The sequence below is a fragment of the Gossypium arboreum genome, chromosome 3, assembly GCF_025698485.1.
Source record: "Gossypium arboreum isolate Shixiya-1 chromosome 3, ASM2569848v2, whole genome shotgun sequence".
Classification (NCBI taxonomy): Eukaryota; Viridiplantae; Streptophyta; class Magnoliopsida; order Malvales; family Malvaceae; genus Gossypium; species Gossypium arboreum.
The window spans coordinates 59,609,832-59,681,920 of NC_069072.1; the positions used below are offsets into that span (position 1 = coordinate 59,609,832).

At 37.4% G+C, this 72,089-nt stretch overlaps 1 protein-coding gene across 1 annotated transcript; it reads right to left on the bottom strand.

Moving 5' to 3' along the window:
- Positions 1-42,988: 42,988 nt before the first annotated feature.
- Positions 42,989-43,441, bottom strand: LOC108481597 (uncharacterized). The gene has a single exon (XM_017784708.1). It carries the CDS (start codon positions 43,439-43,441, stop codon positions 42,989-42,991), a length of 453 nt encoding a protein of 150 aa, XP_017640197.1.
- Between the last annotated feature and the right edge of the window lie 28,648 nt (positions 43,442-72,089).

The following is a 72,089-nucleotide window of genomic DNA, read 5'->3' on the forward strand; positions in this document are numbered from 1 at the left end:
TAACACAAAATCCACCTTGGCCGAATACCACCCCCATGACATAGCAAGGATTTGAACCATGGGCTAATAAGAACATCAAGTTAGCAACCAAAAACATGCATGAATCTCATGGCACAACATCAAACATACCTTAATCTTGATACAAGTATGGCCAAACCTCTTCCTAATCCTCTTCCAAACCAAACATGAAGCAAGAACTCCCTCTTCTTCCTTAGAATTTTCGGCCAAGAGAGAATGAAAAGGATGAACAATTTTTTTTCTTTTCTTTTCTTCAACTCACGGCAATGTGGGGGGGACACTCACCATTCTCTTTTTTTTTCTTCCCTTTCATTATTCAATTCCCATGCTCATTATTTTATTTTTTTCTTACATACACCATTGTCCCAACATGTTTTATGACATGTTTTTGCCCATAGTCCCTTGTCATGGCCGGCCACTAGCTATTAGGGGGGAAATTTGACATGCAAGTCCTCCCTTTTGATTACATGCACTATTAGGTCCTTATAGATTAGCCTATCACATTTCAAAAGTGTCACACAAGCCCTAATAACTGAATTCACATGCAATCGACTAAATCGAAGCTTGAAATTTTCACACATTTCTAAATACATATTCTAGACAATAAATATTACGTTCAAACATTTCGGTGACTCGGTTTAGTGGTCCCGAAACCACTTCCCGACTAGGGTCAATTTTGGGCTGTCACAACTCTCCCCCACACAAGAAATTTTCGTCCCCGAAAATTTTGCTTTCACCGAGCTCGGTCCAAAACAATGGTGTACGACATTTACGCCCGTACAAGGCCTCGTAAGGCGCCATCTTAATACTCGATTGAAAACTATTGTTGTGCTTAATTCAATCAAAGGTAAATCTGATTCCATGAACCATCGAACTCGAGGATGCAACATCTCAACATATCCTCAAGTATCTCGAATTATCCGCCGGATTGACCATCGGTTTGGGGGTGAAAGGCGGTGCTGAAATGCAACTTGGTACCCAAAGCTTCTTGCAATTTCTTCCAAAATCGCGAGGTGAATCTCGATCTCTATCCGACACAATGTAAATCGGTACCCGTGTAATCTCACAACGAGAAACGTACAATTCACTAGTTTATCCAATGAAAATCCGTATGCACGGGATAAAGTGAGCCGACTTAGTCACCTATCAACAACAACCCAAATCGCATCCTTCTTACTTGTCGACAATGGCGGTCCGGACACAAAGTCCATTGTGACTCGATCCCATTTCCACTCGGGTATCGTGATCGGCTAAAGTAACCCTGAAGGCACTTGATGTTCCGCGTTCACTTGTTGACATATTAAACATCTCAAACAAAGTCGGAGATGTCTCGTTTCATACCATGCCACCAAAACCGACGTTTCAAATCGTTGTACATCTTCGTACTCCGGGTGAATTGACATTCGGCTACAATGGGCTTCGCTCGAATCATCGAAATGAGTTCTGAATTCCTTGGAACACATAGACGACTTCTGAACCTCAAACAATCATCATCATCAATTTGAAACTCCGATTCCTTGTTCGGAACACACTCAGCCCGTTTTGCAACCAACTCATCGCCGACTTTCTCGAGCTTCACGAATTTGATGAATCAATAATGGTTTGGCCTTTAATTCACTACTAACACATTGTCGGGTAGAATGCACAAGTGTACATTCATCGTCAGTAAAGAAAATAGTGATTTCCGGCTTAAGGCGTCCGCAACCACATTAGCCTTTCCGGTGATAATCAATGACAAGCTCATAATCTTTTAACAACTCGAGCCAACGTCTTTGTCGCAGATTCAAGTCTCTTTGAGTCATCAAATATTTGAGACTTTTGTGATCCGAAAATCCATGGCACTTCTCCCAAATAGGTAGTGTCACCATATTTTCAAAGCGAATACGATGGCGCCTAGTTCGAGATCATGGGTCGGATAATTTTTCTCATGTGGCTTTAATTGTCTCGACGATAGGCCACAACTCGACTTTCTTGCATCAACACGCAACCCAACCCAAGTAGGGAGGCGCCACTATAGATGACAAACTCTTTGCCCGACTCAAAATTTGCACTAAAATTGAGCTTAGTCAAATAAGTTTTCGTTGATCAAAACTTTTTCGACATTTTTCCGTCCATTCTAACTTAACATCTTTTGAAGTAGCTTCATCATGGGTGTGGCTATCATCGAGAAACCTTTCACAAACCGTCGGTAGTAACCGCAAGTCCCAAAAGCTCGAACCTCAGAATATTTCTGAGGCTTCCAGCTAAGTATGGCTGAAATTTTGCTCTGTCGACTCGAATACCCGATCGAGATACCACATGACCCAAGAAGCTAACCTCCTTAACCGTAACTCACACTTGCTGAACTTAGCATACAACCGCTATCCCGTAAAATTTGTAACACTAATCTCGTGTGTTCAAAGATGTTCGGTCTCATCTCTTGAATAGACCAAGATGTCATCAATGAACACAACTACGAACCGGTCCAAATACTGTCTGAAGATCCGATTCATCAAATCCATAAATACCGCAGGGGCATTGGTGAGCCCGAACGGCATCACTAAGAACTCGTAGTGACCATACCTCATTCTAAAAGCAGTTTTGGGTACGTCCGAATCTCTAATCCGCAACTGATAATAACCCGATCTCAAATCTATCTTTGAAAACACTGAGGCTCCCTTTAGTTGATCAAACAAATCATCAATACACGGTAACGGATATTTATTCTTTATCGTCACTTTATTCAGCTGACGATAGTCAATACACAACCTCATGGTTCCGTCATTTTTTTTCACAAACAATACTGGTGCACCCCAAGGTGAGAAACTTGGTCGAGCGAAACCTCTATCCATCAATTCTTGCAACTGAGCTTTCAACTCCTTTAACTCGGTTGGTGCCATACGATACGGAGCTATCGAAATTAGCGTAGTCCCCGGTACAAGCTCAATACCAAACTCTATCTCCCAAACAGGTGGCAAACCCGGTAATTCTTCGGGAAAAACATCCGGGTATTCACAAACCACCAAGCATGATTTGGGTTTTATTTCTAACTCCTTATCATCAAGTACATACGCAAGGTATGCTTCGTACCCCTTTCTTACATATTTCTGGGCCAACATTGATGATATTACAGCTGGCAACCCCTTTAAGTCCGTAGACTCAATCGGATCATCTCGTTATTTGTGCACCTCAAATCAATAGTCTTGCTTTTGTAATTCACAACCGCATCATGCACGGTCAACCAATCCAACCCAAGAATAACATCAAATTCATCGAACAGCAAAAGCATCAAGTCCGCCGAAAAACAAGAACCTCGAATTACTAGGGGACATTTCTTACACACTTTGTCGACAAGCACGTAACGACCCAAGGGATTTGACACCCGAATTACGAACTCAGTAGACTCAATAGGTAAAGTCTTACTGGATGCTAAGGTTTCGCATATATAAGAGTGAGTAGAACCAGGGTCAATTAAAGCAATCACATTAGTATCAAAGAGAGTGAAAGTACCCGTAATAACATCTGGCGAGGAAGCATCCTCGCGTGCGCGTATTGTATAAGCCCTAGCTGGAGCGCGAGCCTCGGATCTGGTCGTAGCATCTCTAGATCCTCTCTGACCACCACTAGCATTGCCCGTATTTCTAGATGGTCTACCTCGAGCAGTGGTAGCGCCCGGTTTCCCGCTCTGATCTACATTCTGCTCGCACAACCTCGGGCAATCTTTAATGAAGTGGTCAACCGATCCGCACTTGTAACAGAGCGGTCACGAATCTACAACTTCCGAATGCCATTTGCCACAATGTCGACACTCGATTCGTCTCAACGTTCATTCCCAACTTTGGCGATCAAGTGCCTCGTGTACCCATTGTGGGGTCGATCACGATCTCGCCTAAAAGGCCGAAGTGCTCTAGACCGCCCACATCATCATGAAATTTCTTCGATGGTCGTTGAAGAGACTTTCCGAGGATCTTTTACGAAACTCTCCGTTCCCACATAAACTTTTTGTTTTTCTTTTCTAAGCTCTTCTTTACAAGCTCGCTCGACAAGTACTACGAACTCTCGATTTCAAGAATGCCAACGAACATTTTATATCTTCATTCAGCCCATCCTCAAGCGTTTACACATGATAGCCTCGACGAAATACATTCCCGAGCGTATCTACTAAGTCTAACAAATTTTCGCTCGAATCGTTGATCGACATAGAACCTTGCTTAAGCTCAAGAAATTCCTTCCGCTTTTGATCAACAAATCTCGATCGATATACTTTTTCCAAACTCGGTTTGGAAAAACTCCCAAGTTACATGCTCTCGGGCACAATGAAGTCGAGTACTCCACCAATAGTAGGCGTAATCGCGTAGCAAGGAGATAGTACACTTTAGGCATTCATTGGGTGTACAAGATAGCTCATCGAAAATGCCGGATAGTGTTGTCCAACCAAAATTCAGCTTGCTCGGCATCGCCGCTATCCGTAGCTTTAAATTCAGAGCCCCATGTTTTCGGATTTCATCAACTGGGGCTTATTCGACCTTATTTGGTCGATTCATCGGAGGCATTGTAGGTCTTGAAATGTGTTTGTTGGGAATGGAGGTTGTGGAACAGCAGATTAGTTCGAATGTATTGGTTGAACCAATCATTCATCACGCTATAGAAAGCTTGTCTAGCTTCATCATTTGGATTACTAGCATTAGGTTGAGAGTCCGCCATTTGTCCCTTGTAAAGGGAGCAGCGCTACACTCTCAAGATCATTGGCTACCGCTTCGGTCGGGATCGGGATCCATTACTATAAATAAACACATTTGCAAATGTCAGAAATCACCACACTATCAAATAATCACATAAAATGGCATGTATAGCTAGACCCAAACGCATTACGGTAGTCCTAGAATCGACTAAACCGTAGCTCTGATACCAATAAAATTGTAACACCCCATACCCGAGTCCGTTACCGGAGTCGAACACAAGGTGCACACAGACTTAACTTAATTGTTTTCACAGTCCATAAAAAAAATTTCCAGACAAGCTGGTTACTGCATCACTGTCGCCTTAAAAATCATATCCTGAGTTTCAAAACTCGAAAATCAGTTTCGAAATTTTTCCCTGAAACTAGACTCATATGTCAATCTACAGAGTTTTTTCTAGAATTTTTGGTTGAGCGAATTAGTACAGTTTATTAGTTAAAGTCTCCCATGTTACAGGGGTTGGCTACACTGACCTTCGCGTGTTACAACTTGAATATCTCCCAGTACAGGGCTTCAATACTGATACCTTTTGTTTCTATAGAAACTAGACTCAAAGAGGAATCTATACATATATGGAATGTCTCCTAATTATCTCTGGTTAATTTATAATGTATTTCCAAAGTCGGAACAGGGAATCCAGAAACCGTTCTGGCCCTGTTTCACGAATACCTAAATATCTCTTAACATACAACTCATATGACCGTTTTGTTTCTTCCATATGAAAGTAGATTCATCAAGGCTCATTTACATAATTTATTCACTGTTTAATTCCATTCCTGCTATTTTTAGTGATTTTTCACATCCACACCACTGCTGCTGTCAGCATCTGTTTTCAAGGTAAACTTTACCTATTTCGTGGTTTCCATGGACCAACTAGAGTTTTGTCATACATAGGTCCACATATGATCATATTTAGCCATTCCAAGGGATGATCATTGCCCAACACTTCCATTCCAATCCATAGTCACATCATGAAACCATATATATATACATAAACACAAATGGTCTAATGCCATACTCCACTTCTATGCGCCATTTTCGCATGGTCAGTACACACATACATCACAAAAGTACTAAAAACAACAAAGGGTAGTCCTATACATGCCATTTCAAAGCTCAACCAAAATTTGTACCAAAAGGGGCTTTGATAGTGTGGGAGACTTCGACTTCCAAAAATCCCGAGTCCGATAGCTGACGAGCCAAAATCTATAAAACAGAGAACAAAGAAATTGAGTAAGCGATTTATGCTTAGTAAGTTTTGAGCAAGGGATTCCAGCACAACAAAAGCATAGCATTCATATAGCTAAACGGATAATTTCATATGCACACATTCTCAATATCATACTTACTTCACATTACCAACCCTTATGTTCATACACAAAGATCAACTTAGCTAAAGGCGGTAGCTCGTTTATCAACCGGCGAATACTTACTTGTAAGGGCTCAACTAATTCAAGCACATACGAACATACCTCATTGCTGGAATTTTTGCAAGTGTATTAACTGAAATTTTTACAGCAAGATTGCTCATTCCCGAATCACGTACCTTCGAATTTAACCGGATATAGCGACTCGCCGATTGTCTTCGGACATAGCCCGTTATAGTGATTCGCACAATTGCCTTTTCGAATTAGCCCGGATTTAGTAACTCGCACAAATGCCTTGGGACTTAACCCGGTTTTGGTAACTCACACAAATGCCTTCGGGACTTAACCCGGTTTTGGTAACTCGCACAAATGCCTTCGGGAATTGACCCGGATTTAGTCACTTAGCACAAAAGCCTTCGGGACTTAGCTCGGATACCATTCGAATAACCAAGCACATATATCAACAAATCAATATGCATTCTTATTACATTCTCATTACCAAAGCTCAAACACAAGACACTTATCATATTTACAATTTCGGCTCAATAGCCACACACAAAGAGCATGATTTCGATTTGCTTAAAACATGATCTAATCAAATCATAATTTAAGCTCTATTACTCAAGAACTTACCTCGGATGTTGTCGAATGATTCCGATGGCTATTCGACCACTTTTTCCTTCCCTTTATCGGATTTAGCTCCCCTTTCCTCTTGAGCTTAATTTAACAAATAAATTGATTTAATCATTTGAGCATCGAAAGAGGAATTCAAGGTACTTAGCCCACATATTTTCATTAGACATTTAAGTCACATATGTACAGAAATCATGAATCAAACTCAACACATTAGTTAGTACTCTTCTTAGCGAATTTTCCAAGCCAAGAATAGGCATCAATATGCTTGCCTCTAACCAATGCATGCACACCAATCCCCTCATGTGGCCGAATATGCATGTCCATGTTTAGGCCAATTATACACTTAATACCACACATAAACGGCATACATTTTACTAACTAACGCATTCCATATTGTAACTCAATACGCATCAATCATTTACTTCATAACCGAAACATCATCATATGAAAATATATACCTTGAGTGTGACAACCCGAATTAGGGCCTAATCGGAATAGTGGTTTCGTGACCACAAATCCGAGATAGAAATAATTGTTTATTAATTATTTTGGGGTTTATGATATGATTGCATGATTGTGTGAAAATTTCGTGATGAAATTCTATGCCTAAAGTGCTTAAATTGAAACTAGGGATTAAATCGAATAAGTTGCAAAATTTGCATCCCGAAGTTTTAGTATGAAATTGTTTTGGAATATTAATTAGGAGGTCTTAAATAGCAATTTGACCAATTTTAAGTTCATGGACAAAATTAGGACATGGAAGGAATTTTTGAAAGTTTAGTAAGGAGGGCATTTTGGTCATTTGGATATTAAATGAAATAAAATGGGAAAAATAACACAAAATTGATCATCATCCTCCTTAGTTGCTGCCGAATTCTCCTCTCTCCATAGCTAGGGTTTCTTCAATTTTCAAGCTCCATAGTAAGTGATTCCAAGCCCCGCTTTTAATGTTCTTTACGTTTTGGAATCCTAAGCTCGATTAAGCTTATGCTAGTAATAATTTAACCTAGGGTTCACATTTGGAAAAATACCCATAGGTGAAATTTGTGTATTTTGATGTTTTATGATAGAATATGAGGTTTTAAATTATGTTAAATAACTTGTGCTACTGCTTTTAAGTGAAAACGAGTAAAAGCATATAATCGGTAAAAATACCTATTGTTCATAACTATATGATAGAGTGAGAATTTGATGTTGTTGTAGAAGAGAAAATGTTCAGCATATCATAAAATATAAGAATAAGGGCTGAAATTAAATTCCGAGCCTAGGGGCAAAATTGTAATTTTGAAAAGTTAGGGGCAAAATGTAATTTTTCCATGATGTGATTTTGGATTGAAATAAATAGTATGAGTATTAAATGAGCTAAATGTGTTATTATAGATCAAGAAAGACGGAATTGATCTCGAGCAGGGAAGGAAAAGTTTTGGACTAAATTGCAAAATTTCCACATTTTGCACCAAGGTAAGTTTGTATGTAAATATTACAATAATTTCATGTACATTCTTATATTTCAGCCTATTATATAAATATACTAGCTGATGTTAAAATATAAATCGACTATTGGAAGAATGGAAATAAATATAGAGAGAGATCCGGTTGAACATCTGAGAGATCGAATGAAATAGAGGAGCGTAGCTAGGTCACATGTATGATGCTGAGTGCACATCATGTGTACAAGAAAGCTACGAGACACCTCAGTAGTAGCTAGGTCACATGTGTGATACGAGATGTATCCCATGTAGACAAGAGAGCTACGTGAAAGATAAATGTAGCTAGGTCGCATGCGTGATTCCAAGTGAAGGACACCATGCAGACAAGAGAGCTACGTGAAAGATAAATGTAGCTAGGTCGCATGCGTGATTCCAAGTGAAGGACACCATGTAGACAAGAGAGCTACGAGACAAATTGGTTGGGTCGCATGAGTGGTACTAAGTGTTCACCATGTGTACAAGAGAGCCGAACTAAACGAAGTATGATGGTGGGGCTGTGTGCTGAAACTATTAAATATCGAGGATTGATCCGAATTGTTCAACGGGATGGTTTTGTGGTGATATTGTGGTTTGGACCTACACTTATGGTGAATGAAATGTGGTGAAAATGATTTGTGGTATATACATATATAAGATAAAATGAGGTTAGCATAAAGAATGTGTGAAAGAGTGAAATTAGCATTAAAACTGTTTTTAGATGGTAGCAGTGACGTGATTTTGAAAATCACCAAAATAGGAGGAATATAATTAGAGGTTGAATGAGATGTGAAATTAAAGTTTAATGAGTCTACTTTCATATAAAAGAAACAGAGCAAGCAAAGGAATTCTATATTTTGAGATATTTACAATTGTATGTGACTTGCTCAGGATGAATACGTGATCCCCTGTTCCAACTTTGAAAAATCATTAAAAATTGTACAAAGCAAATTAAGAAATATAGTTTACATGCATAAATTCCTTATTGAGACTAGTTTTAAATTAAACAGACTTCAGGGTTGTTTGAATTGTGTACTGAGAGAAATTAAATTTGTAGTGAACAGAGGTCAGATCAGTCGAGCTGTGTAACAGGGGAAACTTTAACTAATAAACTGTACTAATCGGCTGAACCAAAAATTATAGAAAAAAATTATCAAAAATCTTTATGAGTCTAGATTCAGGGAAATTTTACGGATTTGAATTTTGAGTTTTGTAACTCGAGTTATGATTTATTTAGTGAATATGACGCAGCAGAGACAGCTTAAACAAAGTGGAATGAATAGTGAAGTTAAAGTAGATATACTTGAATTGTTGTGTAAACATGTTAGATTTTTTTTTTATTAGTAGTTACATACTTACTTACTAAGCTATAAGCTTACTTTGTTTCTCTCTTTTGTCTTATAGTGTTCTTGACTTGCTCGGGAGTTAAGGATCGTGAAGATCTACCCGCACTATCATACTTTAGGGTATTTGAACTAAACGTTTTGAATTATGGCATGTATAGTAGGCTTAATTATGTTGTTACGTGTCATATTTGTCTAGGTTTAAAATATTAGTTACAAGATTTTCGACCAGCTAATTTGTACAAGCCATTAAAGTTGGCTAATATTGTTCAAGACATATATTATACGATGCACTATCAAATTGGATGACATATTTATATTTCGGTTATGTTTAATGGTATGTGTTATGTTCGGTAATACCTTGTATCTGCTCCTATGACAGTAACGGGTAAGGGTGTTACATTTAGTGGTATCGAGCTATGGTTTAGTCGGTTCTCGGACTAATAAAGTGTGTGTAAAAGTCTAGCTATACATGCCATAAAATATTGTGATAGTGTGGTGACTCTGATTATTCTAAACTGTGTTTTGTTTTAATATAGTAATGGATCTGAAGGAACTGCGGTGATGATGTCTGCTAGTAATGTGCGGCTCCCGCACAAGGGACCGCTACTGTGGAAAGTAGACTGAGACATTGAGACAAGGAGATGAGGCTCGGGATGCCTTTCTCCAAATGATGAACAATTGGTATCTTGAATTTATTCGAGCAAATCCAAATGCTCAACCTCCTCCACCCCTCCTATACCTCGGGCGATTCTCAGAGCTGCTCAAGGTATAGATTTGGTAAGAATGAACAAGCCTCCGGTTGACAAGATTCGAAAACAAGGGGTCAAGAGTTTAGAGCAAAGGTCGATGATGATCCCGAGAAAGCGGAATTCGGCTTGAAAATTCTACCCGTGTATTTGATGAGCTCTCATGTACACCGAGGAATGCTTAAAGTGTCTTTGTATCACTTTTGAGAGATTCGACTTACCACTGGTGGAAGACTTTGGTTGCAGTGGTGCCAAAAGAAAAAGTTACTTGGGATTTCTTCCAGAAGAATTTAGAAAGAAATACATAAGCCGGCGATTTATTGATCAAAATGGAAGGAGTTCCTTGAATTGAAGCAGGGAAAATGTCTCAGAGCAAGAGTATGAACGCGAATTTGTAAGACTCAGCAAGTATGCCTGGGAATGTGTGTCCACCGAGGCCATTATGTGTAGAAGATTTGAAGATGGGCTGAATGAGGACATTAAAGTGCTTGTAGGAATTTTGGAGTTGAAAGAATTTGTAGTATTGGTTGATCGAGCTCTTAAAGTCAAGAATTGAACAAAGAAAGAAGAAAAGTCGCTATTGAGGCCCGAGATGTCGAAAAAGACAGATAAGCAAGCCATTTCAATCTCAACCTAAGAGGTCCAAAGAGACAAACCCTCGAATGACAGTTTCAATTGGGGATTCACACAGAGATCGTGGTAGAGCATATTCGGGGTCTAAAGCTCAAGCTACTTCGGTGGCAAGTGTGGGTAATGTGCGACCTAGAAAGCCCGAGTGTCAGCAATGTGGCAGGCAACATTATGGTGAGTGTTGGGGGACCGAGCGAGCTTGTTTCAGGTGCGGTTCTCGCGAGCATTTTATTAGAGATTGTCCGGAGAAAGTTAAAGAAGAAAGATTTCAAAGTGCTAGACAGAATACCATCGCTAGTAGAGGTAGACCACCGAGAAATACTAGAGGTGGGACTAGTAGTAAAACTGTGATGAAAGATTTAACGGCAAGATCAGAAGCTAGAGCACCTGCTAGAGCTTATGCTATACGTGCCCGAGAAGATGCATCATCTCCGATGTTATTCTTGGTACATTTTCTCTATGATACTATTGTTATTGCATTGATTGATCCCGGGTCCACTCATTCCTATATTTGCATGAATTTAGTATCCAATAAAAAGTTGCCTGTTGAATTTACTGAGTTTACGATTAAAGTGTCGAACCCCTTAGGCCAATATGTGCTAGTTGACAAGGTTTGCAAGAATTGCCCATCAATGATTCAAGGTCACCGCTTTTCCCGCCAACTTGATCTTGTTACCATTTGGTGAGTTTGACGTTATCTTGGGAATGGACTGGTTAACATTGTATGATGCTAAGGTAGATTGTAAACAAAAGACACTAGAGTTGAAATGTGAAAATGGAGAAATTCTGTGGGTTGAAACAGATGAATCAAATAAATTGCCTATGGTGATTTCGCACATGTCTCGCACGTAAATACATGAGAAAAGGGTGTGAAGCTTATCCGCTTATGTAATGAATATTGAGTTGCCTCAACTGAAATTTGAATCGATCTCGATAGTCTGTGAGTTTCGGATGTATTTCCGAGGAATTGCAGGTTGCCTCCAACAGAGAGATAGATTTTGCCATTGATTTGTTGCTGCATCGCACCTATCTCGATTGCTCCATATAGAATGGCTCGATTGAATTAAAAGAATTGAAGGCTCGATTGCGGGAGTTAATGACAAGGGATTTGTGAGACCGAAGTTTCTCTCCCGGGTGCTCTGTATTATTCAGTAAAGAAGAAGGATGGTTCAATGAGACTTTGCATTGATTACCGTCAACTTAATAAGGTGACTATAAAGAACAAGTACCGTTGTCGAGGATTGATGATTTATTCGATCGGTTAAAGGGGCCACAGTGTTTTCAAAGATTGATTTGAGGTCCGGTTACTACCATTTGAGAGTTAAGGAGTCGATGTGTAAAAGCGCCTTTAGGACAAGGTATGGACATTATGAGTTTCTTGTGATGCCTTTCGACAACAAATGCTCCAGCTATATTTATGGACTTAATGAATCGGATCTTCCACCATATTTGGATAAGTTTGTAGTAGTGTTTATAGATGACATTTTAATTTATTCTCGAGATGAGTCGAACATGCCGAACACTTGAGAACTATATTGCAGATCTTGAGAGAAAAGAAACTGTTTGCCAAGTTTAGTAAAAGTGAGTTCGGCTTCGTGAAGTCGGATTTTAGGCATATAGTCTCGGTGATGGTATTCGGTGGATCCAAGCAAGATTTCTGCGATCGTTGATTGGAAACCGCCAAGAATGTATCCGAGGTTAGAAGCTTTTTAGGCTTAGCCGGGTATTATAGACGTTTTGTTGAAGGATTTTCGATGATTGCCTCTCCTAGGACTAAGTTGTTGCAAAAGAATGTTAAGTTTGAATGGACTGATAAATGTCAACAAAGTATTGAAAAATTGAAAGCACGATTGATGAAGCACTAATTTTAGTACTGTACCGAGTCGGGAAAGGAGTTAAGTAATTTATAGTGATGCATCATTGATGGGCCTTGGATGTGTGTTGATGCAAGAGGGAAAAGTGGTAGCTTATGCTTGAGGCAGTTAAAACCGCATGAGAAGAACTATCCTACACATGATTTGGAACGGCATTGTTGTTTTTGCCTTGAAGATTTGGCGACATTATTTGTACGGTGAAAATGCCGAATTTTTACCGATCACAAAAGTTTGAAGTACTTGATGAATCAAAAGGATCTCGAATCTGCGAAAGCAAAGATGGCTTGAATTATTAAAGGATTATGATTTAGTGATTGATTATCATCAGGAAAAGCAAATGTAGTTCTTGACGCCTTGAGCGAAAATTTCTTTTTACTCGAGAGCCATGAACACGGGTTAGCATTGTCTCGATGATGGGTCAATCTTAGCGAGAGATGAGAGCTAAACCGTTATTTCTCCAGTTGATTTGTGATGCTCAAAAGAATGATAGTGAGTTGTGGATCAAGAGAACTCAATGCGAATCGAGTTACGACTCGATTTTCGAGTTGGACCGGATGACTATTTGATGTTTCGAGACAGGATATGTGTCGAAAAACGATAAATTGATTGAGAAAATATTACATGAGGCGCACAATGGCTGTTTATCGTTCATCTGGTAGCACAAAATGTATAATGATTTAAAGAAGTCAGATTGGTGGCGGTATGAAAAGGGACATTTGAATTTGTAACCAAGTGTTTGATCTGTCAACAAGTAAAAGTTGAACATCAAGTGCCTTGAGATTACTTCAACCGGTAATGGTGCCCGAGTGGAAATGGGACAAGATTACCATGGATTTTGTAACCGGTTTGCCTTTAACTCCTAAAAGAAGGATCTTTGTTTGGGTAGTGGTTGATAGATTAACAAAGTCAGCCCACTTTATACCAAGACGCACCGATTACTCACTTGATAAATTAGTCGAATTATATATTCTGAAATTGTGAAGTTGCACGAGTACCTATGTCTATAATATCGATAGAGATCCAAGATTTACCTCGAGATTTTGGAAAAAGTTACAAGAAGCTTTGGGTACAAAATTGAACTTTAGTACCGCATTTCATCCACAAACAGATGGTCAAAGCGGAAAGAGTAATCCGGTACTCGAAGATATGCTTAGATCTTGTGTTTTAGAATTTGGAGGTAGTTGGGAGAAATATCTATCTTTGATTGAGTTTGCCTACAATAACAGTTATCAATCAAGTATACAAATGGCACCGCATTGAAGCCTTGTATGGTCGTAAGTGTCGAACTCCTTTATATTGGACCGAGCTTAGTGAGAAAGCAGATTCATGGAGTTGATCTAGTTAAAAACCAAGAGAAAATAAAAGTAATTGAAATTGCTTGAAAGTCGCTTCAGATCGACAAAAGTCATATCTGATTTAAAAGAAAAGAGATTGAATTTCGGTGGGTGATAAAGTGTTCTTGAAAGTGTCACCATGGAAAAAGATTCGAGATTTAGTCGAAAAGGCAAGTTGAGTCCGCGTTTTATTGGGCCGCACGAGATTCTTGAGAGAATTGGACCATGGCATATCGGTTGGCCTTACCGCAGAGTTAGAAAGAATTCATAACGTGTTTCATGTATCAATGTTGCGACGTTATCGTTCGATCCTTCACATGTGATTTCCCAACGAAATTGAGATTCGATCGGATATGACCTATGAGGAGAAACCAATAAAGATTTTGGCTCGAGAGGTTAAACAGCTTAAGAAATAAAAGTATAGCTTTGTGAAAGTATTGTGGCACAGACATGGGATAGAAGAGGCTACGTGGGAACCTGAGGAAGCTATGAGGAAACAGTACCCAAACCTCTTACCGGTAAGATTTTCGGGGACAAAAATCTCAAAAGGGGGGGAGAATTGTGACAACCCGAATTAGGGCCTAATCGGAATAGTGGTTTCGTGACCACAAATCTGAGATAGAAATAATTGTTTATTAATTATTTTGGGGTTTATGATATGATTGCATGATTGTGTGAAAATTTCGTGATGAAATTCTATGCCTAAAGTGCTTAAATTGAAAGTAGGGATTAAATCGAATAAGTTGCAAAATTTGCATCCCGAAGTTTTAGTATGAAATTGTTTTGGAATATTAATTAGGAGGTCTTAAATAGCAATTTGACCAATTTTAAGTTCATGGACAAAATTAGGACATGGAAGGAATTTTGAAAGTTTAGTAAGGAGGGCATTTTGGTCATTTGGATATTAAATGAAATAAAATGGGAAAAATAACACAAAATTGATCATCATCCTCCTTAGTTGCTGCCGAATTCTCCCTCTCTCCATAGCTAGGGTTTTTCAATTTTCAAGCTCCATAGTAAGTGATTCCAAGCCCGCTTTTAATGTTCTTTACGTTTTGGAATCCGGAAGGTCGATTAAGCTTATGCTAGTAATAATTTAACCTAGGGTTCACATTTGGAAAAATACCCATAGGTGAAATTTGTGTATTTTGATGTTTTATGATAGAATATGAGGTTTTAAATTATGTTAAATAACTTGTGCTACTCGGTTTTAAGTGAAAAGCGAGTAAAACGACATAATCGGTAAAAATACCTATTGTTCATAACTATATGATAGAGTGAGAATTTGATGTTGTTGTAGAAGAGAAAATGTTCAGCATATCATAAAATATAAGAATAAGGGCTGAAATTAAATTCCCGAGCCTAGGGGCAAAATTGTAATTTTGAAAAGTTAGGGGCAAAATGTAATTTTTCCATGATGTGATTTTGGATTGAAATAAATAGTATGAGTATTAAATGAGCTAAATGTGTTATTATAGATCAAGAAAGACGCGAATTGATCTCGAGCGGGGAAGGAAAAAGTTTTGGACTAAATTGCAAAATTTCCACATTTTGCACCAAGGTAAGTTTGTATGTAAATATTACAATAATTTCATGTACATTCTTATATTTCAGCCTATTATATAAATATACTAGCTGATGTTAAAATATAAATCGACTATTGGAAGAATGGAAATAAATATAGAGAGAGATCTGGTTGAACATTCTGAGAGATCGAATGAAATAGAGGGCGTAGCTAGGTCACATGTATGATCTTGAGTGCACATCATGTGTACAAGAAAGCTACGAGACACCTCAGTAGTAGCTAGGTCACATGTGTGATACGAGATGTATCCCATGTAGACAAGAGAGCTACGTGAAAGATAAAAGTAGCTAGGTCGCATGCGTGATTCCAAGTGAAGGACACCATGTAGACAAGAGAGCTACGTGAAAGATAAATGTAGCTAGGTGCATGCGTGATTCCAAGTGAAGGACACCATGTAGACAAGAGAGCTACGAGACAAATCGGTTGGGTCGCATGAGTGGTACTAAGTGTTCACCATGTGTACAAGAGAGCCGAACTAAACGAAGTATGATGGTGGGGTGTGTGTCTTTGAAACTATTAAATATCGAGGATTGATCCGAATTGTTCAACGGGATGGTTTTGTGGTGATATTGTGGTTTGGACCTACACTTATGGTGAATGAAATGTGGTGAAAATGATTTGTGGTATATACATATATAAGATAAAATGAGGTTAGCATAAAGAATGTGTGAAAGAGTGAAATTAGCATTAAAACTGTTTTTAGATGGTAGCAGTGACGTGATTTTGAAAAATCACCAAAAATAGGAGGAATATAATTATAGGTTGAATGAGATGTGAAATTAAATTTTAATGAGTCTACTTTCATATAAAAGAAACAGAGCAAACAAAGGAATTCTATATTTTGAGATATTTACAATTGTATGTGACTTGCTCAGGATGAATACGTGATCCCCTGTTCCAACTTTGAAAAATCATTAAAAATTGTACAAAGCAAATTAAGAAATATAGTTTACATGCCTAAATTACTTATTGAGACTAGTTTTAAATGAAACAGACTTCAGGTTTTTTTGAGTTGTGTTCTGAGAGAAATTCAATTTGTAGTGAACAGAGGTCAGATCAGTCGAGCTGTGTAACAGGGGAAAATTTAACTAATAAACTGTACTAATCGGCTGAACCAAAAATTATAGAAAAAAATTATCAAAAAGCTTTATGAGTCTAGATTCAGGGAAATTTTACGGATTTGAGTTTCAAATTTTTTAACTCGAGTTATGATTTATTTAGTGAATATGACGCAGCAGAGACAACTTAAACAAAGTGGAATGAATAGTGAAGTTAAAGTAGATATACTTGAATTGTTGTGTAAACATGTTAGATTTTTTTTTATTAGTATTTACATACTTACTTACTAAGCTATAAGCTTACTTTGTTTCTCTCTTTTGTCTTATAGTGTTCTTCGCTTGCTCGGGAGTTAAGGATCGTGAAGATCTACCCGCACTATCATACTTTAGGGTATTTGAACTAAGCGTTTTGAATTATGGCATGTATAGTAGGCTTAATTATGTTGTTATGTGTCATATTTGTCTAGGTTTAAAATATTAGTTACAAGACTCGACCAGCTAATTTGTACAAGCCATTAAAGTTGGCTAATATTGTTCAAGACATATATTATACGATGCACTATCAAATTGGATGACATATTTATATTTGGTTATGTTTAATGGTATGTGTTATGTTCGGTAATACCTTGTATCTGTTAAATGACGATAGCGGGTAAGGGTGTTACATTGAGATAGTATATATGTCATACCAATACATCATGTGCAAACATATATATATATATATATATATATATATGTATATGCTAGAGTCGAATCTCAAGGTTGATTATAACTAAACATGAACATAAATCCAAAACACAAATCTTACCTACCATGCAATAAGCATAAATTATACTTATGGATGTACCATGGCGAATACATCACAACACCATACCATTTCAATTTTGGTCATGGTTAAACAAAGAACTTAATGTCTCACTCAAAAATGCTAAAAAGAAAGTCCAAGAGCCATCAATCCACCATCACATGTATCATTAGCAAGCTTCATATTCAACATGCAATGGCATTAACACAAATCCACCTTGGCGAATACCACCCCATGACATAGCAAGGATTTGAACCATGGGCTAATAAGAACATCAAGTTAGCAACCAAAAACATGCATGAATCTCATGGCACAACATCAAACATACCTTAATCTTGATACAAGTATGGCCAAACCTCTTCCTAATCCTCTTCCAAACCAAACATGAAGCAAGAACTCCCTCTTCTTCCTTAGAATTTTCGCCAAGAGAGAATGAAAAGGATGAACAAATTTTTCTTTTCTTTTCTTCAACTCACGGCAATGGGGGGACACTCACCATTCTCTTTTTTTTTCTTCCTTTCGTTATTCAATTCCCATGCTCATTATTTTATTTTTTCTTACATACACCATTGTCCCAACATGTTTTATGACATGTTTTTGCCCATAATCCTTGTCATGGCGGCCACTAGCTATTAGGGGGAAATTTGACATGCAAGTCCTCCTTTTATTACATGCACTATTAGGTCCTTATAGATTAGCCTATCACATTTCAAAAGTGTCACACAAGCCCTAATAACTGAATTCACATGCAATCGACTAAATCAAGCTTGAAATTTTCACACATTCATAAATACATATTCTAGACAATAAATATTACGTTCAAACATTTGGTGACTCGGTTTAGCGGTCCGAAACCACTTCCCGACTAGGGTCAATTTTGGGTCACATCACAGTGACCCTCCAACCTTTCACAGGAATTGATTTTATGTAATCTATTAAGAAGGAAATTTCTAATTAATTATAAAATTTTTACTCTCAGTTAGTTTATTTTTATTTTTCATTTTTATCTTTTTCTTTAATTTTAATTTGTTTATGTTTAATAAAGGGGGTCAAACTGGACCAAGTACTAATCAGTTTATTTATTTTTAAGCAGTCTAGTTTGTAAATATAGTTTGGCCCAAGGCCTGAAACAATGAAGAGAAATTTACCCGGTGTTGCCATCCATAAGGGTTCCCCAAAACCCTAATTTTTGCCGCCAGTTGTTCCCTCCATCCATACTTGGCACTCAAGTCACCTTAAATTAGCTAAATTTTAGCTACAAAATTACCCTAATTCATCACTATATAAATTTTCACAACCCTTCAAGCCATTAGCTTAAACCCTAAGTCGCTCATTCTTTTCCCTCTTAGTCATCGGCTTAAATCTTGAAATTTCTCCCTGAATTTCTTCCTTCTCACAAGCCCCTAGTATTGCCGCTGCACAACTTTTGCCAGAGTAGCCCTTTTGCCATCGCAACCCCTCCCCCCCCTCCGCATCCTATCACCGTAGCAAGCTTCATGCCATCGCAAATCAATCATTGTTGCAAATCCCTTGCTTCATCTTTTTCCAAAATTTTGCTTATTTTCTGGAAAAATGTCCACATCTCTCAAAAGGACTAGATCTTCCAAGACCTCTGCCGAAAATCCCATTGTGATTCGATCTTCAAGAATCAACCTATGGTGTCAAAAAAAGGTTTCCACTTGGAAAGTAATGATAAGATGGTTTTGCCTTTGCTGATTCAAAAGACGATTTATGCCTTCAATTGGAATTATTTTTGTGATGCACTATCATTACCCAATGAGGAGTTAGTTTGAGAGTTCTATGCAAATTTGACTAAGCCAATGCTACTAAAGTTCTTGCTCGCAAGAAGGAGGTACCTCTAACTTCTAAGTCCATTAATGATTTGTTTAACCTACCTAATGTTAAAGAAGATGAGTATTTTTCCATGATGACAAACAGATATTGGGTTTTTCTTCAACAAGTCTATTAATGGTTTGTTCGATATAGCTTCATGCCTATCTCACACAGTTCCAACATCTCAATGGAGCGAATTCTTTTGTTGTATGCAATTATGAAGAAAGGTCTATCAATGTTGGGAAGATCATTCTTAAAGAGATCCATGATTGTGCCAGAAAGAAGACTGGAAGTGCTTACTTCCCTTCCTTGATAACTTCACTTTGCTTAAGGGCCTAAGTTAAAACAAAAGCAAACCTGAAGGGACCGTGTGTTCAAGGTTACATCACAACCCATGATCTTGAAAGGTTAGTGGAGAATGTGTATGAGCTAAACCCACCTGAACCAGGTGAACCAATATAACCAGAAACTGATGATCATCGAATAAACCAAAACTGAAGCTAACTCAGTTACTGAGACAGAAAAAGCTGAATTGAGGAAGAATCGAGCAATCCCAAACCGATAAAAGAACCAAAAGTCTCTAAACCAATAGAAAATTTGAATGTTGATGAGTAAGTTGAATCAAGTGTTGATCTTAAATGGACTATTCCTATGCCTACTTTTCAAATATTGTGAAGAAATCAGAATTGTCAATTATGATGGATATGATGAAATTTATGCATGACTAACAACAGGCTTATTGGAAATATCCAAAAGTTAGAGATGATTCCGTAAGAAATACTTTTAAAAATATCTCTAACAATTTTGTTATTGAGTTCCATGATTATATCTTCGAGTCTTAGAAGGAAGATGAGAATGCAAGCGAGGATGAAACATCAAAGGAGGAAGACGAGGAGGATAAGACAAATAAATAAAATAGGGAATTTCTTATATTTAGTTTATATTTTTTTAGGTGTTTATTTTCACTTCATAATTAGAATTTCTTCTTTCACATAATAAAGTAGCAGGCAATAATAAATTAAGCTCAATGCCTCTTCAAAAGAAAGAAAATAAAGTAATGTGTTAATAGGAATAAGCATGTCTAGGATTGGACTATGAGAAAGAATTAGTACTTAAGTTGCTTTTATGAATCACCTCTCTTTTCTTGCAACTCTACCTGGTATTCAGTTTTCAGTCTTTACATTGTTTTTGCAATAAAGACATTGCTTCTTTTTAAATAGGGGTAAGGCATTTTGCATGAATTTTGAAGTATGTTTCAATCTTTTTACTTAAGTATGCTGAAATAAATGAATGTTCGGAAATGATTTTTGTTCTTAATGCAAGCATGATCTCTGATTTTATGTAAGTTATCCATATGTTATCTTGAGTAATGGAATGATTTTGTGATCTTAGTCTTATGTAGGATTTTCCTTGAAATTTTGATTTTTTTAGAAATAAACATTTATGAAGGTTTAAGTCTTTAGAATTGACTTAAGAATTTTCTTGAGGCGAAATCGTAGGAGGTATAAGAATCTAATATGATATAGGCACACTTTCTTTGGATCGTTTGAGTCTTTCAAGCTGACCTTATGAATTTAACCCTTGAAACTTAAATTTTGAGCTTAATTGACTGTTTATTGCAAAGTACCTACATTATAAGCCACATTATTATCACATTATCATCTTTTTTATTCTATCTTATTCTTTTGCACCTATCTTTACTAAATTTGTCTTGGTGATCAAAGTTTGATGGAAGACATGAAAAGATGTGCATGCTTTTTACATTATTTAAAAAAAAATGAATGAAAGTTTGAAGAATAAAAAACAAAGAAAAGATTGCTTAGAATCTCAAAAATAAAGAGCAAAGTTTGCTCAAAGTTCAAGAAAAATAAAAGGGGAGCATAAGCTCGAAATAAGTTTGGGGCTATTCCAAAGACCCATTTGTATGAAAGTTGTGATGCCAATGAATCTAAGACAAAGTTAGGGTTAAGATGTTTTGAACATAAAAATTACTTCTTTTTATCCTTACCTTTAGCCTAGCCCCATTACAATCTAATAAAAAACCTATTGATTAGATGACTATACCGACTACATTAGTGAAGAGGAATTACCGAGTTCAACATATGAAGACACTAATTAATCCTTGGGATTACTATGTTTACTTGATAAAGGAAGCATATTGATTGGTGAATGTTATGTATGACTCTGAAAATGCAGGCAAACTATGATTCATGTTGACATTATGATGTACTTAGTATAAAATTTGGAAATAATATTTGTATTCGAGCTGCTTATGAATAAATAATATTTTTTACATGATTTTATTGAAGCATGATTATGTGCAAAGATTGATGTTGCTTTATCATTTTGCAAAATTGTCTTAGCAAAAATTGTGTTATGCATGAACATTACTCAAGACGAGCAATGGCTTAAGCTTGGGAGTGAGTAAACTCAAAATTATATAGGTTTTTCTATATGTTTTTACCACCTTTTCTACTTAATTATTATGTTTATATCGAGTAATTATTATTGAAATATGTGAATTTTACTTAATTAGTAATTTTAGACATTAGTTTGGAAAGTATGTGCAATTATGCTTAATTACATGATTTTCAAGCATATTTTGTATTAATTCATGTTAATTTATTAATGCATATACTTTTCATTATGTAAGAGGTCTATTGAAGACATGATTTAAATAAATAAAAGATGGTCATGCACAAATTATCCAAGTGAATAGCAAGACCATGCAATTTTGGGCATTGGGTTGACTACTTCACACAGTAAAGAAGGTGATAATAGATGGACATGTATGTTAAGTTATTAGTCTGAAAGAACTGTCCAAAAAGGGGAATTAAAAGCCCAATTTTGGCACTTGATGTTGGCTTCCCAAAATGTCTTGTGGGATATTGAATTGAAGGTCCCAGTAATTGGAAAATAATCAGAATTCAGTCCAACAACTTCCCTGTTGAAACCGTCCACTCTAGAGCAATTTTTAGCTTGAAATTCAAATTCAAATTGAGAAGACTTAGTCATACCTTTTCCTTGAAGCATGGTCGGCCATATGAGAGTGGGAAGTGGGAAAATTTAAACCTATTTTTAGTCAAGTCAAACCCTTACCTTCACCTATAAATAACTTGCCATTCCTCACTTTTCTAATTATCCCTCATTTCTCAACATTTCTCTCTCACTCACTCTAATTTTCTCTCAATTCTTCTCCTCTTTTTCCCTTGCGCCGTCCATCCCCTCTCCCTTCTTTAACCTCATAAACTTTTTCAAAAGTACTCTTGAGCTGTTTACCTTCTAAACCTATAGCAAAAGAAGCTTCAATTAGAACGGAGGAGCATTTCAGTCAGAATAGATCCAAAAAATTGTTGAACTGAGTCTATTATTTCCTCTTGATTATCTATTTTAAAATGTTTGCTTTGATTTTTATGCTTTTGACATCAACTATGAAATTTTAAATCTTATTTGCTGGATAATTATGTTAATATGAGATTTATTTAATTCATGTTAACTTGTTTTGTGCCTTAGTCGATTATGTTTTCAATTAATATCATGATGCATTTCATTTATACGTGATTGGGTGCACTCAAATTAGCTAAGCGATCCTAACTAGACGATAGCTAGTGGATGCATAATTAAAAAGTGCAATGCTTAATTTAGGTCATTGTAACACCTCTCATCCGAGTCTGAGGCCGAGACTGGGCATGAGGCATTACCTGACTTAAACGCATGCATACAATCATTTTCGAGTTATAAAAACTAAATCAAATTTAAAACTTTTCGCTCTTAATCTAAAAATTCTCAATATGGGCCTACAAGGCCCAAATCATCCTTGGGAAACTATCCGGGATTAAACCAAACATCTTTAAAGACTTTGAAAAGACTGTAACTTGAGATAGGGGCACATGCTCATGTGGAAAGATGACACGCCCGTGTGGCCATTTTGACTTGGTCATGCTAAAGGCCCGTGTGGTTCACATAACCTAAGCACAAAGGGATACGCCCATGCCCCGATCCCGTGTGAATTAAATTCCAAATTTGAACCTACAGGGGTTTTCACACAGTTGAGCACACGCCCGTGTCTACAGCCCGTGTCCCTCACACTGCCATGGCACGCCCGTGTTGCAGCCTGTATGTAAAAACCTTGACATTCTGTTTCTAACGTCAGCAACAAATTAGAGGCACACGCCCGTAGCCAAAGACCGTGTCCTCCACACGGCTAAGACACACGGCCGTGTCTCTGCCAGTGTGTTTACTACCATGCATACTGACTTGCAAATTCGAGGTGCAGGGGACACACAGTTGAACAACACGCCCATGGGGCTGACCGTGTGTCAGACACAGCCTAGGCACACGCCTGTGTGTCTAGCCGTGTGGACAAAAATAGGCTATCTACCAAGCCTTTTTGCCACCCTTACTTACACCTACCTACAAAGCAATTCATACCACCAATTCACACGGCAACAAAAAGCCAATTGAACCACAACAAGATATCTAATACAACCACAGTACACTTTAATGATCCAACAAGAACTTGATTAGTCATGCGATTTACTCATCTATGAAATCATCATCATTTGCACTTATCAATAACCAATATTAGCCACCATCCATGGCATTATACAAAATGACTAAAGAACTATGACAATGTAACGCCCCTAACCCAAATCCATCACCGGAATAGAGTTACGGAGCATTACCGGAGTTATCAATTTATTTATCAGATATTTTATTTCATCTAATGTTCATATTTGGAACCAATTAAAATCAAACATATTGTCCCTTAAACGTACTTATTTTTCTTGACATGTTTTACTTGAATTTATTACTCGTCTCAATATACTTAATTTCCTTGTATCAACGTATCAAAGATAATCACATATTTACATGTCATGATAAATATCATTCTCTTACCATTTCTTCATAAACATAAATAAGATAATTCATTATATCTATATTTCATGCATTTAAAAACACAATTCAACTTACACTAACTTACCTCGTTGCTTGTTCATGTTTATAATTTCATTAATCTGATATCTTTTCTTTTCCACATTCAAGTTTCGTATTCGAGTCATCCGAATCTTTGTAAATAAATTTGATCGTCGTTTTCATTTATTTCATGTTCTAATACATTCAATTAATGCTCTAAACAAAATTACCATTTTGCCTCTAAACTTTAAATTAATGATGATTTCATCCTTAGGCTCAAAAAAATAAAATTCTTGCAATTTAATCCTTATTTCCAGTCATTATTCTCATACAAATTGATAACAACCAATAAATTCTATAAAATATCAGAATTTTCCAAAAGTTCAACACTTTTCAATTTAATCCTTAAAACATGTCTTTCCCCGATTTTGAACTAAGTTAATAATTTCATTCAATTTTGCAAATTTAAATAACAAAATAATACATTTCGTGCAAGTTGGTCATTTCTAACATTTTTACAAAATTGCCCATAAAATTTTACTTTTATTCAATTTAGTCCCTGAGCTTAAAACATGCAAATTAGCCATGCTAGCTGAATATTCGTACATATTTTCCTCCTCATCCTCTCCATTCCACATCTTATGTTTCTATAACATGCTCTAGGTAACATTATCAATAATTTCACTATTTACTTATATGTATATTCAAAACTGTCCATTTGCATCATAGCCACTAAATTATTTATATTTTGAGCTTCAAAACTCGAAATTAAGATCTTCTAATTTTATATGAAGCTAGACTTACGTATCTTTTTACCATAAAAGTTTCAAAATTTTTGGTTTAGACAATAAGTACAGTTTATTCTTTAAAGTCACCCTTATTCTGCTGTCTGACAGTTCCAACCCTTCTTTACTAAAAATTAATTATCTCATTGTACAAGATTCGGATGATGTTCTCATTTATTTCTATTGAAAATATACTCATTGAGGAATTTAAACATATAACTTTAAGAACCTAATTATTTTTCTCCGATTTTTGGTGATTTTCTAAAGTCAGAACAGGGGAACCCGAAATCATTCTGAACTTGTCTCACTTAATTTATTATATCTCACAATTTACGATTCCATTGCTTACACCGTTTCTTCTATAAGAAACTACGCTCAATAAGATTTAATTCCATATTTTTTTCATCCTCTAATTCGATATCCACAATTTTTGGTGATTTTTCAAAATTAGCCTACTGCTGCTATCCAAAACTGTTTTAGTGCAAGATATTTATTTACCATGTTTATAACACCCTTATTTTCTTTCTCTACACTATTTCTCATTACATTCTCTTTTTTTTTTCTTCACTAACATATCAAGAACATAATACCATATATAAGAAAACTCTACATTAACATCAATTCCATGCTTTTTCAATAATATTAATCTTAAAAATGTATTAAAATCTTGATGTTCTTACCTTGTTCCATTGATTTCAATCTTTAACTTGATTTTCTCTCTCCTTCAGCTTCCTTTTCTTGAATCCAACTGGATATTCTAACTTCTCATAGTCTCCTTAACATTTTTCTCTCTTGCTAGCTATGGAAATTCTTTTGATTTTTGGGTGAAAATGGTGAATTTTTTGTAGAAGGACCAAATTGTAAAGAAAGCAAACTTTCTTTCTTTCTCTCTTCCTCTCACGTTAGTGCATGGGAAAGATGATGGATGGTGTGTGTGTGTTCTTTTTTCCACACACACACATATATATAGAGACTAAATAAAATAATAAAATATCTTATTAAAATATTAAATGAATAATAATTATTTAATTAAATAATTATAAAATTTCACCAACATCATCATTACTTTCTAGATTTCTCTCTCTTCCAATTAACCATTTTGCCCTTTGTGATCTTTTAAAATTCTATTCTTTAGTCATCACTAAATTTAATAAAATTGCAATTTAGTCCCTCATAATTCTTCACCTATTCAATTTGGTCCTAATTCATCAATTTTCTTTGGCTTCTAGATCATTCCACCCCTGAAATATTTTCACTATTAGTCCTTCAACTTTTTTATATTTACACTTTAATCCCTCAAATTTTGAATATTTACTCTTAGGCCACAAAACTTTTCTCACTTTTACAATTTAGTCCTTTCTTGAATCAATATGTCATAATAGACTTCCCAATGACATAACTCAATTTTCCTCTTCTTGTAACTTTAATTCCTTCTTTTACTATATTAAGGATAATATCTTACTGTAGAAATTTTCAAGGTGTTATAGACAAGCCACTCGTTTGGCCCAAAACAATGTGACCATTATAAAAAGACTAGTTGTAACGCCCCTACGCCCAAAACCGTCACCGGAGTCAAGCTTGAGGGGTTACCGAACATAATTTATCAAATTAAGAACTTCAAATCATTTGTTTCTACATTCACAGCTTTCTAACTACCCGTCACAGATTACAAGAAAAATCATATCTCGAGTTCTGAAACTCAAATCAAGATCCGTAAATTTTCCTAAATCTAGACTCATATATCTATTTACTAATTGTTTTCTAGAATTTTTGGTTGGGCCAATTAGTACATTTTATTAGTTAAAGTCTCCCCTATTTCAGGGTCCGACTACTCTGACATCTGTGTATTACGAATTAGATATCTCTCTATACAGAATTTCAATGACTACGAGGTTTGTTTTTCCTAAAACTAGACTCAATAAGGAGTCTTTATATCTAAAGAAAAACTTATAATTATTTTTTTAAAATTTATTATGAATTTTTAAAGTCAAAACAGGGGATCCAGAAATTACTCTAGCCCTGTTTCACAAAAGTTTAAATATCTCATAAAATATAATTTATATGCCTGTTTTGTTCAATCCACATGAAAATAGACTCATTAAGCTTCAATTTCATAACTTACTCATTATTTAGTTCCATTTATACTATTTTTAGTGATCTTTCAAATCCATGTCATTGCTGTAGCAATATTCTGTTTTAAGGCAAGTTTCATCTTTCCATGCATTTTTATGAACTAGATAACCTATTAAACTTCCATAATATCAAACATGATCTAAATTAGCCATCACCATGACTTATCAATATCAAACATTTTCTCAACCAAACATGGCCATATCATAAAATTATTTACACAAATAAGTATATTGCTATACATGCCATACTTAAGTTTTACAAGCCATTTACCCAGATGAAAGTCCTTTGGATAGTGTGATCGAACCTTCGACTCGTCCCGATTCCCGAGCTGGCTTGTTCAAAACTACAGTAAATAAAGAGGAGGGAGTAAGCATAAATGCTTAGTAAGTTCATATGTAAATAACAAGTAACATAACAATACAAATATACCAAACAACTTTAGCATGGTATCACCAAAACATATATCACATTTCTAAACATCATTCATCATCTTACCACCTTATCGTTGTTGTATCTAATTTCAACCCGAGGGTTAAGAACATACCTGTCCAAAGTGTCCATTTCACAACACTTAACAAAACGTCACTTGCATCTTAAGTGTTCTTCCATTTCACTAGAAATTTCACCCGTTGAACACATCGAAATACAACTCGGATACACAGATAATTTGCACATAAGTGCCTCATATGTAATCAAGAAATCATGTAACCCGCCCCTAAGTGAACTCGGACTCAACTCAACGAGCTCAGGTGTTTGCATCCATAAGTGAACTCGGACTCAACTCAACGAGTTCGGATGCCTAGTTACATTTCATGAACTCGGACTCAACTCAACGAGTTCGGACATCGCATCCATAAGTGAACTCGGACTCAACTCAACGAGTTCGGATGCTCAACCATCCTAGTGAAATGTCACTTGTATCCTAATCTTTTCCTAAGGTTCAAACAGTCTTTTTTTCCTCGATCTCACATCTTTGCCGTCTTCCACAGAATATCGGAACCGATACTCGGTGATAGTTCATACTCATCCAGTAATTCACATAATTACATATTATTCAACAATAACCACAAAGCATAATATTTCATGATAATAATCAGCATCATATCATATAAACAACATTAAATTGCTTAAAATGACAATTATGTTACTACATTTACACATGAACTTACCTTGGTACCAAAATATAAAGATTTTGCAATTTAGTCCACAATCTTTTCTTTTCCCCGATCACGACTTGAATCTCGTTTCTCTTGATCTATAATGCCAAATTAATCTTATTTAATACATACATTCATCAAAACAGCATTTAATACGAACTTTGGAAAAATTACACTTTTGCCCCTAAACTTTTGCATAATTACACTTTTGCCCCTAGGCTCGGTAATTAAACTTTATTCCTTATTCTTATGTTTTAAAACATGCTGATCACTTTTCCCTTCTATGGCAACATCAAATTCTCTCTCTAACATATACTTGTGATTATTAGGTATTTTTGCCAATTAAGCCCTTTTACTCGTTTTCACTCAAAACCGAGTAGCACAAGTTGTCTAACATAATTTAAGACCTCATATTCTATCATAAAACATCAAAATATACAAATTTCACCTATGGGTATTTTTCCAAATATAAACCCTAGGTTGAATTATTGCTAACATAAGCTTAATCGAGCTACCGGGATTCCAAAAACGTAAAGAACATTAAAAATGGGGCTTGGAATCACTTACTATGGAGCTTGGAAGCTTGAAACAAACCCTAGCTATGGAGAACCCTTGAAATTTCGGCCTAATGAAGAAGATGGACAAAAATTGGCTTTTAATTTTGTTTTTAATTCATTTTAATAACTAAATGACCAAAATACCCTTACTACTAAACTTTCCAAAAATTCCTTCCATGTCCTAATTTTGTCCATGAACTTAAAATTGGTCAAATTGCTATTTAAGACCTCCTCATTAATATTCCAAAACAATTTCATACTAAAAACTTCTAGAATGCAAGTTTTGCAACTTATTCGATTTAGTCCCTACTTTCAATTTAAGCACTTTAGGCATAGAATTTCATCACGAAATTTTCACACAATCATGCAATCATATCATAATCATCAAAATAATTATAAAATAATTATTTCTATCTCGAATTTATGGTCACAAAACCACTATTCTGATTAAGCCCTAATTCAGGATATTACAACTCTCCCCCCTTTTAAGGATTTTCGTCCTCGAAAATCTTACCGGTAAACAGGTGTGGATATTGGTTTCTCATAGTTTCTTCAGGTTCCCATGTAGTCTCTTCTACCCCACGCTTTTGCCACAACACTTTCATAAGTGCAACACTTTGATTTCTTAGTTGTTTGACTTCTCGAGCTAAAATCTTAATCGGTTCTTCTTCATAAGTCATATCCGGTTGTAGTTTAACTTCTGTCAGTGAAATTATATGTGAAGGATCCGAACGATACCGGCGTAACATAGATACGTGAAACACATCATGAATCTTCTCTAATTCGGGTGGTAACGCTAGCCGATATGCTACCGGTCCAACTTTTTCAATTATTTCATACGGTCCAATAAAACGCGGACTTAACTTGCCCTTTCGTCCAAATCTAAGGACTTTCTTTCATGGAGACACTTTCAAAAATACCTTATCACCAACTTGAAACTCCATTTCTTTTCGTTTCAAATCCGCATAAGATTTACATCTATCTAAAGCGACTTTCAAACAATCTCGAATCACTTTCACCTTTTCTTCGGTTTCTTTTATTAAATCAACTCCATAAATCTGACTTTCCTTGAGTTCAGTCCAATACAATGGCGTCCGACATTTACGACCATATAATGCTTCATAAGGTGCCATCTTCAAACTTGTCTAATAACTATTATTATAAGCAAATTCTACCAATGGTAAGTACCTTTCCCAACTATCTTGAAATTCCAATACGCAACATCTGCGCATGTCTTCAAGAATCTGAATTATTCTCCCTGATTGTCCATCAGTTTGTGGATGGAAGGCAGTGCTGAAATTTAACTTTGTACCTAATGCCTCTTGCAACTTTTGCCAAAACCGTGAGGTAAACCTCGGATCTCTATCTGAAATGATTGACAAAGGTATCCCATGAAGTCTAACAATCTCTCGGATATACAATTCAGCCAACTTATTAAGAGAATAATCAGACGCTAGGAATAAAATGAGCCGATTTAGTCAGTCTGTCAACTATTGCCCAGATGGCATTTTTCTTCCCTGAAGTTAACGGCAACCCTAATATAAAATCCATAGTAATCCGATCCCATTTCCATTCAGGAACCATAATAGGCTAAAGTAATCCCGAAGGTACCTGGAGTTCAGCTTTCACTTGTTGACAAACTAAGCACTTTGATACAAACTCGGAAATATCTCTTTTCATTCCACTCCACCAGTACATTTTCTTTAAATCATTATACATCTTCGTACTACCCGGATGAACCGCCAAACAACTATTATGTGCTTCATGTAAAATCTTTTGAATCAACTCATCATTTTTCGATTTACACAATCCGATTTTAAACATCAAACAACCATTAGAACCAATTCAAATCGATCCGTGACGACTTCACACTGCTTCCTTTTGGCTAGCAAATCTTGATCATTTTTCTGAGCTTCAAAGATCTCTTGTAAAAACATCGGTCTTGCTCTTAACTCTGCTAGAATCGAACCGTCATCTGACATTTTCAACTGAGTGTTCAAAACTCTCAAAGCAAACAACAACTTTCGCTTAAAGCATCAAGCAACCACATTCGCTTTTCCGGATGATAATCAATAACAAGCTCGTAATCTTTCAATAACTCTAACCATCTTCGCTGTCTCAAATTCAAGTCTTTTTGTGACATCAAGTATTTAAGACTTTTGTGATCGATATATACTCGACACTTTTAACCATACAAATAATGTCGCCAAATCTTCAAAGCAAACACCACTGCAGCCAATTCCAAATCGTGAGTAGGATAATTCCTCTCATGAGGTTTTAACTGCCTCGAAGCATAAGCCACCACTTTTCCTTCTTGCAAGAGGACACACCCCAAACCATTTAGAGAAGCATCACTATACACCACAAATTCTTTACCTGATTCGGGTTGTATCAACACTGGTGCTTCAGTTAATAACTTTTTCAATTCTTCGAAACTCTGTTGACATTCTTCCGTCCATTCAAATTTAACATCCTTTCGGAGTAGTCTAGTCACAGGAGCAGCAATTATAGAAAATTTACTAGGATCAACCCGTATACCATCGCCTGAAACAATATGACCCAAAAATCCAACTTCCGGAGCCAAAATTCACTTTTACTAAACTTAGCATACATTTGCTTATCTCTCAAAGTTTGCAAAACTATCCTCAAATGCTCAAAGATGCTCTATCTCATCTTTTGAATAAATTAAAATATCATCTATAAACACCACAACAAATCTGTCCGGTATGGCGAAATATGCGATTCATTAAGTCCATAAACACAGCAGGAGCATTCACAACCCGAATGGCATAACTAAAATTCATAATGACCGTACTTTGTTCTAAAAGCGGTTTTAGGCACATCCGACTCTTTCACTGCAATGATAATACCCGGATCTCAAGTCAATCTTTGAAAACCATGTCGCTCCTTTTAGTGATCAAACAAATCATCAATTCTCAAGAATGGATACTTGTTTTGATTGTCACCTTGTTTAACTCGCGATAATCAACACATAATCTCATAGAACCATCCTTCTTTTTCACAAATAACACGAGAGCACCCCAAGGTGAAAAACTCAGTCTCACAAAGCCTTTATCAGTCAACTCTTGTAACTGCGACTTTAATTCATTCAACTCTGTTGGTGCCATTCTATATGGAGCAATCGAGATCGGAGCTGTTCCCGGTATCAAATCTATACCAAATTCTACTTCCCTGACTAGAGGCAAACCTGGTAATTCGTCTGGAAATACGTCCGCAAATTCACACACAACCGGCACTGATTCAAATTTCTTTTCAACTTCTTTTGTATTAATTACATACGCCAAATAAGCTTCATAACCCTTTCTCAAATATCTCTGAGCCGACATCGAAGAAATCGTACTAAATATTGCCTCTGATTTGTCTGGTTCAACCCGCAAGATTTCACCACTTTCACATTTTAATTCTATAACCTTTTCTTTGCAATTTACTATAGTATCATGCAATGTCAACCGATCCATACCCAAAATAACATCAAATTCATCAAACGGCAACAACATCAAGTCGGCCGGAAAATAATGACCCCAAATCATTAAAGGGCATTTCTTGCTTACTTTATCAACTATCACTTATTTGCCTAGTGGATTCGACACTCTAATCATAAATTCTGTGTTCTCAATAGGTATATTCATACTAGACACCAGTTTTATGCATACATATGAATGAGTAGAACCGGGATCAATCAAAGCAATAACATTAGTATCATAAAGAGAAAATGTACCGGTAATCACATCGGGTGAGGAAGCATCTTCATGCGCTTTAATAGCATAAGTTCTAGCTGGAGCTCTTCCTTCAGATCTAACTGTTGCATCTCTGGCTACATTCTTCTTGCTTTTCACTTCCAAAGATTTCTGGATACCTTCCCTCGAGTCGCACCACTAGATTTTACATTCTAAAATTTTTCTTTCTTAGCTCTCTCTAGCCAGTCTCTAATAAAATGATCCGGAGAACCACATCGAAAACATTCATTTGCTCGACGGACCAAAATGATTTCTACCACACACGGCACTTTCGGGTTTAACAAATCTCGTATTTCCACACTAGCCGCAAGTAGTCCGAGATTTAGGACCCACATTCTGCTTCTTAAAATTTCCATATGATTGCCCAGCTGAAACTTGGGAACGAGGATTTATATTTCTTGACTTTCCGGGTTGCTGTGAAGGTGCATTACTCATTGGTCTTTTCTTCCAATTTCGTGTTTCAGATTCTACCTTTTTCTTTTCCTTCAGTAGTTCTTCAACCTTACAAGCTTGATCAACCAGTACTACCATTTCTTTCAGTTCAAGGATCCCGACAAATACCTTAATATCTTCGTTGAGCCGGTCTTCAAATCGTCGGCACATCTTGGCTTCAGAGGAACATATTCCACGCATACTTACTCAATCGAACAAACTCTCTTTCATATTTCGAGACTGTCATATTACCTTGCTTCACTCAAGAAACTCTTTACATTTCGATCAATAAATCTTTCACTAATATATTTCTTCCAAACTCTTCTTGAAAGAATTCTGTGTTACCCTCTCTTTCGGTACCACCGAAATCAAAGTCTTCCACCAATTATAGGCTGAATCTCTCAACAAAGATGTAGCACATTTCAAACATTCTTCGTGTACAAGATAATTCATCAAATACCGGATAGAATTTTCGAGCGAACTCGCTTTCTCGCATCATCATCAATATTTGCTCTAAATTCTTCACCCCTTGTTTACGAATTCTATCAACGGGGTTCTATGAAATTTTATCATATCCACTCCCGAGGCATCGGAGGCATAGGTTGAGGAATTGGGGAGGTGGGGAGGTCGTACATTTGGGTTCGTCGAACGAACTCATGTACCATGCACTCATCATTTGGAGAAAGGCTTCCCGATCCCTTTCTCCTCCTCCCTAACCAACAAGAGGAGGTGGGTTTTCGGTCACGCGCTTCTTCAAATGAGTGGCGATTATTCTCTACTTCATCTCGCCACACCTGGATCGGGTCCATTTACTATATAAAATTCATTTAAAAGGTCAAGTCATCACACTATCACAATTCATACATATGGCATGTATAGCAAAATCCGTACATACAACACGAGTCCGAGAACCGACTAAACCTACTCGATACCACTAAATGTAACGCCCCCACGCCCGAAACAATCTCGGGAGTCGAGCTTGAGGGGTTACTGAACATAATTTATCAAATTAAGAACTTCAAATCATTTGTTTCTACATTCACAGCTTTTTAACTACCAGCATCATAATTACAAGAAAAATCATATCTCGAGTTACGAAACTCAAAATCAAGATCCGTAAATTTTACCTAAATCTAGACTCATATATATATTTACTAATTTTTTTCTAGAATTTTTGGTTGGGGCAATTAGTACAGTTTATTAGTTAAAGTCTCCCCTATTTTAAGGTTCGACTGCTCTGACATCTGTGTATTACGAATCAGATATCTCTCTATACAGAATTTCAATGACTACAAGGTTTGTTTTTCATAAAACTAAACTCAATAAGGAATCTTTACATCTAAAGAAAAACTTCTAATTATTTTTTAAAATTTATTATGAATTTTAAAGTCGAACAGGGATCCAGAAATCACTCGCCCTGTTTCACAAAAGTTTAAATATCTCATAAAATATAATTTATATGCCTGTTTGGTTCAATCCACATGAAAATAGAATCATTAAGTTTAAATTTCATAACTTACTCATTATTTTGTTCCATTTATACTATTTTAGTGATTTTTCAAATTCATGTCATTGCTGCAGACAATATTCTGTTTTAAGGCAAGTTTCATCTTTCCATGAATTTTTATGAACTAGATAACCTATTAAACTTCCATAATATCAAACATGATCTAAATTAGCCATCACCATGACTTATCAATATCAAACATTTTCTCAACCAAACATGGCCATATCATAAAATTATTTACACAAAATAAGTATATTGCTATACATGCCATAAGTTTTACAAGCCATTTACCCAGATGAAAGTCCTTTGGATAGTGTGATCGAACCGTCAACCCGTCCCGATTCCCGAGCTGGCTTGTTCAAAACTACAGTAAATAAAGAGGAGGGAGTAAGCATAAATGCTTAGTAAGTTCATATGTAAATAACAAGTAACATAACAATACAAATATACCAAACAACTTTAGCATGGTATCACCAAAACATATATCACATTTCTAAACATCATTCATCATCTTACCACCTTATCGTTGTTGTATCTAATTTCAACCCGAGGGTTAAGAACATACCTGTCCAAAGTGTCCATTTCACAACACTTACCAAAACGTCACTTGCATCTTAAGTGTTCTTCCATTTCACTAGAAATTTCACCCGTTGAACACATCGGAATACAACTCGGATACACGGATAATTTGCACATAACTGCCTCATATGTAATCAAGAAATCATGTAACCCGCCCCTAAGTGAACTCGGACTCAACTCAACGAGCTCAGGCGCTCGCATCCATAAGTGAACTCAGACTCAACTCAACGAGTTCGGATGCCTAGTCACATTTCACGAACTCGGACTCAACTCAACGAGTTCGGACATTCGCATCCATAAGTGAACTCAGACTCAACTCAACGAGTTTGGATGCTCAACCATCCTAGTGACATGTCACTTGTATCCTAATCTATTCCTAAGGTTCAAACGGGCTTTTTTTCCTCGATCTCACATCTTTGCGGTCTTCCACGGAATATCGGAACCAATACTCGGTGATAGTTCATACTCATCCAGTAATTCACATAATTACATATTATTCAACAATAACCACAAAGCATAATATTTCATGATAATAATCAGCATCATATCATATAAACAACATTAAATTGCTTAAAATGACAATTATGTTACTACATTTACACATGAACTTACCTTGGTACCAAAATATAAAGATTTTGCAATTTAGTCCACAATCTTTTGTTTTCCTCGATCGCGACTTGAATCTCGTTTCTCTTGATCTATAATGCCAAATTAATCTTATTTAATACATACATTCATCAAAACAAACATTTAATACTGAACTTTGGAAAAATTACACTTTTGCCCCTAAACTTTTGCATAATTACACTTTTGCCCCTAGGCTCGGGAATTAAACTTTATTCCTTATTCTTATGTTTTATAACATGTGATCACTTTTCCCTTCTATGGCAACATCAAATTCTCTCTTTAACATATACTTGTGACTATTAGGTATTTTTCTCGATTAAGCCCTTTTACTCGTTTTCACTCAAAATCGAGTAGCACAAGTTGTCTAACATAATTTAAGACCTCATATTCTATCATAAAACATCAAAATACACAAATTTCACCTATGGGTATTTTTCCAAATATAAACCCTAGGTTGAATTATTGCTAACATAAGCTTAATCGAGCTACCGGATTCCAAAAACGTAAAGAACATTAAAAGCGGGCTTGGAATCACTTACTATGGAGCTTGGAAGCTTGAAACAAACCCTAGCTATGGAGAACCCTTGAAATTTCGGCCTAATGAAGAAGATGGACAAAATTGGCTTTTAATTTTGTTTTTAATTCATTTTAATAACTAAATGACCAAAATACCCTTACTACTAAACTTTCCAAAATTCCTTCCATGTCCTAATTTTGTCCATGAACTTAAAATTGGTCAAATTGCTATTTAAGACCTCCTCATTAATATTCCAAAACAATTTCATACTAAAACTTCTAGAATGCAAGTTTTGCGACTTATTCGATTTAGTCCCTACTTTCAATTTAAGCACTTTAGGCATAGAATTTCATCACGAAATTTTCACACAATCATGCAATCATATCATAATCATCAAAATAATTATAAAATAATTATTTCTATCTCGGATTTGTGGTCACGAAACCACTATTCCGATTAAGCCCTAATTCAGTATATTACACTAGTTCCTATACATGCCATAATCCAAATGATAAAACTAGCTATAACAATTGCTTTAGGAATAGTGTGGCTGGCTTCTCCGACGTATGGCGATGATCCACGAGCTACTTTGGCGGCACTATAAGAAAATGGAAAGGAAAAGAGGTAAGCATAAAGCTTAGTAAGTCGTATGTAAATAATGAGTAACTATAAGCTACCATAAGGGATCATACTCCCAACATATCTTGATTTGCACATGAAAGTAAGGATTCATAAACACTACTTGCTCATATTTGTTTCTCACCAATCATACAACATTGGTTTGAATTCACATTTCATAAATCGTGTAAAATACACAAGTAGTCATATGCATAACTTACTCATTTTCCTCTTTTACTAAACATACAACGTAAATGAGGCTCGTATGTCGTAATTCTCATTGAGGTACCTATACCACTCACCACATGGTCATAAATTCTCTCATTTTGATGTACCATAAATATCTCGTTGAACCATTTGGAATATTACAAGATATTCAATAGCCCCAAACATGGGATAAAATGACGACGCCATATCCCTGACATGGTCTTACACTAGCTAGCACATCAACGTCGATGACATGTCCCAGACAGGTCTTACACTAACTTTCATACATCGAGGCCGATGCCGTGACCTAGATAGGTCTTACACTAGCTCTCTTCTATTGGAGCCAATGCCATGTCCCAGATAGGTCTTACAATGACACTCAACAAGATGATGCCATGTCCCAGACAAGTCTTACACTAGCTTTCATCTCAATACCGATGCATGTCCCAGACTTGTCTTTAACTGACTCCCATAATGTGGCCTATGCATGTCTCGGACATGTCTTACACTGGCACACATACCACCCAATGTCATGGTATGAATACCCAAGTCTATTCCAAATGTTCAACCAGAAGTCTTTAATACATTAATTTCTCAGCATGCATTCTCATATTCGCAATCAAAACAATTCATGCAATATCAATTCAATCACACACCATAACAATATAGTTGCATTATTAACATACAACTTACCTCGGATTACAAAATGTAGGTGACTAAATGATTTACTCTACTTGTTTGGCCTTCCCCCAGTTCAAGTCCGATTTTTGTGTTTCTTGATCTAAAATAATACAAATTTACTCATTTAACCTCTAAATAAATTTAAGCAATCATAAATTCACATTTTTGGCAAAATGACCATTTTGCCCTTAGACTTTCACAAAATTACCATTTTAACCTTAGGCTCGAAAATCAATTTTTATCGTATTTCTTCAAATCTTAAGCCTAGCCGAACCCTTTTTACTCTCATAGTGAACCAAATTTCCCATTGTTTCACAACATTACTATCGATTTTACAAACTTTACAAAATGGTCCTATTAGGGTTTTCATGAGAAATCCATTCATAAAAGTTGTTTACTACACAACTAAGATTCATTTTCTTCCATAAAAACTCAGTAAACATCATAAATCCTTTCATGGCAAATCCCTAGACTATCAACCCTTTTGCAAAATGGTTCCCCCATTAGATAGCTCGTGCCATAAGGGTTCCAAAAGTACCAAAATTATAAAAAATAAGCATCTAAATCACTTACTTGAGAGAGATATAAGTGGCTGAGATTTCAAGCTTCCAAAACCCTTAGAATGGCTGAAAATGTTGATAGAGGGGAAAGGAAGAATGAAAAAGATGAAGGCTAAGCTCTAGGGTATTATTTTATCATACATTAAGTCACCAACTCCTTTGACTGTTTGATTTTCCTGTCCCCTATGGCCGGCCATCAGCTTCTAAAGGGTCTAATTGCACTTTAAAGACCCATAATTTTGGTTCTCTAGCTATGTGGTACATTTATCAAATAAAATAAAACTTTTACCCCTTATACGATTTAGTCCTTTTTCGAAATTTAATTTCACAAACGCTAAAATTACCTCACCAAATTTTTCATGCACTAATATAATCATGCTGTAACACCAAAATAAAAATAAAAATAATAAAAATATTTGTGGTCTTGAAACTACTATTTTGTCTAAGCCCAAAATCGGGTTGTTAAAATTCTCCCTCTTAGGGATTTTTGTTCCCGAAAATCTTACCGATGAATAGATTCGGTATTGATCTCTCATGGTTTCCTCAGGTTCCCATGTGGCTTCCTCGACTCCATGTCTACGCCACAAAACTTTAACAATTGCTATACTCTTATTCCTTAATTGTTTAACCTCTCGAGCCAAAATCTTAACCGACTTTTCACCATAAGTCATATCCGGCTAAATCTCAGCCTCAGTTGGCACAATCGCATGCGATAGATCTGATCTATATAGATGTAACATGGACACATGAAAAACGTCATGAATCTTTTCCAACTCTGAGGGCAAGGCCAATTGGTAGGCAACAGGCCCTACTCTCTCAATAATCTCATAAGGTCCTATAAAATGAGGGCTCAGCTTGCCTTTTCTACTGAATTTGATGTTTTCCTCCACAGGGATACTTTCAAAAACACCCTATCACCGAATTGAAACTCAATTTCCTTTTATTTCAAATTTGCGTAGAATTGTTATCTATCCAAAGCGGCCTTCAAATAGCCGTGAATCACCTTGACTTTCTCTTCGGTTTCTTTGACTAAATTAACCCCGTGAATCTAATTTTCTTTAAGTTCGGTCCAATATAAGGGAATCCGACACTTGTGTCCATATAAAGCCTCATAAGGCGCCATTTTCAGACTTGATTGATAACTATTATTGTAGGCAAACTCTACCAACGGTAAGTACTTTTCCCAACTACCTTGAAACTTGAGAACACAACACTGCAACATGTCTTCTAAGATTTGAATCACTCTTTCCAGCTAACCGTCGTTTTGCGGGTGAAATGCCGTGTTGAAATTAAGTTTTGTTCTCAATGCCTCTTGCATCTTTTCCCAAAACTGAGAGGTAAATCTCAAATCTTTATCCAAAATAATCGACAAGGGTACTCCATGAAGTCTCACGATCTTAGAAACATAAAATTCAACCAATTTCTCAAGGGAATAGTTGGTACGCACTGGTATAAAATGTGTCAATTTTGTTATTCTATCAACAATGACCCAAACAAAATCCTTTTTCCTTGGCGTCAAAGACAACCCTGACACAAAATCCATAGTTACACGATCTCATTTCCACTCAGGAACCATCACAGGTTGAAGTAAACCCGAAGGTACTTGGTGTTCAGCCTTCACTTGTTGACAAACTAGACATATAGAAACAAACTCTGAAATGTCTTTTTTCATCCCCGACCACCAGTACATTTTCTTCAAGTCGTTATACATTTTCACACTACCTGGATGGATAGATAAGCAACCACTATGTGCTTCTCATAAAATCTTTTGAATAATCTCATTGTCCTTAGGCACATAAATCCTGTCTCGGTACATCATGCAACCATCAGTACCAACAGGAAATTCTGATTCATTTCCCGTCACACACTGAGCCATCTAGCTTGCAAATCCTTATCATCTTTCTGAGCTTCATAAATCTCTTGAAGGAACATTGGTTTACCCCTCATCTCTGCTAGAATTGAAGCATCATCAATCACATACAATTGAGTATTCATAGCCCTCAAGGCGAATAATGATTTCCTACATAAAGCATCGGCGACTACATTCGCCTTCCCAGGGTGGTAGTCAATCACCAACTCGTAATCCTTTATCAACTCCAACCATCTTCGTAGCCATAGATTCAGCTCTTTTTGAGTCATCAAATACTTTAAACTCTTATGGTCAGTAAATACCTAGCATCTCTTGCCATACAAATGGAGTCTCTAAATTTTCAATGCGAACACAATGGCGGCTAACTCTAAATCATGTGTCGAGTAGTTTTTCTCTTGTGGCTTCAGTTGTCTCAAAGCGTAAGCTATGAACTTACCTTCTTGCATGAGTATGCACCCAATATATTCAAGGAGGCGTCACTGTATACCATAAACTCTTTTCCTTGTTCCGGTTGCACTAAAACTGGGGCTTCAGTTAGCAAGGCCTTTAGCTTTTCAAAACTCTATTGGCACTTTTCTGTCCATTCGAACTTGAGCTCTTTTTGTAGCAACCTCATCATCGGAGTAGCTATCATGGAGAACCCTTTAACAAACCGTCTGTAATAGCCCACTAGTCCCAAAAAGCTTCTAATCTCTGACACATTTCATGGCGGTTTCCACTCAATAATGGTCGATATCTTACTAGGCTCAACTCTAATTCCATCACCCAACACGATGTGTCCTAAGAATCTGACCTCTCGAAGCCAAAACTGACTTTTACTAAACTTGGCAAACATCTGCTTATCCCTCAAGGTTTGCAAAATAGTTCTCAAGTGCTCCGCGTGTTCACTCGTATCTCGAGAATAAATCAATATATCATTGATAAAGACCTCCACGAACTTATCCAAATATGGCCAGAAAATGCGGTTCATAAAATCCATAAATACCGGAAGGGCATTTGTTTAATCGAAGGGCATGACAAGGAATTCATAGTGGCCATACCTTGTCCTAAACACGATTTTCGGTACATCTTGCTCCTTTACTCTGAGCTAGTAATAACCGGACCTCAAATCTATCTTGGAAAAAATGGTGGCTACTTTCAATTGGTCAAACAAATCGTCTATCCTTGGCAAGGGTTGTTTTTTACAGTCACCTTGTTAAGCTATCTGTAGTCTATACATAACCTCATCGACCTGTCTTTCTTTTTCACAAAAAGTATCGGAGCACCCCACGAAGAAAAGCTTGGTCTCATAAAACCTTTATCCATGAACTCTTGTAACTGGACTTTCAACTCCTTTAACTCTGTCGGAGCCATCCTATACGGAGCAGTCAAGATAAGTGTCGTGCCAAGGACTAATTCAATTCCAAATTCAACTTCCCTCACTGAAGGTAATCCGAGTAATTCCTCTAGAAACACATTTAGAACTCACATACCACTGGTACTGACTCGATCTTCAATTTAGATGTTTGAGTATTCAATACAAAGGCGAGGTAAGCTTTACACCCTTTTCTCAAATATCTTTCTACAGTCATAGACGATATTACTACAAGTAAATTGTCTAATTCATCCGTTTCAACCTAAAGAACATCCCCGCTCCCACATTTCAACTCGATAACTTTTCCTCCACAGTCCACTGCAACACCATGAGAAGTCAACCAATCATCCCAAGGATTACATCAAATTCATTAAACGGCAATAATATTAAGTTAGCTAGAAAATAATGACCTCTAATCATCAAGAGGCAATTTCTACACAATTGGTCAACCAACACATGTTTGCCTAAAGGGTTGGACACTTTTACCACAAATTCAGTGGACTCAACTATCACATTCATAAGGGGTATCAATTTCATACAAATATAGGAATGGGTAGACCCCGGGTCAATCAAAGCAACGTCAAATATATCATGGATAGAAAAGGTACCTGTAATCACACCGGGAGACTCTGCCTCTTCACGGGCACGTATAGCATAAGTCCTTCCAAGCGTTCTGCCCTTGGTCCTCACAGCAGCATCTCTAGGCACACCTCTACTGCTAGCCCCACTTTCCGAGTTCTTACGTGGTTTACCCCTTGAAGGAGCATTACCCGATCTCACAGTTTGATCCTTATCTTTCTCGACCATCTTGGGAAAACTACGAATAAAATGGTCCAACGACCCACATTTAAAGCAGCATCTTTCATTACCTCAGCACTCACCAAAATGACGTCTACCGCACTGTGAACATTCTGGACTATTCAGGCGAGCACTACCAACACTTGCGATAGAAGTGGTTTGAGCTTTAAACACTGCATGTTGTTTGCTCTTGTTTCTGCTCAAAAATCCTACTAACGTATTTGATCGAGTAGGAAACTCTATCGATCTCTTGGATGAGGTCTGGTGTGATTTCCCCATTAGTCTTTTCTTTGAATCACGAGACACGATATCAACTTTTCTCTTTTCTTTGGCCAATTCTTCGGCCTTGCAAGCTCTCTCAACAAGTACTACAAACTCCCTCAACTCTAAAATGCCAACTAATAGATGGATGTCTTCGTTCAATCCATCTTCAAACCATTTACACATCGTGGCTTCTGTGGACACGCGCTCCCGCGCATACTTGTTGAGTCTCACAAACTAGCGTTCGTACTCTGTCACTCCGTCACTGTCATACGACCTTGCTTCAGTTCGAGGAATTCTTTCCTTTTTTGTTCGATGAAACTTTGGCTAATGTACTTCTTTTGGAACTCTTCCTGAAAGAATTCCCACATTATCCGCTCCCTTGATATGACCGACACGAGAGTATTCCACCATTGGAAGGCTGAATCTCCAAAAAGTAACACTACACACTTCATGCACTCCTCAAGTGTGCATGATAGCTCATCAAAGACCCTACTGGTGTTCTCCGACCAAAACTCTACTCTCTCTAGAATTTCATCAATGTTTTCCCGAAATTCCTCGGCCCCATGCTTTTTAATTCTATCCATTGGAGGTTTCTCTCTTCTAACCATTTTTTCTCCTTGAGGAGCTATATGAATGGGTTGAGGAATTGAGGGAGGTGGAGTATTCAAATTCGCATGAATAAACTCCGAGTACCATGCATCCATCATGTGGAGTTAAGCTTCTCTAGCCCTGCTGCCCTGGCTCATTGTCACGGGCCCACTGTCTACTTGCATGGTCCCTTTAGCGGGAGCCGGCGCATTACTCTCCATGTCATCTGCCGTAGCCACTTCAAGATCCATTTACTATATATAAAAACACAATTTATTTCGTCAAGAGTCATCACACTATCAATATACAATTATGGCATGTATAGATAGACTTGCACTTACGCTAGGTTAGTCCTAGAATCGACTAAACCATAGCTTTGATACCACTAAATGTAACACCCCTCACCCGACTCTGAGGTTGGGACTGGCACGAGGCATTACCTGACTTAAATGCATGCATACGATCATTTTTGAGTTATAAAAACAAAATCAAATTTAAAAATTTTAGCTCTTAATCTAAAAATTCTCAATATGGGCCTACAAGGCCCAAATCATCATTGGGAAACTATCCGAGATTAAACCAAACATCTTTAAAGACTTTGAAAAGACTGTAACCTGATATATGGGCACACGCTGATGTGGAAAGATGACACGCCCTTGTGGCCATTTTGACCTAGCCATGCTGAAGGCCCATGTGGTTCACAAGGCCTAAGCACAATGGGGCACGCCCGTGCACCGAGCCTGTGTGAATTAAATTCAAAATTCAAACCTACAAGGGTTTTCACACAGCCATGACACGCCTGTGTTGCAACCTGTGTGCAAAAACATTGACATTCTGGTTCTGATGTCAACAACAAATTAAAGGCACACGCTTGTGGCCAAAGGTCGTGTCCTCCACACGATTGAGACACACGGTCGTGTCTCTGCCGATGTGCTTACTACCATACATACTGACTTACAAACTTAAGGTGCAGGGGACATACGATTGAACAACTGTACATGGGGCTGACCGTGTGGAAAAAAATAGGCTATCTACCAAGCCTTTTTGCCACCCTTACTTACACCTACATACAAAACAATGCATACCACCAATTCACAAAAGCCAGTTGAACCACAACAAGATATCTAATACAACCACATTACACTTTAACTGTAACACCCCGAACCCGTGACCGTCGCCGGTGTCGGACACGAGGGGTTAATGGGCCAAATCTCCTCAAGGTACCAACCAATTTGGCATTTCCAGACAGGCTGGAAAACTGCATCACTGTCGCCATAAAAATCATATCTCGAGTTTCAAAACTCGGAAACTGATTCCGTAAATTTTCCCTGAATTTAGACTCATATATCTATCCATGGATTTATTTCTAGAACTTTTGGTTGGGCCAATTGGTACAGTTTATTAGTTAAAGTCACCAATGTTACAGGAGTCGACTACACTGACCTTCGCGCGTTAAAACTTGAATATCACTCTGTACAGGGCTTTAATACTGATGCCGTTTGTTTCTAATGAAACTAGACTCAAAATTGAATCTGCACATATAAGGCATGACTTCTAATTCTTTCTGGATAATTTATAGTAAATTTTAAAAATCACGACAGGGGACCCAGAAACCGTTCTGGCCCTGTCTCACGAGAACTTTAATATCTCTCAATATACTGCTCATATGGTCATTTCGTTCCATCAATATTAAACTAGAATCATCAAGGTTCAATTGCATAATTTATTCACTATTTAATTCTACTTCTACTATTTTTAGTGATTTTTCAATCTCACCTCACTGCTGCTGTCCGCAACAGTTACTGCAGAGACTATGCCAATTTCATGAATCTTTCCTTGGCCTTAATCATCCATCAAACATGACACAAATTATGGCCACCTTATCAAAATTAAAGTTTCTAAGACTCGTGGCTATAGGTTCTAGCATCCCACTCGACGACCACATAGGCCATTTTCACATGGCTTAAAGTTTACAACCCACAGTTCAACAAAATATAATAGCCTATACATGCCAAATGTTCTTCAACAACGAAGACAATACCAAAATATTTCAGCCGGTGTGATGAGTTCAACGACGGTTCCGAGCACGCAACAATACGAGTCCAAGAGACCTAAAATGGGTGACAAGAAAACACCGAGTGAGTTTATAACTCAGTAAGTCATAAGCACTTTACAATTATCCATTAGCTAAATTCATCACAAAGTGAAACAATGAAACAAGGCTAGGTACTTCATCCATATCGGAACTATACCATAATTCCTCGGACCTTTCGGTTCAATCTCATACCAAGCCATACATCCACATTTCATATTTATACGATAAGATATTTGAGGCATTTTCACACACTAACTCATTTTCACCACAATCACACAATTGCAATCATCACATAGATTTAAAGCTTACCAAGCTCAACCCCGAGCATGAACATATTGCCTATTCGTCATGAGCTCCGTGTACTTACCCGATTCGCTGTCCGGGATTAACTCGATGATGTCGCACACTCGGTGCCAATTGTAATACAAGAGCATATAGTGAATCCGCACACTTAGTGCTATATATTTTCAGCTCGCACACTTAGTGCTATAGAATCAAACTCGCACACTTAGTGCTGTACAATTTTAAACCCGCACACTTAGTGCCAATCTTGTCACCGTGCCCATTTATACCCGCACACTTAGTGCCGTGACCAATACCTTATGCATTTTGCTGCCTTTATACATTCAACAATGGCATCATTCCATACACATACATTTTCATTTACACATCAATTCATTAAACACAATTGCATATATATTATGATCATTTAAATCAATACCAAATATATGCTTAATGACTTACCTCGGATGTTGTCGCACGTTTTCAATGGCTATTCAATTACTTTGTCTTTCCCTTGTCCAACTTTGATCCTTTGAGTTCTTGAGCTAGTTCACACAAATTTAACTTATTAAAACCTCATTATGCTAGCTTATGGCGAATATGACAAGGAGTTTAAATGGTCATATGGCCACCCTTTTGCTTGGATACACATTGGTCATGCACATTTTATATTACATCAAGCAATTCAATACAATTCATTCAAGCATCAAGGAAAAGCTAAGGCCCTCAATAGGCTACCTAAGGCCGAATATACACATCAACATATGTATTCGTTCATGTGGCCGAACATACACATTCATGTTAAGGCCGATTTCCACACTTGATACATTCAACAAGTAAGGTCTCTTGTATCGACTTAACACCAATTTGATTCAAGTTCACAACTAGGCTAGTATGCATATATATACACTAGTAAATCAAACACTAACATTTGTACTTCACCTTACTAGCACTTCTCATTCAAATGACATGAGCAACGAACATAGTTTCCTTTTATTTCCTACCATGGCCAAATGCCATACAACACCATACCATGCATCATTACAAGCTTTACCTTTAGCATGCAAATAACATCCACAAATCCACCTTAGTTGAACCTTAACTCATCTTCATGCCTCACCACCACAACATCAAACATCAAACATCAATGATACCAAGAAGACAACACCCATGGCGAATATCATCCCCATTTCATGGTAAAGGTTTAGACCATGGGTTAGGTGGAACTCAAACTATCAACTAAAAACATGCATAAATCTCATGGATAACATCAACATACCTTAGTCTAGCAAACTCCCATGGCTGATTTTCTCAAGCTTCCCCCTTTCTTCTTAGTACATTCGCCAAGCAAGGAGAAAATGAGAGAATGAACACTTTTTTTTTTCTTTCTTTCTTTGTTTTTGTTTCTCCCATGTACGGCAAGGGGGGAAAGCATCCACACTCTTTTTTTTTGTTATCATCATTTTCTTTTTCCATTTCTTTAATGCTAACTTTCTTAATTTATTGTTTCCTACATGCATCACTAGTCTAACATGTTGGAGACATGTTTCCACCCATAGTATGGCCGGCCATCATGCTTCATTTTGGCTAATTTGACATGCAAGGACAACACTTTCCCACATGTATTAATAGGCCACCTTACATTTGCCTAGCACATTTCTAAATTTTCTCACATAAGTCCTATTTGATAAAAATTCACTTACAATTAACAAAATCCAAACATGAAATTTTCACACATGCATATATACATATAATGAGCATTAATTATGATGGTTAATTATTATTATGACTCGGTTTAGTGGTCCCAAACCACTTTCCGACTAGGGTCAATTTAGGGATGTCACAACTCTCCCCACTTAAGAAATTTTCGTCCCGAAAATCTTACAGTAAATAGGCTCGGGTATCGCTCTTTCATAGAGTCCTCAAGTTCCCAAGTGGCTTCTTCCATTCCGTGTTTATGCCACAACACCTTCACTAACGGGATTTTCCTATTGCGCAACTCTTTTACTTCACGCCTCATAATGCGAACCGGTTCCTCTTCATAGCTCAAATTAGGCTGAATCTCAATCTCAGATGGAGCAATTACGTGCGATGGATCAGACCTATATCGTCAAGCATCGAGACATGAAAAACGTTGTGAATCCTTTCGAGCTCAGGGGGCAAAATTAATCGATATGCGACTGGCCCAACTCGTTCGGATACTTCATATGGCCCGATGAACCTCGGACTCAATTTGCCCTTACGACCAAATCTAAGCACCTTCTTCCAAGGTGAAACTTTGAGAAAGACCTTGTCTCCAACCTGATATTCAATATCTTTTCTTTTCAAATCCGCATACGACTTTTGGTGATCCGGCGACTTTCAAACTTTCACGAATTACTCGAACTTTTGCTCGGCATCCTTAACCAAATCAACCGAAGAATTTACCTTCACTAAGTTCAGTCCGAATAATGGGGTACGACATTTACGATCGTATAAAGCCTCGTAAGGCGCCATCTTAATACTTGATTGAAAGCTATTGTTGTGCGAATTCAATCAAAGGCGATACTGTTCCCATGAACCACTAAACTCAAGGATACAACATCTCAACATATCCTTGAGTATTTGAATTATCCGTTCGGATTGACCATCGGTTTGGGGGTGAAAGGCGGTGCTGAAATGTAACTTGGTACCCAAAGCTTCTTGCAACTTCTTCCAAAATCGCGAGGTAAATCTCGGATCTCTATCCGACGCGATGGAAATAGGCACCCCGTGTAATCTCACAATCGAGAAACGTACAATTGGCTAGTTTGTCCATTGAAAAATTCATGACGTCACGGGATAAAGTGAGCCGACTTAGTCAGTCTATCGACAACGACCCAAATCACATCCTTCTTACTCACTGACAATGGCAGTCTGGATACAAAGTCCATTGTGACCCGATCCCATTTCCACTCGGGTATCGTGATCGGCTGAAGTAATCCTGAAGGCACTTGATGTTCCGCTTTCACTTGTTGACATATTAAACATCTCGAAACAAAATCAGAGATGTCTCGTTTCATACCATGCCACCAAAACCGACGTTTCAAATCGTTGTACATCTTCGTACTCCCCGGGTGGATTGCCATCCGGCTACAATGGGCTTCGTTCAAAATTATTGGAATAAGTTCTGAATTCTTTGGAACACACAGATGACTTCTGAACCTCAAACAATCGTCATCATCGATTTGAAATTCGAGTCCTTGTTCGAACACACTCATCCCGCTTTGCAACCAACTCATCGTCGACTTTACGAGCTTCACGAATTTGACGTATCAATAATGGTTTGGCTTTCAATTCAGCTACTAACACATTGTCGGGTAGGATAGACAAGTGTACATTCATCGCTTCATAAAGCAAATAGTGATTTCCGGCTTAAGGCATCCGCAACCACATTAGCCCTTCCCGGGTGATAATCAATGACGAGCTCATAATCTTTTAACAACTCGAGCCATCGCCTTTGTCGCAGATTTAAGTCTCTTTAGGTCATCAAATATTTGAGACTTTTGTGATCCGAATACACATGGCACTTCTCACCAACTAAGTAATGTCGCCATATCTTTAAGGCGAATACGATGGCAGCCAATTCGAGATCATGGGTCGGATAATTTTTCTCATGTGGCTTTAATTGTCTCGACACATAGGCCACAACTCGCCCTTCTTGCATCAATACGCAACCCAACCCAAGTAGGGATGCGTCACTATAAATGACAAACTCTTTGCCCGATTCGGGTTGCACTAGAATTGGGGCTTCATCAAATAAGCTTTCAGTTGATCGAAACTTTTTCGACATTTCTCCGTCCATTCGAACTTAACATCCTTTTGGAGTAGCTTCGTCATTGGCGTGGCTATCGTCGAGAAACCTTTTACAAATCGTCGGTAATAACCGGCAAGCCCCAAAAAGCTCCTAACTTCGGTAACATTCCTTGGTGGTTTCCAATCGACTATGGCGAAATTTTGTTCGGGTCCACCGTGACACCGATCACGGACACCACGTGCCCCAAAAAGCTAACCTCTTTCAACCAAAATTCACATTTCTTGAACTTTGCATATAACTCGCTTATCTCGTAAGATTTGCAACACTAGCCTCGGTGTTCAAGATGTTCGGTTTCATCTCGAATAGACCAAAATGTCATCGATAAATACAACTACGAACCGATCCAAGTATGGCCTGAAAATTCTATTCATTAAATCCATAAACACCGAGGGCATTAGTGAGCCCAAACGGCATCACCAAGAATTCAGAGTGACCGTACCTCGTTCTAAAAGCGGTTTTGGTATGTCCGATTCTCGGACCCTCAACCGATAGTACCCGACCTCAAATCTATCTTTGAAAACACCGAGGCTCCCTTTAATTGATCAAACAAATCGTCAATTCGTGGCAATGGATATTTATTCTTTATCGTCACTTTATTGAGTTGACGATAGTCGATGCACAACCTCATGGTTCCGTCCTTCTTCTTCACAAACAATACAAAGCGCCCATGGAGAAAAACTCATCGGCGAAACCTCTATCCGTCAATTCTTGCAATTGAACCTTCAATTCCTTTAATTCGTTAATGCCATACGATACGGGCTATTGAAATCAGCGTAGTACCCGTACAACCGATGTCAATTCCACTTCTCGAACCGGTGGCAATCCGGTAACTCCTCGGAAAAACATCCGAATACTCACAAACCACCGGTACCGATTCGAGTTTCCTTTCCGTCTCTTTACTTCCAAACACATACGCAAGGTATGTTTCACACCCTTTTCACATACCTCCGAGCGGTCATAGAAGATATTATCATTGGCGCTCCTTTTAAATCGATGAGACTCGACTCGGACTACCTCATTATTTGCACTCCTCAAATCAATGGTTTTCCTTTTGTAGTCCACCATCGCATCATGTACGGTCACCAATCCATACCAAGAATAACATCAATTCATGAAATGGTAGAAGCATCGATCGGCCGGAAAAGCAGGATTCGCGAATTATTAGGGGCATCTCTTGCACACTTTATCAACGAGCACGTATTGACCCAAAGGGTTTGACACTGAATTACGAACTCAAGAGACTCAACGGTAGAGTCTTCTTGGATGCTAAGGTTTCACATACATATGAGTGAGTAGAGCGGGGTCAATCAATGCAATCACAATAGTATCAAAGAGAGTAAAAGTACCGGTGATAACGTCGGGGAGGATGCCTCCTCTCGTGCGCGGATGGCATATGCTCTAGCAGAGCACGGTTCTCGGATCGGACAGCCGTATTAGAGGCTCCTCTCGATTACCACCCTTACCTCCAGAGATTCTCGGGGCCTACCTCCACCGTCGTTCCACTAGGTCTTGCACCTTGCGTCTTATTCCTCTCATCTAGCTCCGTGCAATCTCTAATGAAGTGGTCCTTGAACCGCATCCATAACAGCCCTATTAACAGACTTACCCCAACATTCACCTAGGTGTCGTCTTCCACATTGGGGCATTGGTCTCTCTTGACGATTATTGCCCACACTAGCTCTCAAGTAGCTCGAGTCCGTCAATGGTGGGGCTCTAATGGAAATTCCCGATCGTCCTCGACTTCATGGTGTCCTCCCCGAACCTCTTTACAGCCGAGAACGGAGCTTTACTCGTCGATCTTTTACGGTAATCTCTTGCTTCAAATTCAGCCTTCTTCTTCTCCTTCCCAAGTTCTTCCGCTTGCGTGCTCGTTCGACTAGTGTCACGAACTCCTTTATCTCCAAAATTCCCACTAGTAACTTTAACTCTTCATTCAATCCTTCTTCAAATCTTTTGCACATCGCAACCTCATCAGCCACACACTCCGAGCATACCGACTAAGTCTTACGAACTCATGTTCAGATTCGAGATCTGATCATCCGCCTTGCTTGAGTTCCAAGAATTCCTTACGCTTCGATCGATGAACCGTTGACTAATGTATTTCTTTCAAATTGGATTGAAAGAAATCCCAAGTAACTCGTTCATTTGGGACTATGGAAATTAAAGTCCTCCACCAATAGTAAGTCGAGTCTCAACAAGGATATAGCACACTTAAGACATTCATCGGGTGTGCATGACAGTTCATCTAACACTCTAGTGGTGTTATCGAGCGAACTTCGGCCTTTTCGGCATCATCAAGAACTATGGCCTTGAACTCCTCGGCCCCACGCTTCCTAATCAAGTCCACGGTGGTTTACTCACCTCACGGGATCGAATCGGAGGCATTGCGGGCTCTTGGGGTGGAGTATTTAAATTCGGGAATGGTTGGACAGCCGGGTTGGTTCGGGCATATTCGCGACCCACTCATTCATCATGGTGAAGAAGGCTTGTTTTCCCCTTCATTTTGATTATTCGCGGATGATCGAGGCTCAACAGGCGGTGTCCCTTGCGCAGGAGAAGCCGCTACACTTTCAACGTCATCCGCCAAGGGTCTCTCTACCCTGGGTTCCATTGCTAATCAAAACAAAAATTTCAACCGTCAGAAGTCATCACATTATTAAGCACTAACACTTTGGCATGTATAGCTAGACTCACACGCGCTATGGTAGTCCTAGAACCGACTAAACCATAGCTCTGATACCAATTAAAATGTAACACCCCGAACCCGTGACCGTCGCCGGTGTCGGACACGAGGGGTTAATGGGCCAAATCTCCTCAAGGTACCAACCAATTTGGCATTTCCAGACAGGCTGGAAAACTGCGTCACTGTCGCCATAAAAATCATATCTCGAGTTTCAAAACTTGGAAACTGATTCCGTAAATTTTCCCTGAATTTAGACTCATATATATATCCATGGATTTATTTCTAGAATTTTTGGTTGGGCCAATTGGTACAGTTTATTAGTTAAAGTCACCAATGTTACAGGAGTCGACTACACTGACCTTCGCGCGTTAAAACTTGAATATCGCTCTGTACAGGGCTTTAATACTGGTTCCGTTTGTTTCTAATGAAACTAGACTCAAAATGGAATATGCACATATAAGGCATGACTTCTAATTATTTCTGGATAATTTATAGTAAATTTTCAAAGTCACGACAGGGGACCCAGAAACCGTTCTGGCCCTGTCTCACGAGAACTTTAATATCTCTCAATATACTACTCATATGGTCATTTCGTTCCATCCATATTAAACTAGAATCATCAAGGTTCAATTGCATAATTTATTCACTATTTAATTCTACTTCTACTATTTTTAGTGATTTTTCAATCTCACCTCACTGCTGCTGTCCGCAACAGTTACTGCAGAGACTATGCCAATTTCATGAATCTTTCCTTGGCCTTAATCATCCATCAAACATGACACAAATTATGGCCACCTTATCAAAATTAAAGTTTCTAAGACTCGTGGCTATAGGTTCTAGCATCCCACTCGACGACCACATAGGCCATTTTCACATGGCTTAAAGTTTACAACCCACAGTTCAACAAAATATAATAGCCTATACATGCCAAATGTTCTTCAACAACGAAGACAATACCAAAATATTTCAGCCGGTGTGATGAGTTCAACGACGGTTCCGAGCACGCAACAATACGAGTCCAAGAGACCTAAAATGGGTGACAAGAAAACACCGAGTGAGTTTATAACTCAGTAAGTCATAAGCACTTTACAATTATCCATTAGCTAAATTCATCACAAAGTGAAACAATGAAACAAGGCTAGGTACTTCATCCATATCGAACTATACCATAATTCCTCGGACCTTTCGGTTCAATCTCATACCAAGCCATACATCCACATTTCATATTTATACGATAAGATATTTGAGGCATTTTCACACACTAACTCATTTTCACCACAATCACACAATTGCAATCATCACATAGATTTAAAGCTTACCAAGCTCAACCCCGAGCATGAACATATTGCCTATTCGTCATGAGCTCCAGGTACTTACCCGATTCGCTGTCCGGGATTAACTCGATGATGTCGCACACTCAGTGCCAATTGTAATACAAGAGCATATAGTGAATCCGCACACTTAGTGCTATATATTTTCAGCTCGCACACTTAGTGCTATAGAATCAAACACGCACACTTAGTGCTATAGAATCAAACACGCACACTTAGTGCTGTACAATTTTAAACCCGCACACTTAGTGCCAATCTTGTCACCGTGTCCATTTATACCCGCACACTTAGTGCCGTGACCAATACCTTATGCATTTTGCTGCCTTTATACATTCAACAATGGCATCATTCCATACACATACATTTTCATTTACACATCAATTCATTAAACACAATTGCATATATATTATGATCATTTAAATCAATACCAAGTATATGCTTAATGACTTACCTCGGATGTTGTCGCACGTTTTCAATGGCTATTCAATTACTTTGTCTTTCCCCTTGTCCAACTTTGATCCTTTGAGTTCTTGAGCTAGTTCACACAAATTTAACTTATTAAAACCTCATTATGCTAGCTTATGGCCGAATATGACAAGGAGTTTAAATGGTCATATGGCCACCCTTTTGCTTGGATACACATTGGTCATGCACATTTTATATTACATCAAGCAATTCAATACAATTCATTCAAGCATCAAGGAAAAGCTAAGGCCCTCAATAGGCTACCTAAGGCCGAATATACACATCAGCATATGTATTCGTTCATGTGGCGAACATACACATTCATGTTAAGGCGATTTCCACACTTGATACATTCAACAAGTAAGGTCTCTTGTATCGACTTAACACCAATTTGATTCAAGTTCAGAACTAGGCTAGTATGCATATATATACACTAGTAAATCAAACACTAACATTTGTACTTCACCTTACTAGCACTTCTCATTCAAATGACATGAGCAACGAACATAGTTTCCTTTTATTTCCTACCATGGCCAAATGCCATACAACACCATACCATGCATCATTACAAGCTTTACCTTTAGCATGCAAATAACATCCACAAATCCACCTTAGTTGAACCTTAACTCATCTTCATGCCTCACCACCACAACATCAAACATCAAACATCAATGATACCAAGAAGACAACACCCATGGCGAATATCATCCCCATTTCATGGTAAAGGTTTAGACCATGGGTTAGGTGGAACTCAAACTATCAACTAAAACATGCATAAATCTCATGGATAACATCAACATACCTTAGTCTAGCAAACTCCCATGGCTGATTTTCTCAAGCTTCCCCCTTTCTTCTTAGTACATTCGCCAAGCAAGGAGAAAATGAGAGAATGAACACTTTTTTTTTCTTTCTTTCTTTGTTTTTGTTTCTCCCATGTACGGCAGGGGGGAAGCATCCACACTCTTTTTTTTTTGTTATCATCATTTTCTTTTTCCATTTCTTTAATGCTAACTTTCTTAATTTATTGTTTCCTACATGCATCACTAGTCTAACATGTTGGAGACATGTTTCCACCCATAGTATGGCCGGCCATCATGCTTCACTTTGGCTAATTTGACATGCAAGGACAACACTTTCCCACATGTATTAATAGGCCACCTTACATTTGCCTAGCACATTTCTAAATTTTCTCACATAAGTCCTATTTAATAAAAATTCACTTACAATTAACAAAATCCAAACATGAAATTTTCACACATGCATATATACATATAATGAGCATTAATTATGATGGTTAATTATTATTATGACTCGGTTTAGTGGTCCCGAAACCACTTTCCGACTAGGGTCAATTTAGGGATGTCACATTAACAATCTAACAAGAACTTGATTAGTCATGCGATTTACTCATCTATGAAATCATCATCATCATTTGTACTTATCAATAACCAATATTAGCCACCATCCATGGCATTATATAGAATGACTAAAGAACTATGACAAGCCACTCGTTTGGCCCAAAACAATGTGACCATTACAAAAAGACTAGTTCCTATACAAGCCATAATCAAAATGATAAAATTATCTATACCAATTGCTTCAAGGATAGTGTGACTGGCTTCTCCGACGTAAGGTGATGATCCACGAGCTATTTTGGCAGCACTATAAGAAAATGGAAGGGAAAAGAGGTAAGTATAAAGCTTAGTAAGTCGTATGCAAATAATGAGTAACTATAAGCTACCATAAGGGATCATACTCCCAACATATCTCGATTTGCAGATGAAAGTAAGGATCCATAAACACTACTTGCTCATATTTGTTTCTCACCAATCATACAACATTGGTTTGAATTCACATTTCATAATTCGTGTAAAATAAACAAGTAGTCATATGTATAACTTACTCACTTTCCTCTTTTACTAAACATACAACGTAAATGAAGCTCATATGTCGTAATTCTCATTGAGGTACCTGTACCACTCACCACATGGTCATAAGTTCTTTCATTTCGATATAACCCATAAATCTCTCATTAAACCATTTGGAATATTACAAGATATTCAATAGCCCCAAACATGGGATAAAATGCCGATGCCATATCCTAGATATGGTCTTACACTAGCTAGCACATCAAAGTCGATGCCAAGTCCTAGACAGGTCTTACACTGACTTTCATACATCGAGGTCGATGTCGTGTCCTAGACAGGTCTTACACTGACTCTCTTCTATTGGTGTCGATGCCATATCCTAGACAAGTCTTACACTGACACTCAACAAGCTGATGCCATGTCCAAGACAGGTCTTACACAAGCTTGAATATCTCGAGGCTTGTGCATGTCCCAAACAAGTCCTACACTAGCTCTCGTCTCAATGCAGATGCGTGTCCCAGACATGTCTTGCACTGGCTCTCATAATGTGGCCGATGCATGTCCCATACATGTCTTACACTGGCATACATACCACCCAATGTCATGGTATGAATACCTAAGTCTATTCCAAATGTTCAACCGGAAGTCTTTAATGCATTAATTTCTCAGCATGCATTCTCATATTTCTAATCAAAACAATTCATGCAATATCAAGTCAATCACACTCCATAACAATATAGTTGCATTGTTAACTTACAACTTACCTCATATTACAAAATGTAGGTGACTAGACAATTTACTCTAGTTGCTTGGCCTTCCCCCGATTCAAGTCCAGTTTTCATGTTTCTTGATCTAAATTAATAACAATTTACTCAATTAACCTCTAAATAAATTTAAGCAATCATAAATTCACATTTATGTCAAAATGGCCATTTTGCCCTTAGACTTTCACAAAATTACCATTTTACCCCTAGGCTCGAAAATTAATTTTTATCGAATTTCTTGAAATCTTAAGCCTAACCGAACCCGTTTTACTCTTATAGTGACCCAAATTTCCCATTGTTTCACAATATTACTATCCATTTTACAAACTTCACAAAATGGTCCATTAGGGTTTTCATGAGAAGTTCACAAAAGTTGTTTACTACACAACTAAGATTCATTTTCTTCCATAAAAACTCAGCAAACATCATTAATCCTTTCATAGCAAATCCCTAGACTATCAACCATTTTGCAAAATGGTCCCCTCATTAGCTAGCTCATGCCATAATGGTTCCAAAAGTACCAAAATTATCAAAAATAAGCATCTAAATCACTTACTTGAGAGAGATATAAGTGGCTAAGATTTCAAGCTTCCAAAACCCTTAGAATGGTTGAAAAGTTCGGTGGAGGAGAATGGAAGAATGAAAAAGATGAAGGCTAGGCTCTAGGGTACTATTTTATCATACATTAAGTCACCAACTCCTTTAATCGTTTGATTTTCTTATCCCCTATGGCCGGCAATCAGCTTCTAAAGGGTCTAATTGCAATTTAAAGACCTCTAATTTTGGTTCTCTAGCTATGTGGTACATCTATCAAATAAAATAGAACTTTTACCCCTTATGTGACTTAGTCCTTTTTCGAAATTTAAGCTCACAAACGCTAAAATTACCTCACCAAAAATTTCATGCACTAATATAATCATGCTATAACACCAAAATAATAATAAAAATAATTTCTTGACTTCGAATTTGTGGTCCGAAAACCACTGTTCTGACTAAGCCTAAAATCGGGCTGTTATAGTCATTAAAACCGACTAAGTTAAGGTTCATAATATATTTAGTTATCTCTATTATCTTGCATAGTTTTTAGTTTTATGTAATTAAACTGTTGCAAACGTAAATGTCCTTGTGACCTTGCATAAATGCTAAGAAACCCTTAGTCTAATATGATCAGTAACATGCATATTTAATTAAGTAAAAGATCTGATAGGACATAAATTGGTTTCTAGAGCCAAAAGAGATTGAATTGCCATGAGAGTAATTTCGAACTTGTTAGCATGATGAATGTAAGTTGATTTGATTAATATAATTATCCTAGCCCATTTAATGTTAATTCTTTCTGTTGTTAAAGCCTCCATTCATACATTTAGGTAAATTGCATTTAGATTAGAAATTGCATTAGGGATCACTATTGCATTTAATTAATCTAATCAACACTATTCAAATTTATTAAGTTTTTTTTTACATCAAATTGTTAATTATAATTTTACAATTAATTGTTTAAGCTTATATAGTCCCTATGGAGACGATAACTCATTTTTACGTACTTATTACTTGAACAACTATGTACACTTGCCTAAACACGTTACAGTCCTCAACATTCCTACACCACCAGGGGCAAAATTTGTCGATGGTCACGCACATTTAGGCACCAAGGTGCCGATGCTACTCGATGCTCCCGCACATCTAAGGAACCAAGGTGCCAGTGGTGCTCGATTCTCCCACACCACCAACGTCATAGGTTGCCGATGGTGTTCGAGTCTTCTGCAGTTCCAAGCACACAAGTTTCGATGCTGCCAGATACTCCTCTAGAACCAAGGTCCTATGTTGCCAATGGTGTCTAAGGCTCTCACACTTCCAAGCACTAAGGTGTTGATGTTGCCTGATGCTCCCGCACAACCAAGGGCCTGTGTTGCTGGTGGTGTACAAGGGTACCGCATGACCAAGGGCCCAAGGTGTCAGACTGTTATACTAAATGGGGTGGGACTAGGACAATATCCAAATTCTAGCTTTGGAATTGGGGAGGGACTCGTTGAATCATTTTTATATTCCGAGATGCCTCGTCAGATGTACTGAGGCTCTTGTTCCAAAAGGGGAGGGACCGAGATGATATATGAATTATAGCTTTGGGATTGGAGAGGAATTCATTGCATCATTTTTTATATTATGGGATGCCTCGCTAGAGTATTGCTTAAATGGCTCGTCGGAGCACTAGCGGAATGGCTTGTTAGAGCACCGTTGGGAACCTAACTGATGGTGGCGGCACCGATGTTTGTGCATGCATGGGCATGGGAGGTGCCCTCAACAACCCTTGGTCGCTCAATATCACTTCCCCCTAAAGAGCTAATAAGGAATTGCTACCAGTAGACATTCTTTTTTTTAATCAATCTACCTGCGAACGTTCTTTTCTTTTTTAACATAAAACGACCACAGAGGTCAACTCGATTTATTAAATAACATCACTAATTATAGCATTATGGATATCGACTGGGTAATCCATATTAAAGAAACAAGTTTTTGCCTCGTTATACATTTTTTTACAAATTAAATCAGCTACGATATTACATGATCATTTGGTCCAAATTAAAGTGGCAGATTTAAAATTGCTGAAAGCTGCAGTATAATCTTTTATGCACCACCAGTTATGGTGATGTCAATGGCTAGATTCCTTATCCTGTTGACCAGTTCGATGTGATTCGTCTCAAACATGCCATGTTCCTTTATTTTCAATTAACATTCATATGTCTACCCGTAGACATTCATATGTCTGAAATAGAGACACTTTTTTTTAGCCCGATGCTTTTGCACCAACAGGTGCCCATGTTTTTGATGTTGCTTGATGCTCCCACACATCCAAAGCTCCATGTAACAGCCAGATTTTGGGTCTAGTCGGAACAGTGGTTTCAGGACCACAAATTCTACGAAGAAAAAATTATTTTTCTCATATTTTTATGGTCTACAATTTTATGGAATGATTCTATGAAAATTTCGTTCAAAAATTTGGACGTTTGAACACTCAATTTAGAAAAAAAAGGACTAAATTACAAAAAGTTCAAAACTTGAGTTTTATATGCTAAAGGTGTTTACTTGCTATGAGATTTTAAATTAGAGGTCCTTAGATGGTAATTAGACCATTACATAAGTTTGTGGACAAAAATGAACATGGAGCGAGAGAAATTTTAGTGTTTTAAGTTAGGGGCATTTTGGTCATTTGGTTAATAAATGAATTAATAAGCAAAATAAAGCCAATTTTTTCCCATATTCAACCCCATGGCTAAAATTCTCAAGAAAGGACATAGCTAGGGTTTTTTCATCTTCCAAGCTCGATTGTAAGTCCGTTCTAGCCTCGTTTTTATTGATTTTCATGTTTTTGAGATCCTTGTAACCTAATCTAGCTATTTCAAGGACTATTTTGAAGTATGGTCAAATTTCAAAATTTTACCCATGATAGATATTTTTGTATTTCAATATCTAATGGTATAAAATGCATGTTTAGTGTTAGATAAACAACTTTTACTAAGTGATTTTTAAAAATGTCGAAAGGACCTATTTGTAAAAGTTATAAAATAGGTAGTAAAAATGTGATTAAGTGAAAAATATGGGTTGGTATAAGTACGAAAATGGTTCGGCTAGGCTTGGGTTTTGAAGAAATTGAATATAATTCTTTTTACGAGCCTAAGGACTAAATTGTAAAAATGTGAAACATTAGGGGAAAATTGTAATTTTTCCATAATATGATTTTTGGACTGAATCAATGTGAGTATTAAATGAGTTGAATTTTCATTATAGATCAAGAAAAATGAGGTTCAGACCTAGATCGGGGTGAAAACAAAGTGTTTGACGATTAGGTCAAATTCTACTATTTTTGTACTGTGATAAGTTCGTATGTAAATAATACATTGTTATATTTATGTATTAAATGTTTTAATATTATATGAATTGTGATTGAATCTTTCTACATATTCGATAAAGTTTCGACAAGCGAAAATTCTCGGTTGAGCCTTAGGAATAGAATAGGATACGAGTGACATGTCACTAGGAACCCTTGTGTTTATGTGATCTGAGTGCTGGTCTTGTACGTCCTACCAGTGGCTAGGTAGTCTGGTATATGTTGCAGATACCTGACAGCTTGTGTAACCAGCACTGTGTAGCTACGTCCTAACTGACAGCTTGTGTGAGCAGGCCCTGAATAGCTAGAAAATGAGCCCATATGTATTATGAGATATGAGGTAGCTTCAGCTACATATGTAGCACTTATGTGTAAGATTTCGAGTAGCCATTAATATTCTAAGTGTTCAACGTGTAAGGTTGTGAGTTGGTACTAGTATGTACTTAAAACTCATATGTAATGAGCTCGATATGTCATGAACCCTTGGTAAGATTGTGATTGAGTAAGTTATGACTATAAGATCTTAATAATATTCATGCCAATTTTCATTATGTTAATTGTAAGCTAAATGTGTGGTCATGATGCTTATTATTTGCATAGGAACTTACTAAGCTTTATAGCTTAGTCCCCTTCCTTTCCCTTGTCTTATAGTGTCACCAAGGTAGCTCGGGGATCGGAGATCGTTAGATATCTACTCACACTATCAAAAAATTATTTTAGTACCAATGATTTCAACATTTTGAGTTATGGCATGTATAGGGGACTTGGTAATATTTTCATGTGTCATAATTGATTTGGCCAAATATGTTGGCTTATATTGGTTGAAATTTCATTTTGTATAAGGCCATTGGGTTACTATTGGTGTAAGTAATTTATATGATGATGCCTTTCATGGATATAGGAGTTTACATGATTTGAGTTGATAATTATGTGATGTTTGTGTATGATAGATGGTAGCATATGAATGATGTGTTGATATATTGGTTGTGGCTGATTTGATTGTATGTATATACTTGGATTGGTGCTATGATATGTTGTGTAGATGTGTGCATAAAACAGTGGCAAAAAGGCTTTGTAAATAGCCTTATTTTTGTCCACACGAGTAGACACATAGGTGTGTGTCTAGGCCGTGTGTCCCCTGCACCTTAATTTTGAGAAACAGAATGCTCAGAATTGAGCACACGGGTAGAAAAACGGGCGAGTGTCTTAGCCATGTAGATGACACGGGTGTTTGTCCCATGTGTGAAGTCTGCACCTATTTTATGAAAAATCATAAATTTTAAATCGACTACACGGCCTAGCACATGGGCATATGACTTGGCCGTGTGTCTTCAATTTGTTCTTAGGTGACAAACAGAGAGTTACATGGGGTTGGGGCACGGGCGTGTGACCCTTGTTTAGTGAAAATTTTTCTAAGTTTTATGAAATTTTTCAAAGTTCTTGGTTTAGTCCCAAACCACTTCCAAAGCATGTTTTGGCCTCGTAGGCTCGTATTAGGGACTTTATGATTAAATGCAAAAAGTTTTAATTTGGACAAAAATTTATGGCTTGAAAATGTATGTTTGTTCGTGTGATAAGTCTGGTAATGTCTCGTACCCTGTTCTGGCGTTGAATACAGGTAAGGGGTATTACACTCCAAGGTGCCAATACTACCCGATGTTTTCGCACAACAAAGGCACCCAATGACCCCGCACCACGGGTTGGCTTACGTTACCAATGGTGTACGAGCCTATCGTATGACAAAGAGCCTAAGGTGTTGGAGGCTCTTGTTGCAAAATGGGAGGGACCATCGGATACTGCTAGATGCTCCCACACAACCAAGGGCCTATCTTATCGATGGTGTACAAGGCTACCGCACGACCAAGGGCCCAAGATGCCAGATGTTCTTCGTCCAAAAGGGGAGGGACTGGGACTGGGACAATATCTGAATTCTATCTTTGGGATTGGGGAGGGACTCGTTGCATCATTTTTTATATTCTTGGATGCCTCGCCAAATGTGCCAAAGGCTCTTGTTCCAATAAGGGAGGGATCAGGATGATATTTGAATTCTAGCTTTAGGATCAGTAAGGGACTCATTGTATCATTTTTTATATTCTGGGATGCCTCACCAGAACACCAATAGAATGGCTCGTTAGAGCATCTCCAGAATGGCTCGTTAGAGTACTACTTGGAACCTAACCAGCGGTGGGGGCACTGATGTTCGGGCATTCATGGGCGTAGGAGGTGCCCTCAACAACCCTTGGTCGCTCAATTTAACTTCCCCATTAAAGAGCTAAAAAACTTTATAGAATTGCTACCAGTAAACATTATTTTTTTTTTCTTTTTTTACGAAAAAGGACCCAAAGGTCACTACCTCAAATTAAATTTCATCCAAAATGACAATATTATGGATATCGCTAGGATAATCCATGTCAAACTTAAAATTACAGCGCTTTAAAATAGACCAATTACAACGAAAATCAACTAATTTGTTACAACCCCTGTTAATCCATTTGATTTCGGTGAATAGAAAAGAGTCAAGCAACTTGTAAGCTTCCTTGATCCAGTACCCAAGGATTGAGACGTCCTCGTTGTGACCACAAAAGCGATTGACGATGCTAGTACAACCTGATTCAAAAATGACCTTATCAACATTAAGAAGGTGAGCAAACTGAAAGCCATCAATGAGGGCATCTAACTCTGCCCACTTGGGGTTAACCTTCTTATTGGTGAAGGACACTTTTCTGCTCAAAAGAAAGCCATAGGAGTCTCTAGCAATGATGCCGAAGCTCATGCCACAAGAGTTCACGACAGCATCAACTTTAACTTTGATCACCCCTTCCGGTGGCTTTTCTCATCTACAACATCTAGGGACCCTAGGTAAGATTGGTTGAGAAGAAATATTGTGAATCCTGAAGTCATTATTGAGCTTACGAGAATGCTTCCAAATCCCATTCACTTCTTCCTCCTTGCCTCTAAAAATGGCATTGTTTCTTCTATTCCATATGTTCAACAAGGTATAAATGAAGTCTTCGAAAGCTTTTTTGTCCAAAATCCTTATTGAATCTTCAATCCTATCGATACTAAAGTCATATGAATTGGTCAGCAACCGGTTATCAAAACCACCCACAATGAGAACCTCATGAGCTTTGGGACAGTCTCTTCAAGAATGAAGAAGCGTCTTATCCATACTCCTACATCTTGAGCAAACCAGGTCCACATGACTCTTGATAGATGAAAACATAGCATTATTAGGGAGAAAACCATGACCAATACGTCAAGCGAATACCTAGATCTTAGGGAGGATTTTGAGCTTCCAAATGAACTTTGAAAAAAAATGGTGCAGCCTGTAACCAACTTTGTTTAGAAGCACCTAAGAATAACCAATTTATTAGTGTAGGATTCGTGGGTATTGTGAAACCAAACAATTCTGTCGTTGGGACTATTATGCAAAATTGAAATGTCACAGATATAGCTAGCCAAGTAGTCCCCAAAAAGGTCACGAACATGGTCTACATTCCACCCCTCATTATTTGACAGCCATAGACCACGAATGTGCATTTCCTAGGGAGCTTTGTAAGAGACATGCAAAGGCTTGCCATCAAGACCCTCAAATCCCCAAGTGTCCTTATCAATCTAATGTTGTGCCCATCTCCCACTCGCCACCCAAAACCTTTATCTAGGGCTTTGGCCGTCGTCGAGATACTAGACCAAATGAATGAGGGTTTGCCAACATTCTTTCAATGAAACAGAGTCCCATTCGGCAAGTATTTCGAACTAAGTACTTTGAAGCACAAGGTCTCCCTCTACAAGATAAGCCTTTAAACTTGTCACCCGATTAGGGCCAAATTGAATAGCTACAAGTCTCTAAAGCCTATATCGTCCATACCCTGCTACCAGTAGACATTCTTTTTTTTTTTTTTTTTGAAAAAATGACCACAAGGGTCAAACTTATTATATAGCATCACAAATAATAAATTACTGGATTTCCAAAGGCTAAACCATGTCAAAAAACCAATTACAAGCATACAAGCACATTTTTTTTACTAATTAAATCAGCCACCATGTTACAACACCGGCTAGCCCAAACTAACTTTGCTACCTTAAAATTTTCAAAAGCTTTAAGACTTTCTTTGATCCGCGCACCAATGACAGTGATGTCTGTACAGTGGTGCTTCACTTTATTAACTAGGCTAGCATTATCTGTTATGAATATCACATATGTTTTAATGCATAACTTAAATGCAATCTTAATGCTTTCATCAAAAACGTAACTTTCATCCTTTTCCAACATTATCTCATCCTTGAAGCCCCCGCCACCGCCCATAATAAAATTGCCTTCATCCCTTGCTATAACCTCATAGCCAACTCTATTGTTGCTTACAAAAACATCAAATTTAATTTTCACGTGACCTCTAGGAGGTGTTTCCCACCTTTTAAAAATAGGGTTAGCAAGTAACAACGGGTCATTCAAAAGGTTACAAATGCAGAAGTCTTGATTCAGTGTTCTAGCCCTATCCCAAACAACTTGCGCCTCTTCTTCCTTCCCCTGGAGAATGAAAATTTTCCCATTGTATGAACTATTCCAAAGGCTAGTCATGAGGTCGACTGTAGCTCTCTTGTCCAATACCCTTATTCATGCCTTTAAATACTGTCCAACATTAAGGGCGATCCTTTCAATTGGTAGCCTGGACAATAGCATCATTTCAAATAGAGGCAATCTTGACGTTAGTGAGAAGGATCTCATGGCCCACCTACCAAGTGAAAACCCAAATTTTAGGGATAGTGCCGAGCTTCCAAATAGCTTTCCAAAAGAACCAATGAAGGCCAAGAACCATTTGCTTCAAAAATAACTAGAAGTAAGCTGACTTAGTTGTGAACGAACCAAGAGGGCTGTGGAAGCAAAACACTCTATCACTTTGGCTTTCATCACCAATCAGTAAATTGCAAATTCGATCCCCCAAATATTGCCCATACAACTGGCACACTCTAGCATTGTTCCATCTCCTACTATTTTTTATCCACAAATTTTTCACATTACTCTTATTAAGGTTCAAAATGTTAGAGTTAACAGCCTCACCATTTAAACCTTCCAGCCCGCAGTTGTCAGCCCGAAGATTGATACAATCACCATTTCCAATCTGCCAACCGAAGCCATCCTTTAGAGCTTTAACCACTTCAGCCATGCTTAACCAAGTGAATGAAGCTTGTTCCACTCTTTTGGGATGAAATATATCGCCTTCAGGGAAATATTTTAAGCTTAACACTTTATAACATAAGGCATATTTGCTGTTTAAAAGCCTCCACACTTGACACCCAAGGAGTGCCAAATTCAAAAGCCGAATGTCCCTAAAGCTGAGCCCTTCCATGCCCTTTGGATGGCACAAGCTCTTCCAAGGAAGAATCATCCAAAATCTGCCCCTTTTCCTTGCTCGTCCACCATGTTCTACAAATCTTGGCTTGTATGTGTTTTATAACACCCCTAAGAGCAAAAAAAATGAAAAGGCATAAGTTGGAAGAGATTGAAGAATAGGTTTCATAAAGATTTATTTACACTGAAGGAGAGAAATCTCTTTGACGAATTATTTATCCTACAACAAAACTGCTTAGTGATCTCTTGAAAAGTAAAAGTTTTCTTCTTGCCAATTGGAAGAGGTAATCCGAGGTAGTTGTCCAATTTATGCACCACCTTCATGCCAAGTAAATGACCAAAAATTTATCTTTGCACCCTAGGAATATTTGGGCTAAAAGGAATCATAGACTTGTCAAAATTAATTTCTTGACCAGAAACATTAGCAAAATCCTTAAGAATATTAAGAAGGGCATCAACACTACATTTCTTATTCCTCACAAAAAGAAAGACATTATCGACGAAAAAAGGTGGTTAATCCGAGGGCCATTTATACTGGCTCAGGTCCCTCTCAAACAATTATTTCCCTGTGCATGTATGAGCATCCACCAGAGTGCCTCCATACAAAAAAAAGGCAAGGGGAGAAAGGATCCCCTTGATGAAATTCCCTTTCGAGAATAATAATTTCCAAAAGAATCATATTACAATTAACAACGTATCTTACAGATCGAAAGTAGCTCATAATTTTGTTGATCCAATTATCAATGAACCCTATCTTCTTCATGACCTCATAAATAAAGTTCCACTCCGCGCGATCATACACCTTGCTCATATCAAGCTTAATGAAAAACCCTTTATTAAGGCTATTTTTCAAACTTTGGAGGTAGTGCATTAATTCGTGGGTGATCAAAATATTGACGTGTATCATTCTCCCCGGGATGAAAGCAATTTGGTTTTGATTAATGCAACCAGGGAGGGAAACTTTGAGCCAGTTAGCAAGCAATTTGGAAATGATATTATAAATGAACCTGAATAAACTAATTGGACGGATATTAGTCATATCACTCGGGTCTTTAATTTTTGGAATAAGAATAATCATGGTGTCATTTAGACAAGAAACATCTAAGCAAAACATGGTAATACCATTGCCCACAATCTCATAATTTGTAACACCCCTTACCTGTACCTGAGGCCGGGGCAGAGTACGAGGCATTACCGGACATACATACAATTGTTCAAACAAAACTGGGCTATAAATTTTCTTTTAATTTAAAAGACATTCAAAAATATACGATACGTCCTTTGTATGGACCTACAAGGTCCAAAACGTACATCGGAAATAGTTTAAGACTAAACAGAAAACTTTAGAGAAACTTGGGAAATTTTCTTAAATGCAGAGTCACACGCCCATGTAAAAAGGTGACACGCTCGTGTACTCTTGACACGCCCGTGTCCTCAGGCCGTGTAACTCTCTAACAATGATGTCAGCACCAAAATAAGGTCACATGGTCGTGTCAGACGCCTGTGTGGCTAGGCAGTGTGGACAAATAAATTTAAATGATTTTTCATAAAAATGGTGCAGACTTCACACAGCCAGAGTACATATCTATATGGTTAGGTCGTCTCTCACATGGCTAAGACACATGCCCGTGTCTTAGCTCGTGTGTTTATTACTAGGGATTTTGACTTATAAAATTAAGGTGCAAGGGACACACGGCTGAATCACACACCCATGGGGTAGACCGTGTGTCACACACAGCCTAGACACATACCCGTATGTTTACTTGTGTGGACAATTTCAAGGCTATTTTCCAAGCCTTTTTGTACCCTTTAAAAACTCAATCATTTATACATGTTTTTAGCATACAACAAATTACATTTAAACTACTCCAATATCCAAATCTATGATTAAATTATATCCCTAATACCTCCATGCACTATCTCGATTTTTACATGCATTTCCTAATCTTTTCATACCAATTCATAACCTCTAGGTTTATATATCCTTCTTTCCAACTTTATACATTTATAACATTGTTCTGGCCATACTCATTGATCATGAACCATTCAACAAATAAACATTCCTGATGGTCATGTAACTAACTAAAAATTCGACTCAAGGCAAGCACACCTATCGTACAGTAGTATAGTTATGGTGAGACCGGAAACATCGTATCCACGAGCACTAAAAGTACTAGTAATTACTATCTTTTTATTATCTAGCCTAAAATTCAAAAGAACGTTTTTAAAAGAGATGAAAGCTGGAAAATACTTTAGGAAAAACAATGGAGAAGACAATACCAAAGGAAGAATCCACATAGACTTCACTTATTACCTTTGACTTAGATGATTTATTCACTTGACTTATTCCGTAGAAATCCCTGATTTATGTTAATATCTCTTTCGAGACTAAAAACAACTAACTCTAGGTTGATTAATTGAAATCTCTTTCTAATTAAAACCCCTATTATTGCATTAACTCGATCTATGGATTCCCTTATTAGATTTGACTCTAATCCAGTAGATTTATGTCGTCCTATCTCTAGGATTACATTCAACTTCGCTTAATTATGAATGATCTACTCTTAAATAGGGACTTTTGCTCCATTGAATAAGCACATCAAAACCTGAATTAATACCGTGGAATATTAAAACAAGAATTTAGAACTCACAATTAAGAAAGAATTAGTCTTTATCATATAATTAAAGTAATAAGATTCGTCATAGGGTTCATCTCCTTTAGGTATTTAGGGAGTTTAGTTCATAATAATAATGGAAAACATCTCAAAGTTTGGAAAACAACAAAACATAAAGAAACCCAAAGAACTTCTAGGAAATTGGATGGAAATCATCAGTCTTGATGTAGATCCAAGCTCCGAGGTGATTCTTATGGCTGTTCTTGAGTATTTTCTGCCTCCAATTCTATGTGTTCCCTCTAATCCTCTTCTAGGGTGTTTATATAGGCTTTAGAATGCTTCAAAACCCTCAAAAGTGCCCTTTTCAGAATATAACTAGGCTTGCGCTCGGCAGAGACACGGTTGTGTGCCATGCCTGTGTGAAGGTGCTCAGGTCGTGTGCAATACTGAGTTGGTTCTTAGTCGACACGGCCATGACACACGGGTGTGTGGTCTACCCGTGTGTCACACACGCGCGTGTGGATCACCCGTGTAGAAGTGCCTAGGCTATGTGAAACACTGATTTAAGCCCAATTTGTCCGTTTTTGGCCCGTTTGTCGCTTCTTTTGCTATCCTAAGCTCTCCTGAGTATAAAACATGAAATTAAAGGATTAGGAGCATCGAATTCACTAAAACTAAGGATAAATCATTCATAAATATGCCAACCATGGGGTAAAAATATGTATAAATTACGGCTTATCAATGCCATACCTTACATCCATCATTCACAAGCAACCACATTAACATGAACACATTGCATGCATACATGATTAATAAGGGTTACAACGCAATAGTAAAATATGAGCCATATCTCATGGCCATATACAAAATAATTCTTCAACCGCCATGAGCCATTTCACTTGGCTAATTTAAATGACACATATAACCAAAAGATAAGTTACCCTATACATGACATTATATCAAAATGAATAGCTCTTTTATACCCAAAAAGAGATTGCTGATAGTGCAATCAAACTCTCGCCGTCCTCCAACTTTCACAAGTCCAAGAGCTCTATAAGACAGGGAAAAGTAAAAAGGGGGTAAGTGTTACATGCTTAGTAAGTTCGTATGACGGAAAGTAAACTTACCAGTCATTTTAACCCATAATCACAATAAGCCATGTTACCCATCAATTATAAATAATTTCCCTAAACACATGCACTCAATGAACAAGTTAGTCACATAAATTTTCAAGATCCATAGATGAGCTCATCACATCATATACATATTCAAATTCGTCTTTCTCATTGTATTTACAAATATTTTATCTAGTGAATTCTTGAATTCCCGATGGATATTTTATCACTTAGTGCGCTCTATGTGTACTATTTTATTAACCTTCAATTCATATCCAGTAGTACCCTATCCGGTACACTCTCGAGCCATATTTCTTACAACAGAATTACCAGTCCAGGCTAAATTCTAGCTGTTCCATGTACTCTAAGGGCTTTGTTGTATTACCAGTCCAGGCTAAATCCTTTACATGACAAAGAATACCATACAAAGTCTAATATGGATTACCAGTCCAAGCTAAATCGAGTCAACTAGGATTACCAGTCCAGGCTAAATCTTAATTGAAACATAAGTTCAATAAGCTTGTTTCAGGATTGCCCATTTGAGCTAAATCCTTTCTATAATGAGATCACTGGATTACCTGTCCGGGCTAAATCCTTTCTGCAACACATGCAGGATCCCATTTCTCATGAGAAGTGACCTATCCATCGGAATTCCATATTCAAATGGATTCTAACCCATTTTTCAATCAATTTCATAATTATAGAAATTTTCATACAATTCATTATTTATGCATTTCACATTCAATTCAACACGACAATTAAAGTCAACATGCATAAACATCCAATTAGGTTACACGAACTTACTTAGATGATGTCTCGGGTTTAAATTCTGAATTCAAAAACCTTTTGCTTTCCACGATCTACTTCCGGAATTGGTCTTTCCGAGTCTATATAAACAATTTAGATTATTAATTCATCAAATTCTTTAATTTTAGCCCGGAAACTCACTCTATGGCAAAATTACCTTTTTACCCCTAACTTTATGCATTTTTTACATTTTATCCCTAGGCTCGTATAATGAAATACATGCCTTCCCTTGATTTTCCAAGCCTAGCTAAATCATATTCTATCTTATAATAGCCCACATTTTCCTTTATTTCACTTTTCTACTACCCACTTTTATATCTTTTGCAACTTGGTCCTTTTTAGTTGTTTTCTTGGAAAACCACATGACAAAAGATGTTTATCATACATCAACCTTTATATTCCTCCATTAAACACCAAAATACAAACATGTCACACATGGGCTAGTCTTTTAACATGAACCCTAGCTTAAAATAAGGGTAGAAATGGGTAAAACATGCTTCAAGGATCTCAAGAATATAACGAACATAAAAAATGGGGCTAGGGAACACTTACAATCAAGCTTGAAATGTTGAAAACCCTAGCTATGGAGCCCTTTGAATTTTTGGCACACCATGAAGAAGATGGACAACATTTTTGCTTGATTTTTCCCTTTTTTATTCTTTAATTAACCAAATGACCAAAATGCCCTTATAGTTTTTCTTTAAAATTTTAATCATGCATGCCCATCTTTGTCCAAAATTTTAAAACTTGGTATACTATTTGAGGACCTCTAATTTACTATCCAACTCAATTTCATGCTAAAAGCTTCTAGAACTCAAGTTTTATATATCTTGTAATTTGGTCCCTAATGTCAAATTGAGCGTCTTAGGCATAAAGTTTTTTCTCAAGCATACACTCTCATCTTAAACCTCATAATAATCATGAAATAATTACTTCTATTTTAAATATGTGGCCTTGAAACCACTTTTCTGACTAGGCCCTAAATTGGGATGTTACATAATTATTTTTGAAAAAACTCCCCTAGAGGTCATCAACCCCAGAAGCTTTTTTGGGGTCCATATGTTTGGTGGCTTGAGTAACTTATAGTAAGCCAATCGTTGGTCTCTTTGGTAACACACTGTTGAATGTAACTCATATCATGGTTCCCAACACAAGAGGTATTTGACCGAAGTAGACTACTAAAGTACTCTCTCTCCACATTACAAATATCTTTAGTTTCGATCACCCATCTACCATTCGAGTCTTTAAGCTTAACAATGTTTCTCTTCTTAAGGCGACAAGTAGCCCTTACGTGAAAGTAACACGTATTTTTATCACCTTCCTTTAGCCACTTGAGCCCAATATTTTTCTTCTTTAGCATAGAGATGACTGAGTCTGAAGTTGGCCTCTTTCAAAGTAGCCGCACTATTTTCCCTTTGAGAAGTATCAATAACCTTGTCGATCTTCCACTCAAGCTTTCAGATTTCTTTTCTTGATTTTGCTATATTTTTCACATTGCCACGGGCCAAGCACTGATCTCACTCTTTCAACCTTATCAATGATATTCGAATCATCCCTTTTCCAAGCACTATTAACAATATCCTTTGCCTCTCTGTCTTTAGCCCAGCAATCGTCATACTTAAAGAACAGCCTTGGGTCTTTTAGTTGCTCTTTCGGTTTTCGCCCCCA

Bases quoted from the DNA above. Each gene is read 5' to 3' on its own strand.
- LOC108481597 (XM_017784708.1), bottom strand. From the start codon at position 43,441: ATGGATGCATGGTACTCGGAGTTTATTCATGCGAATTTGAATACTCCA.